General features: G+C 35.8%; 2 protein-coding genes across 4 annotated transcripts; one reads left to right on the top strand and one right to left on the bottom strand.

The window, feature by feature from the left end:
- Window positions 1-25606: 25606 nt before the first annotated feature.
- LOC139891408 (uncharacterized) lies at window positions 25607-27775 on the top strand. The gene is made up of 2 exons (XM_071874378.1): window positions 25607-25772; window positions 26752-27775. The coding sequence occupies exons 1-2, from the start codon at window positions 25640-25642 to the stop codon at window positions 27591-27593; spliced, it is 975 nt and encodes a 324-aa protein (XP_071730479.1). The 5' UTR covers window positions 25607-25639; the 3' UTR covers window positions 27594-27775.
- A 4033-nt stretch (window positions 27776-31808) lies between these two features.
- LOC139891407 (probable polyamine transporter At1g31830) lies at window positions 31809-39858 on the bottom strand. 3 transcript variants are annotated; one of them, XM_071874375.1, is made up of 2 exons: window positions 39676-39858; window positions 31809-33523 (listed from the first exon to the last, which is right to left on the bottom strand). In XM_071874375.1, the coding sequence occupies exons 1-2, from the start codon at window positions 39838-39840 to the stop codon at window positions 32063-32065; spliced, it is 1626 nt and encodes a 541-aa protein (XP_071730476.1). In that variant the 5' UTR covers window positions 39841-39858; the 3' UTR covers window positions 31809-32062. The 3 variants fall into 3 exon arrangements, with proteins under 3 accessions (XP_071730476.1, XP_071730478.1, XP_071730477.1); XM_071874377.1 differs by lacking the exon at window positions 39676-39858 and adding an exon at window positions 34597-34683; XM_071874376.1 differs by lacking the exon at window positions 39676-39858 and adding an exon at window positions 34496-34655.
- Window positions 39859-72089: the final 32231 nt, after the last annotated feature.

Raw genomic sequence — 72089 nt, 5'->3', positions numbered from 1 at the left:
TTTTAAGTTTATTAAGTCAGCTGTCCTCGTTAGTAACCTACAACTAGTTGTCCACAGTTAGATGTACAGAAATAAATCGATAAATATTATCTTGAATCAATCCACGACCCAGTGTATACGTATCTCAGTATTGATCACAACTCAAACTATATATATTTTGGAATCAACCTCAACCCTGTATAGCTAACTCCAACATTCACATATAGAGTGTCTATGGTTGTTCCGAAATATATATAGATGTGTCGACATGATAGGTCGAAACATTGTATACGTGTCTATGGTATCTCAAGATTACATAATATATAATACAAGTTGATTAAGTTATGGTTGGAATAGATTTGTTACCAATTTTCACGTAGCTAAAATGAGAAAAAAATTATCCAATCTTGTTTTACCCATAACTTCTTCATTTTAAATCCGTTTTGAGTGAATCAAATTGCTATGGTTTCATATTGAACTCTATTTTATGAATCTAAACAAAAAAAGGATAGGTTTCTAGTCGGAAAAATAAGTTACAAGTCGTTTTTGTAAAGGTAGTCATTTCAGTCGAAAGAACGACGTCTAGATGACCATTTTAGAAAACATACTTCCACTTTGAGTTTAACCATAATTTTTGGATATAGTTTCATGTTCATAATAAAAATCATTTTCTCAGAATAACAACTTTTAAATCAAAGTTTATCATAGTTTTTAATTAACTAACCCAAAACAGCCCGCGGTGTTACTACGACGGCGTAAATCCGGTTTTACGGTGTTTTTCGTGTTTCCAGGTTTTAAATCATTAAGTTAGCATATCATATAGATATAGAACATGTGTTTAGTTGATTTTAAAAGTCAAGTTAGAAGGATTAACTTTTGTTTGCGAACAAGTTTAGAATTAACTAAACTATGTTCTAGTGATTACAAGTTTAAACCTTCGAATAAGATAGCTTTATATGTATGAATCGAATGATGTTATGAACATCATTACTACCTTAAGTTCCTTGGATGAACCTACTGGAAAAGAGAAAAATGGATCTAGCTTCAATGGATCCTTGGATGGCTCAAAGTTCTTGAAGCAAAATCATGACACGAAAACAAGTTCAAGTAAGATCATCACTTGAAATAAGATTGTTATAGTTATAGAAATTGAACCAAAGTTTGAATATGATTATTACCTTATATTAGAATGATAACCTACTGTAAGAAACAAAGATTTCTTGAGGTTGGATGATCACCTTACAAGATTGGAAGTGAGCTAGCAAACTTGAAAGTATTCTTGATTTTATGAAACTAGAACTTTTGGAATTTATGAAGAACACTTAGAACTTGAAGATAGAACTTGAGAGAGTTCAATTAGATGAAGAAAATTGAAGAATGAAAGTGTTTGTAGGTGTTTTTGGTCGTTGGTGTATGGATTAGATATAAAGGATATGTAATTTTGTTTTCATGTAAATAAGTCATGAATGATTACTCATATTTTTGTAATCTTATGAGATATTTCATGCTAGTTGCCAAATGATGGTTCCCACATGTGTTAGGTGACTCACATGGGCTGCTAAGAGCTGATCATTGGAGTGTATATACCAATAGTACATACATCTAAAAGCTGTGTATTGTACGAGTACGAATACGGGTGCATACGAGTAGAATTGTTGATGAAACTGAACGAGGATGTAATTGTAAGCATTTTTGTTAAGTAGAAGTATTTTGATAAGTGTATTGAAGTCTTTCAAAAGTGTATAAATACATATTAAAACACTACATGTATATACATTTTAACTGAGTCGTTAAGTCATCGTTAGTCGTTACATGTAAGTGTTGTTTTGAAACCTTTAGGTTAACGATCTTGTTAAATGTTGTTAACCCAATGTTTATAATATCAAATGAGATTTTAAATTATTATATTATCATGATATTATCATGTATGAATATCTCTTAATATGATATATATACATTAAATGTCTTTACAACGATAATCGTTACATATATGTCTCGTTTAAAAATCATTAAGTTAGTAGTCTTGTTTTTACATATGTAGTTCATTGTTAATATACTTAATGATATGTTTACTTATCATATTATCATGTTAACTATATATGTATCCATATATATGTCATCATATAGTTTTTACAAGTTTTAACGTTCGTGAATCACCGGCCAACTTGGGTGGTCAATTGTCTGTATGAAACATATTTCAATTAATCAAGTCTTAACAAGTTTGATTGCTTAACATGTTGGAAACATTTAATCATTTAAATATCAAACTCAATTAATATATATAAACATGGAAAAGTTCGGGTCACTACAGTACCTACCCGTTAAATAAATTTCGTCCCGAAATTTTAAGCTGTTGAAGGTGTTGACGAATCTTCTGGAAATAGATGCGGGTATTTCTTCTTCATCTGATCTTCACGCTCCCAGGTGAACTCGGGTCCTCTACGAGCATTCCATCGAACCTTAACAATTGGTATCTTGTTTTGCTTAAGTCTTTTAACCTCACGATCCATTATTTCGACGGGTTCTTCGATGAATTGAAGTTTTTCGTTGATTTGGATTTCATCTAACGGAATAGTGAGATCTTCTTTAGCAAAACATTTCTTCAAATTCGAGACGTGGAAAGTGTTATGTACAGCCGCGAGTTGTTGAGGTAACTCAAGTCGGTAAGCTACTGGTCCGACACGATCAATAATCTTGAATGGTCCAATATACCTTGGATTTAATTTCCCTCGTTTACCAAATCGAACAACGCCTTTCCAAGGTGCAACTTTAAGCATGACCATCTCTCCAATTTCAAATTCTATATCTTTTCTTTTAATGTCAGCGTAGCTCTTTTGTCGACTTTGGGCGGTTTTCAACCGTTGTTGAATTTGGATGATCTTCTCGGTAGTTTCTTGTATAATCTCCGGACCCGTAATCTGTCTATCCCCCACTTCACTCCAACAAATCGGAGACCTGCACTTTCTACCATAAAGTGCTTCAAACGGCGCCATCTCAATGCTTGAATGGTAGCTGTTGTTGTAGGAAAATTCTGCTAACGGTAGATGTCAATCCCAACTGTTTCCGAAATCAATAACACATGCTCGTAGCATGTCTTCAAGCGTTTGTATCGTCCTTTCACTCTGCCCATCAGTTTGTGGATGATAGGCAGTACTCATGTCTAGACGAGTTCCTAATGCTTGCTGTAATGTCTGCCAGAATCTTGAAATAAATCTGCCATCCCTATCAGAGATAATAGAGATTGGTATTCCATGTCTGGAGACGACTTCCTTCAAATACAGTCGTGCTAACTTCTCCATCTTGTCATCTTCTCTTATTGGTAGGAAGTGTGCTGATTTGGTGAGACGATCAACTATTACCCAAATAGTATCAAAACCACTTGCAGTCCTTGGCAATTTAGTGATGAAATCCATGGTAATGTTTTCCCATTTCCATTCCGGGATTTCGGGTTGTTGAAGTAGACCTGATGGTTTCTGATGCTCAGCTTTGACCTTAGAACACGTCAAACATTCTCCTACGTATTTAGCAACATCGGCTTTCATACCCGGCCACCAAAAATGTTTCTTGAGATCCTTGTACATCTTCCCCGTTCCAGGATGTATTGAGTATCTGGTTTTATGAGCTTCTCTAAGTACCATTTCTCTCATATCTCCAAATTTTGGTACCCAAATCCTTTCAGCCCTATACCGGGTTCCGTCTTCCCGAATATTAAGATGCTTCTCCGATCCTTTGGGTATTTCATCCTTTAAATTTCCCTCTTTTAAAACTCCTTGTTGCGCCTTCTTTATTTGAGTAGTAAGGTTATTATGAATCATTATATTCATAGATTTTACTCGAATGGGTTCTCTGTCCTTCCTGCTCAAGGCATCGGCTACCACATTTGCCTTCCCCGGGTGGTAACGAATCTCAAAGTCGTAATCATTCAATAATTCAATCCACCTACGCTGCCTCATATTCAGTTGTTTCTGATTAAATATGTGTTGAAGACTTTTGTGGTCGGTATATATAATACTTTTGACCCCATATAAGTAGTGCCTCCAAGTCTTTAATGCAAAAACAACCGCGCCTAATTCCAAATCATGCGTCGTATAATTTTGTTCGTGAATCTTCAATTGTCTAGACGCATAAGCAATCACCTTCGTTCGTTGCATTAATACACAACCGAGACCTTGCTTTGATGCGTCACAATAAATCACAAAATCATCATTCCCTTCAGGCAATGACAATATAGGTGCCGTAGTTAGCTTTTTCTTCAATAACTGAAACGCTTTCTCTTGTTCATCATTCCATTCAAATTTCTTCCCTTTATGCGTTAATGCAGTCAAGGGTTTTGCTATTCTGGAAAAGTCTTGGATGAACCTTCTGTAGTAACCAGCTAGTCCTAAAAACTGGCGTATGTGTTTCGGAGTTTTCGGGGTTTCCCACTTTTCAACAGTTTCTATCTTTGCTGGATCCACCTTAATACCTTCTTTGTTCACTATGTGACCGAGGAATTGAACTTCTTCCAACCAAAATGCACACTTTGAAAACTTAGCGTACAATTCTTCCTTCCTCAATACTTCTAACACCTTTCTCAAATGTTCACCGTGTTCTTGGTCATTCTTTGAGTAAATAAGTATGTCATCAATGAAAACAATGACAAACTTGTCAAGGTATGGTCCACACACTCGGTTCATAAGGTCCATGAACACAGCTGGTGCATTAGTTAAACCAAACGGCATGACCATAAACTCGTAATGACCGTAACGTGTTCTGAAAGCAGTCTTTGGAATATCATCTTCTTTCACCCGCATTTGATGATACCCGGAACGTAAGTCAATCTTTGAATAAACAGACGAGCCTTGTAGTTGATCAAATAAGTCGTCGATTCTCGGTAGTGGGTAGCGGTTCTTGATGGTAAGTTTGTTCAACTCTCGGTAGTCGATACACAACCTGAATGTACCATCTTTCTTCTTGACAAACAAAACAGGAGCTCCCCACGGTGATGTGCTTGGTCGAATGAAACCACGCTCTAAAAGTTCTTGTAATTGGCTTTGCAGTTCTTTCATCTCGCTGGGTGCGAGTCTGTAAGGAGCACGAGCTATTGGTGCAGCTCCTGGTACAAGATCTATTTGAAATTCAACGGATCGATGTGGGGGTAATCCCGGTAATTCTTTCGGAAATACATCGGGAAATTCTTTTGCAATGGGAACATCATTGATGCTCTTTTCTTCAGTTTGTACTTTCTCGACGTGTGCTAGAACAGCATAGCAACCTTTTCTTATTAGTTTTTTTGCCTTCAAATTACTAATAAGATGTAGCTTCGTGTTGCCCTTTTCTCCGTACACCATTAAGGGTTTTCCTTTTTCTCGTATAATGCGAATTGCATTTTTGTAACAAACGATCTCCGCTTTCACTTCTTTCAACCAGTCCATACCGATTATCACATCAAAACTCCCTAACTCTACTGGTATCAAATCAATCTTAAATGTTTCGCTAACCAGTTTAATTTCTCGATTCCGACATATATTATCTGCTGAAATTAATTTACCATTTGCTAATTCGAGTAAAAATTTACTATCCAAAGGCGTCAATGGACAACTTAATTTAGCACAAAAATCTCTACTCATATAGCTTCTATCCGCACCCGAATCAAATAAAACGTAAGCAGATTTATTGTCAATAAGAAACGTACCCGTAACAAGCTCCGGGTCTTCCTGTGCCTCTACCGCATTAATATTGAAAACTCTTCCACGGCCTTGTCCATTCGTGTTCTCCTGGTTCGGGCAATTTCTAATAATGTGGCCTGGTTTTCCACATTTATAACAAACTACATTGGCATAACTTGCTCCGACACTACTTGCTCCGCCATTACTCGTTCCGACACCATTTGTTCCTTTCGTTCTATTAACCCCTGGTCCGTAGACCTCACACTTCGTCGCGCTATGACCATTTCTTTTACACTTGTTGCAAAATTTGGTGCAGAACCCCGAGTGATTCTTTTCACACCTTTGGCATAGTTGCTTCTGATTGTTGTTGTTGTTGCGGTTATTATTGTTGTTGGGATAATTGTTGTAGTTGTTGTTGTTGTTGTTGTTGGGCCGTTTGTTGTAGTTGCGATTGATGTTGCGATTGTTGGGATAATTGTTGCGATTATTGTTGTAATTGCTGTTGTTGTTGTATTGGTGATTCTTATCACCGTTTTCCTCCCACTTTCTTTTGACTTGCTTCACATTGGCCTCTTCAGCAGTCTGTTCTTTAATTCTTTCTTCAATCTGGTTCACTAGTTTGTGAGCCATTCTACATGCCTGTTGTATGGAGGCGGGCTCGTGTGAACTTATATCTTCTTGGATTCTTTCCGGTAATCCTTTCACAAACGCGTCGATCTTCTCTTCCTCATCTTCGAATGCTCCCGGACACAATAGGCACAATTCTGTGAATCGTCTTTCGTACGTGGTAATATCAAATCCTTGGGTTCGTAACCCTCTAAGTTCTGTCTTGAGCTTATTGACCTCGGTTCTGGGACGGTACTTCTCGTTCATCAAGTGCTTGAATGCTGACCACGGTAGTGCGTACGCATCATCTTGTCCCACTTGCTCTAGATAGGTATTCCACCATGTTAACGCAGAACCTGTGAAGGTATGCGTAGCGTACTTCACTTTGTCCTCTTCAGTACACTTACTTATGGCAAACACCGATTCAACCTTCTCGGTCCACCGTTTCAATCCGATCGGTCCTTCGGTTCCATCAAATTCCAAAGGTTTGTAGGCAGTGAATTCTTTGTAGGTGCATCCTACACGATTTCCTGTACTGCTAGATCCAAGGTTATTGTTGGTATGTAGCGCAGCCTGTACTGCGGCTATGTTTGAAGCTAGAAAAGTACGGAATTCCTCTTCATTCATATTCACGGTGTGTCGAGTAGTCGGTGCCATTTCCTTCAAAATAGTTAAATGGAACAAGTTAATCATACAGAATATTAAGAGTAGTTAATAGTATTTCGTAGCATAATATGAACTCATTTATAAAAGCTTTTTCTTCATATTAGCGTTTTATAAGTTTAAATTCGGGTAGTACCTACCCGTTAAGTTCATACTTAGTAGCTAATATACAATTCAACTACTACAATTCTATATGAAAAAACTGATTATAATAATATTTCGCGTTCAAACTTTTATACAATATTTTACAAACTTACAATACCGCTTATTTTACATAAAGCATGAAATATAGCACACAATAACTTTGATACAAGATAGTTGTGAAGACAATTCTAGCTAGTACACAAGTCGTTCAGCAAAGGCAATAAAGACACGTAATTCATACGTCCAGAAACAAGTCATGCATTCTGGTTTTACTAGGACTACTTCCCATCCTTGGTCTTGTGCAACATAACCGTTATGGCCGTTGATAAGACAGCGTGTTGTAACGTCATCAAAGGTACGAGGGTTACGTAATGTCCAACAGTCCCGTAATAATCTAAAAACCTCATTTCTTACCCCAATTACCGACTCCGTTACTTGTGGAAACGTTTTGTTTAATAGTTGTAGCCCGATGTTCTTGTTCTCACTTTGGTGAGAAGCGAACATTACTAATCCGTAAGCATAACATGCTTCTTTATGTTGCATGTTAGCCGCTTTTTCCAAATCACGAAGTCCAATATTCGGATATATTGAGTCAAAATAATTTCTTAACCCGTTGCGTAAAATAGCATTTGGGTTCCCCGCAATATATGCGTCAAAGTAAACACATCGTAACTTATGGGTTTCCCAATGTGATATCCCCCATCTTTCAAACGAAAGTCTCTTATAAACCAAGACATTCTTGGAACGTTCTTCGAATGTCTTACAAACTGATCTCGCCTTAAATAGTTGTGCCGAAGAATTCTGGCCGACTCTAGACAAGATTTCATCAATCATGTCTCCGGGTAGGTCTCTTAAAATATTGGGTTGTCTATCCATTTTGTGTTTTTAAACTGTAAAATAGACAAGAGTTAGATTCATAAAAAAAATACTTATTAATACAAGCAATTTTTACATATATCATAAAGCATAAGAACACTATATTCCATATATTACACCACACGAATACAACTATCTTATTCCGACTCGCTCGTTTCTTCTTCTTCGGTTTTGGTTCGTTTTGCCAAGTTTCTAGGGATATATGATGTTCCCCTAATACGAGCCGTCGTTGTCCACATTGGTTTAGAAAAACCTGGTGGTTTAGAGGTTCCCGGGTCATTGTTACAACTTAAGGACTTCGGGGGTTGACGATACATATAAAGTTCATCGGGGTTGGAATTAGATTTCTCTATTTTTATGCCCTTTCCCTTATTATTTTCTTTTGCCTTTTTAAATTCAGTTGGGGTAATTTCTATAACATCATCGGAATTCTCGTCGGAATCCGATTCATCGGAGAATTGGTAATCCTCCCAATATTTTGCTTCCTTGGCGGAAACACCATTGACCATAATTAACTTTGGTCGGTTGGTTGAGGATTTTCTTTTACTTAACCGTTTTATTATTTCCCCCACCGGTTCTATTTCTTCATCCGGTTCCGATTCTTCTTCCGGTTCCGATTCTTCTTCCGGTTCTGACTCTTCTTCCGGTTCCTCTTCGGGAACTTGTGAATCAGTCCACAAATCATTCCAATTTACATTTGACTCTTCATTATTATTAGGTGAGTCAATGGGACTTGTTCTAGAGGTAGACATCTATCACATAATATCAAACACGTTAAGAGATTAATATATCACATAATATTCATATGTTAAAAATATATAGTTTCCAACAAAAATGTTAAGCAATCATTTTTAAAGAAAACACGGTCGAAGTCCAGACTCACTAATGCATCCTAACAAACTCGATAAGACACACTAATGCAAATTTTCTGGTTCTCTAAGACCAACGCTCGGATACCAACTGAAATGTCCCGTTCTTATTGATTAAAAACGTTCCATATTAATTGATTTCGTTGCGAGGTTTTGACCTCTATATGAGACGTTTTTCAAAGACTGCATTCATTTTTAAACAAACCATAACCTTTATTTCATCAATAAAGGTTTAAAAAGCTTTACGTAGATTATCAAATAATGATAATCTAAAATATCCTGTTTACACACGACCATTACATAATGGTTTACAATACAAATATGTTACAACAAAATAAGTTTCTTGAATGCAGTTTTTACACAATATCATACAAGCATGGACTCCAAATCTTGTCCTTATTTAAGTATGCGACAGCGGAAGCTCTTAATAATCACCTGAGAATAAACATGCTTAAAACGTCAACAAAAATGTTGGTGAGTTATAGGTTTAACCTATATATATCAAATCGTAACAATAGACCACAAGATTTCATATTTCAATACACATCCCATACATAGAGATAAAAATCATTCATATGGTGAACACCTGGTAACCGACAATAACAAGATGCATATATAAGAATATCCCCATCATTCCGGGACACCCTTCGGATATGATATAAATTTCGAAGTACTAAAGCATCCGGTACTTTGGATGGGGTTTGTTAGGCCCAATAGATCTATCTTTAGGATTCGCGTCAATTAGGGTGTCTGTTCCCTAATTCTTAGATTACCAGACTTAATAAAAAGGGGCATATTCGATTTCGATAATTCAACCATAGAATGTAGTTTCACGTACTTGTGTCTATTTTGTAAATCATTTATAAAACCTGCATGTATTCTCATCCCAAAAATATTAGATTTTAAAAGTGGGACTATAACTCACTTTCACAGATTTTTACTTCGTCGGGAAGTAAGACTTGGTCACTGGTTGATTCACGAACCTATAACAATATATACATATATATCAAAGTATGTTCAAAATATATTTACAACACTTTTAATATATTTTGATGTTTTAAGTTTATTAAGTCAGCTGTCCTCGTTAGTAACCTACAACTAGTTGTCCACAGTTAGATGTACAGAAATAAATCGATAAATATTATCTTGAATCAATCCACGACCCAGTGTATACGTATCTCAGTATTGATCACAACTCAAACTATATATATTTTGGAATCAACCTCAACCCTGTATAGCTAACTCCAACATTCACATATAGAGTGTCTATGGTTGTTCCGAAATATATATAGATGTGTCGACATGATAGGTCGAAACATTGTATACGTGTCTATGGTATCTCAAGATTACATAATATATAATACAAGTTGATTAAGTTATGGTTGGAATAGATTTGTTACCAATTTTCACGTAGCTAAAATGAGAAAAAATTATCCAATCTTGTTTTACCCATAACTTCTTCATTTTAAATCCGTTTTGAGTGAATCAAATTGCTATGGTTTCATATTGAACTCTATTTTATGAATCTAAACAAAAAAAGGATAGGTTTCTAGTCGGAAAAATAAGTTACAAGTCGTTTTTGTAAAGGTAGTCATTTCAGTCGAAAGAACGACGTCTAGATGACCATTTTAGAAAACATACTTCCACTTTGAGTTTAACCATAATTTTTGGATATAGTTTCATGTTCATAATAAAAATCATTTTCTCAGAATAACAACTTTTAAATCAAAGTTTATCATAGTTTTTAATTAACTAACCCAAAACAGCCCGCGGTGTTACTACGACGGCGTAAATCCGGTTTTACGGTGTTTTTCGTGTTTCCAGGTTTTAAATCATTAAGTTAGCATATCATATAGATATAGAACATGTGTTTAGTTGATTTTAAAAGTCAAGTTAGAAGGATTAACTTTTGTTTGCGAACAAGTTTAGAATTAACTAAACTATGTTCTAGTGATTACAAGTTTAAACCTTCGAATAAGATAGCTTTATATGTATGAATCGAATGATGTTATGAACATCATTACTACCTTAAGTTCCTTGGATGAACCTACTGGAAAAGAGAAAAATGGATCTAGCTTCAATGGATCCTTGGATGGCTCAAAGTTCTTGAAGCAAAATCATGACACGAAAACAAGTTCAAGTAAGATCATCACTTGAAATAAGATTGTTATAGTTATAGAAATTGAACCAAAGTTTGAATATGATTATTACCTTATATTAGAATGATAACCTACTGTAAGAAACAAAGATTTCTTGAGGTTGGATGATCACCTTACAAGATTGGAAGTGAGCTAGCAAACTTGAAAGTATTCTTGATTTTATGAAACTAGAACTTTTGGAATTTATGAAGAACACTTAGAACTTGAAGATAGAACTTGAGAGAGTTCAATTAGATGAAGAAAATTGAAGAATGAAAGTGTTTGTAGGTGTTTTTGGTCGTTGGTGTATGGATTAGATATAAAGGATATGTAATTTTGTTTTCATGTAAATAAGTCATGAATGATTACTCATATTTTTGTAATCTTATGAGATATTTCATGCTAGTTGCCAAATGATGGTTCCCACATGTGTTAGGTGACTCACATGGGCTGCTAAGAGCTGATCATTAGAGTGTATATACCAATAGTACATACATCTAAAAGCTGTGTATTGTACGAGTACGAATACGGGTGCATACGAGTAGAATTGTTGATGAAACTGAACGAGGATGTAATTGTAAGCATTTTTGTTAAGTAGAAGTATTTTGATAAGTGTATTGAAGTCTTTCAAAAGTGTATAAATACATATTAAAACACTACATGTATATACATTTTAACTGAGTCGTTAAGTCATCGTTAGTCGTTACATGTAAGTGTTGTTTTGAAACCTTTAGGTTAACGATCTTGTTAAATGTTGTTAACCCAATGTTTATAATATCAAATGAGATTTTAAATTATTATATTATCATGATATTATCATGTATGAATATCTCTTAATATGATATATATACATTAAATGTCTTTACAACGATAATCGTTACATATATGTCTCGTTTAAAAATCATTAAGTTAGTAGTCTTGTTTTTACATATGTAGTTCATTGTTAATATACTTAATGATATGTTTACTTATCATATTATCATGTTAACTATATATATATCCATATATATGTCATCATATAGTTTTTACAAGTTTTAACGTTCGTGAATCACCGGCCAACTTGGGTGGTCAATTGTCTGTATGAAACATATTTCAATTAATCAAGTCTTAACAAGTTTGATTGCTTAACATGTTGGAAACATTTAATCATTTAAATATCAAACTCAATTAATATATATAAACATGGAAAAGTTCGGGTCACTACATTATGACCTTCTTCCATAAGGATTTTATGTGTGCAATACGAAGGACTTATTCCTTTAATATCATGAATCTTCCATGCAATGGCTGGTTTATGAGCTTTTAACACAGAAATGAGTTGTGATTTCTCATTTTCAGTAAGAGAAGACGATATTATTACAGGTAATTCAGATTCACCATGTAAATAAGCGTATTCCAAATGGTTTGGAAGTGGCTTTAACTCTAATTTCGGAGGTTCTTCTATCGATGATTTATATCGATATCTGTCTTCTTCTTTTAGCATTTGAATTTCTTCTGTTGTTGGTTCATATCCATTAGCTATAAGTGTAGCTAACATTTCAGCTTCATCAATTGGTTCATTACCTTCTCCTAAAGAACATTCTCCTGTTCCTTGTAATTCTGGAAATTCTTCTAATAATTCTGCATGTGCATCTATAGTTTGAATATAATAACATGTATCATCTGCAGATTGTGGTTGTTGCATTGCTCTATCAACTGAAAAGGTAACACTTTCATCCTCTATACTTAGGGTCAGTTTCTTATCGAACACGTCTATCATTGCTTTAGCCGTGTTTAAGAATGGTCTTCCTAATATGAGAGGAACTTGAGAATCTTCTTCCATGTCCAAAACAACAAAATCTACTGGAAATACTAAAGTACCAACTTTAACTAGCATGTTCTCCATTATCCCTCTAGGATATTTTATTGATCTATCGGCTAGTTGTATGCTTATTCTTGTTGGTTTCAATTCTCCAAGGTCTAGTTTAGCGTATAGTGAATACGGCATTAGATTTATACTAGCACCTAAGTCTGCCAATGCTTCTATTGAACTAAGACTACCCAGAAAACATGGAATTGTGAAACTTCCTGGATCAGATAGTTTTTCTGGTATCTTATTCAACAGCACTGCTGAACAATTAGCATTCATAGTAACAGCCGAGAGTTCTTCCATTTTCTTTCTATTTGAAATTAGATCTTTCAAGAATTTAGCATATCTTGGCATTCCTGAAATCACATCAATGAAAGGAAGATTTACATTTATCTGTTTAAACATATCCAAGAATTTGGATTGCTCGGCTTCAAGTTTCTCTTTCTTCATTTTACTCGGGTAAGGAAGTGGTGGTTGGTATGGTTTAACATAAGGTTTATCCTTAACTGTGTTATCTTCATTAACTTTTTCAACTACCGGTTCTTTTTCCTTATCTTGATCAGGTTGTGGTTCTTGTGGAGTAGGAATAGTTTCATCAGAAGTTACAGGTATTTCAGGTGGTTTAAGTGTTGTACCACTTCTTGTGGTAATAGCTTTAGCTGTTTCATTCCTGGGGTTAGCATTTGTATCACTTGGTAAACTTCCCGGTTTTCTTTCACCTATTAATCTTGCTAGGTTACTTACTTCTTGTTCCAGATTTTGAATAGAAGCTTGTTGATTTCTAAATGCTTGAGCATTTTGTTCATTAGTTTGTTTCTGAGATGTGAAAAACTGTGTTTGAGTTTCAACTAGCTTCGTCATCATATCTTCTAAATTCGGTTTTTTATCATCGGTTTGTTGTGGTGATTTGTTTTGAAAATTCGGTCTTTGCTGATTGTAAGTATTATTGGATACTTGTTGATTGCTAGGACCTTGTTGGTTGTTGTATGGAATATTTCGATTATAATTCTGGTTTTGATTGTAAATTGGTCTTGGCGGTTGATAATTATTCTGATAATTATTTCCAGGCCTTTGGTTTATGTATGAAATATTCTCTCTTTGTTCCATTGTTAATTCAATACTGAGACAATCTTTTGTCAAATGTGGTCCTCCACACTGCTCACAACTAATTCGTATTGAGTGAATATCCTTAGTCATCTTTTCCATTCGTCTCTCCACAGCATCTATCTTTGCGGAAATGGAATCTAAGTCATGGCTAGAATCGGCTCTAGCTGCTTTAGATGATCTAACGATATCTTTTTCTTGGTGCCACTCATGTGAGTGGGAAGCAGTGTTATCAATAATTTTGTAAGCATCAGTTTCGGTTTTCTTCATAATAGAACCACCAGCTGCTATATCTATGTCTTTCCTTGTAGTGATGTTGCATCCTTGGTAGAATATTTGTACTATTTGACAGGTGTCTAAACCATGTTGCGGACATCCTCTTAACAACTTTCCATATCTAGTCCACGCCTCATATAGAGTTTCATTTGGTTTCTGTGTGAACGTAACAATTTCTGCTTGAAGTCTTACGGCTTTAGATGCAGGAAAGAATTGTTTAAGAAATTTGTCAACTAAAACATCCCATGTATCGATCGCCCCTTCAGGTAACGATTCCAACCAATCTTTGGCTTCTCCCTTTAAAGTCCAGGGAAATAACATGAGATATATCTGTTCATCCTCCACTTCTCGGATTTTAAATAGTGTGCAGATCCTATTAAAGGTACGTAGATGTTCATTTGGATCTTCCTTCGGCGCACCACTAAATTGGCATTGATTAGTCACCATGTGTAGAATTTGTCCTTTGATTTCATAATCTGGCGCATTAATGTCTGGATGAGTAATTGCGTGACCTTGGCCAGTGCGTTTAGCTCTCATTCGGTCTTCCATACTTAAAGGTTCCAGATTCTCCATAATTGAATTTGTTGAATCGGTATCACTAGATGATTCTGATTTAATGGTTCGTTCCTCAACAATCTCTGTTTGATTGATTGGTGGCTCCGGAGGAAAGTTTAATGGTTCAGGATCTACGAACCGTTCCTGAATATTTTCCGGATTCTCAATTGTGAGGTTGGGTTCAAAAAATGGATTATCGGAAATTTGAACTGAAGTACTTGGTCGACTGGATGACGATTCTAAAGAAAAATCAATGGCGGTTATATTTGCTAAATGTCTTGATCTAGTTACAGGTGGTGAACGTACAAAAGATGGTGAACGTCTTGCTCGGTGCATTCACTGAATATCCTATTAGTTTTTAAAAGGAAAGAAAAATTATAATAAGTTATCCAATCAATAGACTTTTCTGATTTTGCCCACGTTTCGAATAGCCAAAAGATGCAGCAGAGGGGCAGGATTCGTTTGGTCTCAATATAATTGAGGACTGTTTGGCTCCAATAACCCGGTCCACGTACAAATCCAACTATTACTACGAACCAGAAAATTTTGATGTCTATTAATTTAACCACTTAAAATAAATTTTCGTAATTTTAAGAAATTTAGATAAGAAGTAGAAAAAATTCTAAGTCCTAAAACTAGAATAGCGAGAAATAAGAAAGAAAAAGAGTTCGTCGAAAAAGGTCGAAAAAGAAAAAATGGTTGAAAAATAAAAGGTGACGGAAAAATAAAAGAAACTTATAAAAACTTAAAAATACTTGACTAACCTAACCTTATTACTACAACTAACTTAAAATTATAATCGCAAATTGAAATTACTAATTGGAATGATAATTGATACATAGTAAAAGGTCTAAAAATATTAAAGCTTACAGGAAAAACTAAATCCCAAATGGAAATAACTTAAAAAGAAACTAAAACTTAAAAAGGCGTCGCAAAATTTTAAAGTACCTAAATCTTAGTCTAAAGAAAAATCACTTAAGGAATTCTACGGCAAAGCCTAAAAATCTAGGAGTAAAAATAACTATAGCAAAAACTAAGTTTAAAATTAAATATGAGCTAAAAATACAAAAGTTATGCTACAACGATTAAAAAGGGACAAAATATAAAAATATACAAAAAGTTGTAAAAAGTACAATTTTTATAAAAATATTATTTTTATATTATTTATTTAATAAAACTACTAATTTTACAATTTAATTAAACTAATTTAACTAAATAAAACAAATTAAATAAAAAGTAAATCTTAAAATAAAACTAATAATAATAATAATAATTAGGGTTAAATAATAATAATAATTAATTAAAACCCGTAATTAATGCTGAATTAGGGCTTCTGTCCGTGTGTCAGAAAGTCTCCGCGAGTCGCGGTAATTAATGCTTCAAACCCCGCGACTCGCGGGGTTCAGAAATTCAGTTGACAGATTTAATCTTCGACGCGTTTTTTCTTTATTTATTTATTTTTATTTTCTGTTTTCTATTTTTATATAAATAAAAGATATTAAAAAAAAAACTTATATTTTTATAAACTAAACAAAAAATAAAGAAACTTATAAAACTTAAATATTTAACAAAATCTTAAAAATACTTATATTTTTGTTTTTCTTTTTATATTTTCGAATATTTAAAACGTATTTTTACAAAAGCGAATTTTAATAAAAGTAAACAAAAAATCCTTTTTTATTTTATATTAGCGTTGCGCTTCCGGCGTTTAAGAGTGTCCCCGGTAGCGGCGCCAAAAATACTTGATGTTATGCGAGGTGTATATAAAATAGTTTATATTTTACTAGGAAAAACTATTAAATACGATACAATTTTACACAAGATATTTATTTATTTATAGAATGGATATACTTAAACCTTGCTACAACACTTATAGGCAGTGTACCTAATCGTACAGTAGTGTAGTTTTTAGTAAGTCCGGTTCGTTCCACAGGGAAATCTTTAAACAAAGCTCAACGCTATATTAGTTTACTTTTATAAAAATACAAATATATATATAAGTAATATTATTATTATAAAGGTGGTTTTTACCGTTTAATGACCGGTTTGTCGATTTTAAGACTTTAGTCGCAGTTAAAACCTAATGTAAAATATTAAATAAATAAAAGACTTAATTCAAAGCGTAAAGTAAATAACGATAATGAAATTGCGAATAATAAAAGTGCGATAAAATAAAATTGCGATAATTAAAAAGTACGATAATTAAAAGTGCAATTAAATATAATAACAATAAAAAATGCGATAATTAGAAGTGCAATTAAATATAAAATAAAGGGAATTAAATATGAAATAAAAGAATTATGCTTATTTAAACTTCCGTAATCATGATGTTTGACGTGTTGATTTTAGTTTTATGCCCATGGGTTAATTGTCCTTTGTCCTGGATTATTTAATATGTCCGTCTGGTTTTTGTCCATAACAGTCCATCAGTCATAAATATAAAGTGCGAGTGTCCTCGTCAAATTATTATTATACCCGAAGTTAAATATTCCAACTAATTGGGGATTCGAATTGTAACAAGGTTTTAATACTTTGTTTAATGAATACACCAGGTTATCGACTGCGTGTAAACCAAGGTTTTACTACTTTGTTAACAATTACACCAATTACCCTTGAATGTAATTTCACCCCTGTTTTAATTATTCTAGTGGCTATTAATCCATTCCCGTGTCCGGTTAAATGAACGATTATTCGTACATATAAATACCCAGCCCATCGTGTCCGATTGAGTGTATATGGTAATTTATAGGGACGCCCAATTGTAAATCTTTATATTAACATTAACAAACTATCATTTAGTTAAACAAATATAAAGCCCATTAATAGCTCATAGTCTAATTTCCCCAAGTGTCGTTCTTTTGTCCAAACCCCAATTATGGTACAAAGCCCAATTACCCAATTTTAGTAATTAGCCCAACATCATGATTACTTCGTTTTAAATAAGCATAATAATAACTTAGCTACGAGACATTAATATAAAAAGGTTGAACATAACTTACAATGATTAAAAATAGCGTAGCGTTACACGGACAGAATTTCGACTTACACCCTTACAATATTCGCTAACATACCCTTATTATTAGAATTATAATTATAATTAAAATTAAAATATAAATTATATATATATATATATATATATATATATATATATATATATCGTATATATGAGAGAAGAGAGAAAATAGATTATGAATTGTGATCAGAATTCGGTTGGCTTTATAGGGATTTTCGTTTTTTGGGGCTCCGCGACTCGCGGCAAAATCCTCTTCAAACTCCGCGAGTCGCGGAGAATGAATTTACAGCTCACACCCTTGGAGTCTTTCTCTGCCGACGGTTTTATAATATATATATAATATATATATAATTAATATAATTAATTATATATTATATTATATTTATATACATAGTTAACTTGTAATTTTTAGTCCGTTGCGTCGAGCGTTAAGAGTTGACTCTGGTCCCGGTTCCGGATTTTCGAACGTCCTTGCGTACAATTTTATATTTTGTACTTTGCATTTTGAATCTTGTACTCTTGTAATTTCGAGACGTTTCTTATCAATAATTGGAACCTTTTTGATTGTCTTTTGTTCTTTTGAGATTTTTGGTCGTTTGCGTCTTCAATTCGTCGAATCTGTCTTTTGTCTTCACCTTTTATTATTTAAACGAATATCACTTGTAAATAGAACAATTGCAACTAAAAGCTTGTCTTTTTTGAGGAATAATGCTATGAAATATATGTTCGTTTTTAGCATTATCACTATTATTATCATTATTATGAACACGATATAAAAGACGATTAAAAGCTATTAAACGAAACGATTAGGAAATAATGAGTAAGAGTATCATGATGAAATTAAAATATTATAAGATATTGATTTAGATAAAATTATCGTTCTTATTATTTTTATCATTACTATTATTATTAAAAGTATCGTTAGTATTAAAACTATCATTTTAATAAAAATTATCATTTTAATAGAAATGTCATTGTTACTATAAAATATCATTATTATTATTATTATTTTAAATAGAATTATTATTTTAAAGATAATATTAAAAATTATCATAAATATTAAAGTTATCATAATTAAAATTATCGTTTTATCATAATGTCATCTTAGTAATTATAAATATTGATATTTTTATAATAATAATTATTATTACAAAATAATACAACTTTTACTTACTATCATTATAGATATTATTTTATCAAATAAATATGTGATACAAACATATTTTACTATGTGTAATAACTTACTTTAATAATACCTATCATATTATCTTTATGATATTAAATGAACCCTATAAATTTTATTATTTAATATATATAAAAGTATATTTTATTATATAAATTTAATATAAAATTTTATTTATTAATAAATAAATTATATTATTTACTCTAATAAATCTTTTAAAAAATATAAAACGACGATATTTAAACTATATATTAATCATGTATAGATTTTTGAAAATTATTTTGAGTCAAATTTACTTTTGTTGACTTTTGCATATTAGTCTCGAGCATTATGATTGTGGTACACTATGACTTGACCTAATTTGTTAGACAAATATTGACCAACACATAAATATATATAATTAATTTAGGTTCTTGAATCCGAGGCCAACCTTGCACTTGTTCAATGACGTTATATGTATTTTTACTACGAAATACAGTATGGTGAGTTTCATTTGCCTTTTTACCCTTTATATTTTTGGGACTGAGAATACATGCGCTTTTATAAATGTTTGACGAAATAGACACAAGTAATTGAAACTACATTCTATGGTTGAATTATCGAAATCGAATATGCCCCTTTTTATTGAAGTCTGGTAATCTAAGAATTAGGGAACAGACACCCTAATTGACGCGAATCCTAAAGATAGATCTATTGGGCCTAACAAACCCCATCCAAAGTACCGGATGCTTTAGTACTTCAAAATTTATATCATGTCCGAAGGAGGATCCCGGAATGATAGGGGATATTCTTATATGTATCTAGTTAATGTCGGTTACCAGGTGTTCACCATATGAATGATTATTTTTGTCTCTATGCATGGGACGTATATTTATGAGAACTGGAAATGAAATTTTTGTGGTCTATTAAAATGATGGAAATAAATGATTATGATAAACTAATGAACTCACCAACCTTTTGGTTGACACTTTAAAGCATGTTTATTCTCAGGTGTTAAAGAAATCTTCCGCTGTGCATTTGCTCATTTTATAGATATTACTTGGAGTCTTTCATAGCATATTTCGAAGAACGTTGCATTTGAGTCATTGAGTTCATCAAAGATTATTATTAATCAATTTATAGTTGGATAGTGGATATTATGAAATGGTATGCATGCCTATCAATTTTTGATGTAAAGAAAGATTGTCTTTTAAAAACGAATGCAATGTTTGTAAAATGTATCATATAGAGGTCAAATACCTCGCAATGTAATCAACTATTGTGAATCATTTATAATGTATATGAACGGGTCCTTTCAGCCATGACTGGTGAGTTTGGCACCTGGTTCAATAGGGGTCCGACATGGATGACATGTGGGCATACCAGCTCGTTCAATGATCTCAGTGGCGTACTGTCTCTGAGAGAGGAACATTCCAGATGCAGTACGAGTGGCGTGAATCCCAAGAAAGTAGTCCAATGGTCCCAAATCTGTCATAGCAAATTCCTGATGTAAGGAAGAGATAATCCGCTGAAGTAAACCTGTAGAAGAAGCAGTCAACACAATATCATCAACGTACAAGAGCAGGTAGGTAGTATCGGATCCCTGATGATAAATAAAAAGAGAGGTGTCACAGCGGCTTTGGTGAAAACCAATCCGCTGAGCATATCCTGCAAAGCGCTGAAACCAGGCGCGAGGGGCCTGTTTAAGGCCGTATAAAGATTTCTGCAATAAGCAGACATGATCCGGATATCTGGGGTCTCGAAACCCTGGTGGCTGGTACATATAAACAGTCTCTGAAAGCTGTCCGTGTAAAAAGGCATTCTTAACATCTAGCTGATGGACAGGCCAGTGTCGAGAGATCGCCAAACTGAGGACAGTACGTATCGATGCCGGTTTGACAACCGGGCTAAAGGTCTCATCACAATCAATGCCAACCTGCTGACTGCGACCGTTAGCAACGAGTCGAGCCTTGTATCTGCTCAAATTACCATCTGAATTGAACTTGTGCTTAAATAGCCACATGGAGCGAACTATGTTCGTATCCGATGGACGAGGCACAAGTTTCCAAGTATTGTTGTTAATTAAAGCAGTATATTCATCAGTCATAGCTTGTTTCCAATTAGGGTCGTTGAGGGCGTCAGGGTAAGTGCGAGGAATAGGAGATATGACAGTAGTGTGAAGGTTGAGGCGTTGAACTGGTTTGGTGGTACCAAGACGTGCACGAGTGATCATGGGATGAGTAGAAGTAGTGGAGGAGGTAGCCTCAATAGGGGGTGGTTGTGTCTCCGAGGTAGTGTTTGGGGGAGGAGCAGTGGCGGTAGCCTCAGTAGGAGGAGGCTGAGTCTCCAGGGAAGGAGTGGGAGGAGGTGCATGGTCGGTAGCCTCATCAGGAGGAGGTTGTGTCTCCGGAATTGGAGGGGTCATATCCAGATAGGTGAAATGATCGGGAGAATAGACTTGGTGGAGGATCGAGGAAATCATAGGATGGTGGTTGAGTGGGTGTCATGGAACCGAAAGGGAATGAAGTCTCGTCTAAGGTGACATGACGAGAGATGATGATTTTGTTAGTGGTAAGGTCAAGACAACGGTAACCCCGGTGGTTGGAGGGGTATCCAAGAAAGATGCAAGGAGTAGAGCGAGGAGCGAGTTTGTTGGTAGTGTGTAGGTGAGGGTAGCAGAGGCATCCGAAGACACGAAGTGTGGTGTAGTTAGGTTTTTGTTTGTATAGCCGAAAGTGTGGTATTTCATGTTTGATGGCGGAGGAGGGAAGAATGTTTAGGAGATAGGCTTCCATATGAAGAGCTTCTACCCAATAAGTGGGTGGAAGGTGAGCTTGAAAAAGAAGCGTGCGAATTTGGTTGTTGATGGTGCGGAGCATGCGTTCGGATTTCCCGTTTTGTTGGGAAGTGTGAGGACAAGAAAAACGGAATTGAATGCCATTTGATTGAAGAAGTTGATGGAATGCGGTGTTGTCGAATTCGCCCCCATTATCACACTGGAAGGCTTTTATTTATTTTTTGAATTGAGTGCGTACAAAAGCACGAAAGTGTATAAATGTATTAAGAGCATCAGATTTATTGCGTAACGGAAAAACCCATACATAATGCGAATAATGATCAAGGAATATAATGTAATACTTTAAACCACTAAGACTAGTAACAGGTGAAGTCCACAGATCAGAATGAATGATATCAAAAGTAGCATTAACATTAGAGCTAGAAACATAAAAAGGGAGTCGCACATGTTTGCCAAGCTGACATGCATGACAAAATACAGGAGATGACGTTTTATTACAAATAATATCTTTATTGGAAAGAAGTCTTCGAAAAACATCATGTCCGAGATGTCCTAGACGCTGATGCCATGTGACAGGACTGATGAGAAGAGCTTGCTGAGGAGTTGTGGGTGACGTAAATGGGTACAGATCCCCGGTGCTATCACATCGGAGAAGAAGATGACGTGTCAGGTAATCTTTCACAGAAAAACCAAAATGATCAAATTCAACAGAAACAATATTATCACGAGTGAACTGACGAATAGATATAAGGTTTTTAACAATATTGGGAGTTACAAGCACATTGTTGAGGTGGAGAGGTCGGTGAACATTAGGTAACAAGCTATGGCCGGTGTTGGTGACAGGAATGGTGTTCCCGTTGCCAACGGCGACTGATGGATATTTACAATTATTAAAAACAGTACTAAGATTATCAATACATGAGGTAAGATGTGTGGACGCACCAGTATCCATGTGCCATCCGGCGGCCCCGTAATCCTGAGGAGTCATGGCACTGAAGGCGTTGGGAAGAACAGTCTCTTGAGTCTGAGTGGGTCCAAAGTTAGTGGACTGACTGTAAGCTGTGGGTTGGCCGGTGTAGTGGGCCTGTGGTTGCTGAACTGGGCTTGGCTCATCAGAATTAAGCACAGCCTGTGAGTAATTAAATGGAGCCCAAGAGGGATTGGTAGACTGAGTCAATTGTTGTTGTTGGGCCTCAATAATCTGCAAAAGTTAGGCCTGAAACTGATATCCGGCCATAATAAACAGTTGTTTTTTTTTTTTGACCTACTTGATATAGCTGCTGACTTTGTTTTTTTTCTCGTTAAAGAAGACACAAACCTAAAGATTGAAAGAAAAGAAGTGGCAACGTGTCTTCACTTCAATTGCAATTGGTAATTGTGATCTAACAAAAAATCAAGTGCAATTGGTATTTGTGATCGAATAAAAATAAATAAATAAAAAGAATGGCGATAAAGTAATGATGATGATTGTTGGAGTGTTGTTATATATTAAACATATAATATAATGGACGGTGGTGGAATGATGAATAAGGTTGAGATATTGCTATGTGTTGGAAGTATAGCAAGTGGTGATGGAACTTTTGATAAAAAAAAAATGAAGTATATGATTGGATTCAGCAACGAAGAACTCAGAATTGGTGTGGTGGCTTTGCTATTTTTTTTTTGGTAGATTAGGGTTGTAGGTTTTCTTTGGCAACTGATACCATGTTAAAGTGCAATATTGATATCTTATTATTGTGAATGAATTGTTCAGTACATGCATAAGGGCTATATATAGCCAATAACCCTAACATCTAATAAGGGGCTAAGCCCAACATACATAATACATGGGCTACATAAATAATATAGTCTAACAGTGTCTAATTGGAACTTGTGGCTTCAACAACCATTGTAAGTCTCTCTTAGCGCCTTGCTAGGGAGTGATTTTGACTAATATATATTCGATTGTTTGCTGTTAAAAAAAAAAAAAAAAAAAAAAAGCCAAAACCAAAGAGACCGCCTTCTTCTTTTGAGGTTTAGAAAAAAGATGCACACCGTTACCCGAAAGCATATGCTTATTATGACACGGATGTTCTCCCTAAACAAATCACAACAAGAAGAACACTCCTTGTTCAACCCCGACCCCGAATCCTACGAACCAACAAAATCACCATCAACATGAATACAATCAGAGGTCAAAGATAAGTTATCTAACTTGGAAAAACCTTGTTATTAACAAGCACTTATGACTGATCATCCAAATCAAGACCCAAAACACCGCCAACACCATCTATGAACCTGTGAACCGCGAACACCATCTTGTTTGAATATTTGCACAAGTGAACTTTTAAAACGTAACTAATTCTAAATTTATGTAAATTTCATTAATGACTATTTTCTCATTATACAGGTCGTCCTTTTTTTTTTTAAATTACATTCCTCACATTTGATAAAATGCACAACACCGGTACTTTTAGCTAACACTAGTTAAAAGGATCAGTTAAGCAATGTGCTAGGCACATGAAGACAATATGGTATTTTCAATATTAGCTCCTCTTTAACTTTTTTTTTTTTTTTTTTTTAATCCGGATGATTGGGAAGTAAAAAAGGAGTTTTAAAGGGAGCTAAACCTAAAAATACCACATTACCCTCCATGTTCCTAGCACATGTTATTACTTAATGTATCCTTTTAACCAGCACTAGCTAAAAAGACAAGCATCATTCATTTTATCAAATCTCAGGAACAATCTATGTAATTTTAAAAAGAATATGACAGACTCGTATAATTTGGAGTTAACCACACGACCAACTGTACATGATTAAGTGATTCATGATTCGGAGATTGCTACGGGAGTGGATGATGCGGTTGTGAGAGCTTCCGGTTGTTTTGATGTTAACGACGACTTTGCTTCTCGAGTTTGTTATGATAATCTTGTTGATAGTGGTGGGATGGATTTGACGGGTAATTCAACGGGTTTAGATAATGGTAAAAATATTTGCGAGGACGTTGGAGAACAAGCCGACTCGTATGCGGTTAATTTGGATAGAATTGGAATTGTGCTTGATGAGGTTAGTGGGGGTTGGGTGTGGTCATCGGTAAAAAAAAAAGGCGTATTGAGGATGTCTTGGAACACGAAAAGCGAGTGGTTACTAATGATGCTATTCTTGATAATTTGGCAAATGTTGCTACCAAAAATAGTGCGGGTCATAAGTATTGTATTTGTGCGAATAAGGATTGTAAAGGTCATTGTAAGAGTTGGCACGTGCACGCTAACAAGTTTTGTTTTTATGGGAGAGGACGAGTGTTACGAGAGGGACGGGCAAGAGAAAAGGGAAAGAAAAGAAAAAGATGGTATCAGATGGGTCGTTACGATTGCACGATTCGAGTGGCAAGGATAAGAATGAGGAGACTTCTAATCGGAAGGCCAAATGCGGTTTTACTTTTGTGAGTGTTGAAGGGAAACGTATTGGGGCGGGGACGGGCGAACCTTTAGTTAATGGTGGTTTTTTAATGAATTTAGGAATGGTGGTTTGATGATGACGGGGTTAGTAGCGAGTCTTCATATTTGTTTAAAGTAAACGATTCAAACTTTGGCTCTTGATTGGGGTTTTTTGGTTGAATTTTCGTTTGGTTTCTAGCTACGTTTTTTTAATTGTTTCAATTGTGTTGTTTTGTGCACATTAAGACTCAATTTTAGATAGCGTCTCGAGTAGGCTTGTTTGGCTTTGTTTTCTGCTTTTGAGCCATTTTTATGGTGGCCCTTTTGTATTCTTATCTGTTTTGGAGATTAAAAAAAAAAAAAAAAAAAAAAAAAAAAAAAACACTATACAATTTACTCTAACAAATTATATGCGGTTAAGAATCAATACAAGAACATAGAAGGACGTGATATGTAAATTATTGTTCTTTCACTACATATCTTATGCATCCCTTGAGGCTGATTCCCTGCAGAAACCCTAATCCAGATTCACTTCAATCCAATGGTCTTTCAACGAATCATTTCGCGTTTTCCCGGTTACCGGAGCGGTATCTCCGGCCGGAGTTTTAATCCGTCCGTCAAGTTCTCCGATGAGCCTCTCTCCAAAATCACACAAAAACGTGATCTATTTTCCGGCAAGTTGTTACATTCATCTTTTATTTATGTTAAATTCGTATAACCTGTGCTTGAAAAGCTCAATTCGTATATCATAATGATTAAGCTTTTGGAATATACGGTATTTGAATTAAGTTTTCCGATACAGGTCACTTGATTTACGACGATTTATACTGCTTTTAAGATGTAATTTGTACCTCATATATTTTTATTAGTTGATGTTGTGATGGTAAACTGCTTATTATTGCTAGTAGGGTTTTTTGGTTAATCTAGTTAGTGATTTGTATGTTTTAACATAAAATGTTTACAGTAATAAATCTATAGATACAAGAGAGTAAAGAGTTGTAACTCTCTTGTTGCTCTAGCAGGTGTTATAACTCTATAGTAAGGTGTTTCTTTGAACAATGAAATGTGATCATCTATATAAAAAAGTAGCTAACTGGCTTAAAGATAATATATTTCACCATAATACTCAAATTCAGATGCTATAGTATTTCACCTGTCTCATGAACATTGAATTATTTTTATTGTTTGGATATACTCTTCTGAATTTCTTAGTTATTTTAGGTGGATTTTTCATTTAGACATACCAGTTTGGTCATTATCATTACTACATTGGTTTTGCCTATGGGCTCACAACAAATGGTTGAATAATCTTCTTAATTGATATGACATGTCTAACATTGCAAATTCATGGGCTACAAGAACTGCTTGTCCAAAAACAGTTACTTGTTAGATAGCTTGCGTACTATTATATACTTTTAAATTTGCATAAAGTATATGTATCTATTATCTCATAATCCAGGTATCGTGTTCCTTTGTACTTCAAATGATTAGACTTGTTATGTTAGAAAAGTAGCTATGGTTTAAAAGTTATAATCATGTGACGTATATCTGCTCCAGTAGGTTTCCCGATAGTGAATAAGTTTTATATTACTTTGATTTGTTTCTTTGTATTTGTTTTTAATTAATTTAAGAAAAATGTGTACGCTTTTGCAGGATCCTTTGAGACTAATGGACCATCAACGCACGTTCTTCGTAATGCTATGCCAAGTTTCCTAAAAAAAGTTGGTTTCCCCCATGCAAATTCAGTTTGTAGTTCTTTGAAATTTGCAAGCTCTATACATACTGTGGGCCCAAAGGAGTTTGAGAAAGGCCTGGGCAATGGGCCCGCTGATACAGAAAAGAATACTGGATTCTTTGATGGTCCAAATACTCGATTAGATGAAATGAATAGGAGACAACCACTTTTTGAAACGGGTCGAAATCCTGGATATTTCGAGAGTTTGTCCAGGCGAATGTTTGACAGTGACAGGTCCCTAGCTCCTGCTGAAACGGGTCGGGATGTTAGGCCTTTCAGTAGGGGTTTTGGGTCAATTGAAAATAGTAGAAACTCGAATTTCGTTAGAGGAATCATGAGGGATAATAATAATAATATGAATGATAACTATCGATCTGGGCTAGAGCAGAACGCAGATATCGTTCATATTAAAATACTGCGTAACAACACGTTTGTTACAGTGACAGATTCTAAGGGAAATAAGAAAACGGGATCGTCTGCGGGATCTTTAGCCGAAATGAAAGGAGGGCCGAAAGTTTCTAGATACTCGGCTGACGCGACGGCTGAACATGTGGGCCGAGTTGCTAAAAGTATGGGGTTAAAATCGGTTGTTGTGAAAGTTAACGGGTTTACCTATTTCAAGAAAAAGAAGACGGCAATTCAGAGTTTTAGAGATGGGTACACTAATTCAAGATCTGATAAGAATCCTATTGTGTATATTGAAGACACGACACGTAAGCCTCATAATGGATGCCGACTCAGGAAGCAAAGGCGTATATGAACATGTTGTGTTCATGCTTTTGTGTCGATGCGAAACGTTTATTTTGTTTACTAGTTTTGTGTGACTGGTATTTTGGTAAGTTTTATTATTAAGATTGGAGTTTTGGATGATTTTAGAAGTACTGGTTTACAGTTTTCTTGTTTTTTGATGTAATAAAAACAAAACTTAAAGCGCATTGACCAGCTTAAATTGCACTAGGTACGGTATGTTATGCAGTGTTGTAAAACTCTCCGATTAATGCTGAGTACTCCCAAGTACTTCTTTTTAGAATCGGCCTAGACAATTTTTCAAATTTCGAGTAATTAATTGGGTCAGTGGGTCAAAATCAGATTTATTCGGTAAAAACTGGTCAAAGTCAACATCAGTCAACTTTTTAGTATAAATTCATATTTATGTTAGAATTTTTTGGTAAAAGTCAAGAAAATGAATTCTTGTATATTTACACATATAATTATGAAAATGTATTATTTAAAGTATAAAAAGTCTAAACCGATTACTCCTCAAGTTGGCGATTACTCCATCAAAAGTTACGACCGAGTACTGGGGCCAGAGTAGCGATCCCGAGTAGCAATTGTTGCAACCATAGGGATGAGCACGAATACCGTAATACCGATACCGAACCGGTACCGGTACCGAAAACATGTACCGATAGGGATTCGGTTTCGGTATCGGTTTTTAGTTTGAGGGTTTTTCGGTTTCGGTACTAATCGGTTCGGTACTGGTAATATCGGTTCGGGTACCGATTTTTATAAGTAGCCAATATTTGTGGACAAATGTTTCTGATCTTAGTGTTACATATGGAATTAAGTAGCAAAGAGCCGGCCGCGCGATGCTGCAGCAGCAACACTTTTTTTTTTTTAACGTAGCGTTATGTATTTATAGAATTAAAAACACGTTACTACGAGGGTGTTTGGAGACACGTGGTTAGTATCTAGTGTGCCTAATGGAATGCGCGTTTTTAACGAAAAGAAAATTCGTGTAAAGAGGGGGGGGGGGGGGGGGGGGGTGGAACCATCAATATGATGCGGTTAATTTGGATTGATTATTATACGTGTACGTATATGTATGAGAGATTGCCCGAAAGATTTAGCGTTTTCTAAAAGGTGTCCGTTTCGCGTATAGTTAGTTGCGATGTATTCGTAAAATTATTTCGAGTTGAACGGTGGTGTTGAAAAAATTTAATTCGTCGCGAGCGGGAAAGAAATGCCCCGTTAGAAATATGGGTGGACTTTGTTTAAGGTTATGTATTAAAATATGGATGTTACATTTGTCCCCCCTATTTTGAGGTGTGAAAGTGTATGCTGACTAAAGTTTGATGGTTGAATTGTTTTTGTTTTGTAGTGTCGTTTGTGCAACTCATTTGGCTAAAAAACGAACAAAGCATCCATGTTCTTTAGTGTGTAGGGAAATTGTTAAGGAATTATGTCTACTCTTTCGGAATTCTTTTTTGCTAAGTTTACTATAAGTCATTTGAAGAAGGTACAATAATCTTTACAGTGTGTTACGTTCAAATTAATAAAATTTGTAAAATTTTCCAATATGTAGTGTGAAATGAAGATAGTGATCTCTGCTATCCTTAGTTACATGTGACGTTTGGTCCGTGGATTTCAAATCCCTGAATTTCAAATCCCATAGGTTTTCAAATCCCATAGGATTTAAAATGCTAGTATTTGAAATCCCATCTTTGTTTGGTTCACGTTTCTGATCAAGAGGATTTTTGAAAAAGTGATTAAAATAACTAATCTTCTTTCTTCATCAACAACAACAACAACAACAACAATACCTAATCCCACACTTGTAGGGTATGAGGGAGGTGGGACGTAGACAATCCTTCCTCTACCCTAGGACAAAGAGAAGTCATTTCACCACCCCGAGTGAAACACTCACAAGAGTAGAGAAAGTCCTCCTTCTCTATGTTCGACAGATAAAGAGATTGTTTACAACGGACCTCCGGCCAAAAAAAAAAAAAAAAAAAAGTAAATGCCATCGCCATGAAAATGGAGGAACAAATTTCCATGGGTTTTAAAATGTTGCCTGGGATTCTATTTAGGCTCTAAGCGACAGTCAAGTCGCCAATAAGTAGACGCTTGCTGATGGTTCCCGAAACAGAGCCGTAAAAAAAAAAAAAAAAAAAAACGTACTATAGAGTGTTCTGCGGAGCACAAGACGTATAAAGTAAAGCTGCACTAAATAAGCAATAAACATATATGTCCACATACAGATAAAATCTTCTTTCTTCATCATTACCCCTATATACTAATATGCATGTGCAAAATCGTAGTTTCAGTTTTATCCGAATGTCGTTTTGAGTTTGCGTTCACACTACACCCGGCCCCTCAAATTCGGCTTCATATACAAAACGACCCCCCAACTTTCTACTTTTTTAGGGGTAAAAAGCGTAAATATATAATTTTAAAAAAAAACAAAAGAAAATGATTTCACCCGTATTTTTAACGGGCCCTATCTTCTCGCTCGGTCCGAGTTACCGAAAGTAGGTAACCTTCGTCACCGTTGGTTCCCGTAACCAAACCTTTCTTATCTTTTTTTTATTATGTCTTTCTGAAGGGCTTGCGGTTCATTACACCCCTATATACTGATATGCATGGGCAAAATCGTAGTTTCAGTTTTATCCGAATGTCGTTTTGAGTTTGCGTGCACACTACACCCGGCCCCTCAAATTCGGCTTCATATACAAAACGACCCCCAACTTTCTACTTTTTAGGGGTAAAAAGCGTAAATATATAATTTTAAAAAAAACCAAAGAAAATGATTCCACCCGTATTTTTAACGGGCCCTATCTTCTCGCTCGGTCCGAGTTAAATTTTTCCGAGACCACCGTTCAACTCGAAAAAATCAGACGGACACAACGGGACTAACTATGCGCGAAACGGACATCGTTAAAAAAACACTAAATAACGGGTCCTATATTCTCGCTCGGTGCGAGCTAAATTTTTCCGAGGCCACCGTTCAACTCGATATTATTTTTCGAACACAACGCGACTAACTATACGCGAAACGGAAATCGTCAAAAAAACACTAAATATTTCGAGCTATATTTCATACATATACGTACACGTCCAACAAACAACCCAACCTACCAGATATATTAGGTACCAAACAACGTATATACAAATATGATAGCGAGTTGAACACAAGTTATCAATCAATAAGAACAATAATCGATGAAAACAATTGTTGTTGTACACAATCTCCCCTGCAATCCTAGAAAATTGATTAAAATACCTCATCTTCTTTCTTCAACAACATCGATAACAACAATAATCGCTGGAAACAACAGTTACAATCCTAAAATCGCAAGCAACAACAAAAACTCGAATTTGATTTAAACCCAAAACCGATTTATGAACATCAGTTACAACCCAAAACCGTTTGCACCCGACTTCAAGAACATAACGTCGATCTGTTCATTATGAAGGTTGTTCATTTTCTTTACCGGAATTTGTAGCAACGGCGATGGTTCTTAGGTCTTGGTAGAAATTGATTTGTAAAAGATGAAGTTATTTATAGAATATGATATTATGATATGAATATGATGTTTGGTAAAAAGAAAATATTGGAAATGGGACTGAACATTTATATGTGTTTGAAGAAGAGAACGTAAACGTAAATGAATTTAGTAGTGTATTATGGAAGAAGCTATCATAAAGAATAGGATATCAGTTTTGTGAGGAAGAAAAAGAGATTAGGTGGGTTTAATTTGTCTAATTTTGACAGAAAGAGACTTGGGAATTGAAATCCTTCCCCAACCCAAAGGATTTAAGAATCCCCATTCATGGGATTAAAATTACAAATCCCATCTCCAAATCCTTGAAACAAACATATCATTTTATTGGATTTTAAATGCAAATCCCATGAAATCCCTTGAAATCCCACCAACCAAACACACCCAAGGGTGTTTTCCTAAAGAATAAAATGGGTATTTTATGTAGCTTAATATTAAAAAGGATAATGATAATGATGAAATAGAAGTGAAGCATGATGGAACAAAGAGAGTTAAACATACTAAAACTTACTTACTGACCATCGAACAATTGTACTGATAAAAATTATTAGTTTACTAGCTGTTATTACAAATGGAAGGGTGGGTTTCTTTCCCATTGTTTATACTTGTTATAGTAATATGAAATGTGGTTGCACGCTAATTGAAATTATGCTTAAATGAACGTATTATGTAATCAAATTCGGTTCGGTACTGGTATAGGTACCGAAATTCACAAACCGAAACCGGTACCGAACCGATACCGGTTCTTATATACGGTTCGGTATTCGGTAGTCACTTCTGGACGAATTCGGTATCGGTACCATACGGTTCGGTACCGAATACCATCCCTTTAACTTAAAAAAGCAAAACAGCACAAAATCTTATCTTACAACAAGATTTAAACAAGATCTAAACATCAATACTACTCTTATCACAATTGCCATGCTGTCAAGCAACTTAATGTTTACTAATACACCAAAGACTCTATATTCTCATGAGCATTATGAAGATCCGGGAGATCAGCACTAGTCGAAAACTTGACCCATCTTTTCTTTTCGACCCATTTGAGAAACGGCTGCAACATTAGCCCAATAACTACAGCAACACTACTCAAAACAACCACCTTAACCTTAGACAGAGCTAAAACCACACAAATCAAAACAGTTGGAGGAACACATATAAGAACTGCACCAATTGTTCCAACCGGTATCCTATAAGGCCGGGTCGTAGCTGGATACTTCATTCTTAACCTTACAAAAGCTATAAACTCCAAAACCATACCAAAACAATAAAGAAAATTTTCAGCAGCAATAATTTCTTGAAAAGTCAACTGTGATAACAAAACGACACCAGAAGCTGAGAACAAGATCCCGATATATGGAGTCCCGTAACGGGATCTTTTAGCGAAAAACTCGGGAAGCATACCCCGTTCAGCCATACCAAGAAGTTGAAACGAGTCGCTACTCATTTCAGTTACAAACATTCCCATATTTGACATGGCAGCACCTGCCTGGACCCACCATCTTAACCATACACCACCGACTATTTTCGCAATTTCTGAAAAGTACCCGTCTGTCCATAACTGACGGTCTAGTGGGACTGCCCCGGTCCCCACAAGGAGCGGAAAAAAGTAGCCTGAAACAACCAAGATTAAAGCATAGAATAAAGCTTTCGGGAGTGTTTTTTTCGGGTTATCCACCTCACCCGCGAGTGTACTAATCGAGTCCCAATAATTTAAATTCCAGAAAAGGGTATTTAAGTAAAGATTCCAATCTGTCGTATGCAAGTCGAAAACAAGCCATCTTGAAGGTTCGATTTTTGGTATCGAAACGAGACCCATGATTATAAACGGAAGAATCGAAAAAACTCCCAAAAGAACAGCAACCCACCCAACAATTGTCATACCTCTGAAGTTCATATAAGTCAAAGCAATAGTCAATCCTGCAACCACAAGGATCCGCGGGTACCCGTTACTTAAAACTGGGAAACCCGACTTTAAATAATCAAGAAACAGAACTGGGTATAAAGCGTTATCAATGACCCCACTAAGCCATTTCACCCAACCTAGTTGAAACCCCCAATATGGACCTATAGCAGATGAGACCCAAACCACATAACCACCGTCTTCTGGGAACATTGTACCCATTTCGGCTGTTATTAAAGCTTCGGGGACACTCCATATAAATGGGAACACTACGAACCCTATAAGTGCTAAAAGTGGGCCCGCTGCCTTAACACTGTCCTCGATACCAAACGGTCCCCCAGATACTTCATAAAATATGAGAAAAATTAGCGGAAAAATCGAGATCTTTTTGCAGTTGTTATTGGTATTGCGTCTAGGTGAATGCGCTTCGTTAATTCCAGAATATTCGACGTTATATCCTCCCATAGGAATAGATGTTTGTTTATTTGCAGTGTTCCTCAATTTCTGCATTTAGTAAAAAAGTGAGGATAAAAATGGAGATTGAAGCTACAAAATAACCAAAAGCACAAAAAAATCAGAACTTTTTAAAAACCAATAAGCAATAATTTAAAAATGTTTATAGTTAGAGATTATATGACAAGAAAACTCAAGTTAAAGCTACTCAAATAGGCCAAAACATGAAAAGATCAGAACTTTAACAACGATTACAGATAACTGGATCGGAATTACCATCTATACACATGACCCGCCCATTTTGACACCTCTACTTATTTATGTAACTTAAATAATTGTGCTTCTCACAATTAATGTCTTTTTTTCCTTACCTATCCCAAATCCCAATATTTTTCATCAAGATCATTTGTTGATAACTATCTCTGAAACATATAATATATTACAGAGTAATATAAAACAACTAGCTGAACTTACAGCACCAAAGTATAGAAATGAAACAAATTGACTAAACTTGACCAAAGCTTGAAAAAGAGACCAATCTATAAAACCTCAGTATTAGACAATGCTAATACAACTTATTTATAAATGTAATGTTGTCAATATTCACTTAAAGCAGGCTATATGGCCATATGCAAACTTAAATTCATTATTGTTCAGTTAAACAACTGTTCCCATATGTTAGGCCACTTCTTTTAACACTTTCAGATCTAAAAGTCTGATAGTACTAGTAGTAATACACAACTAAAAGCTTTCAAAAGTGCATAACTGATGAATTGTATGATGAATAAACAGCAATTTTACATTTTGGTCAAAGAAACTTACTAAATCTATCCAAATGCAACTAATAATGACAACAAGTAATAAAATTTATGAAGTACTGGGATCATAAAACCTTCAGGTTATAAAGATTACGACTGGATATTATCGACAGTTGCAGTCAGTCAGTTACTTAAGCTACAGCAGATGGAACATGGAGTCAAATAAAAAAAAAAAAAGAAGTTACAATTGAATAATAATACAAACCATGAAATGAAGAACTGGTGGTGGTGATGATTTTTAATTTTATGGGTTTTGGTAGCTTCCCAGGTACTCAGATGAAAGATTGTGAATTGGTAGCAGCTCACCTGGGGTTTAAGTTTTTAACGGTTTCGTTGATTTTGTTTCTCGACTTCTGGGTTGTTTATGTCCGATCAGGGGCGTTAAATATTTTGTTTCATAAACAGAATACAGCTCAATTAAGTAACTCAATAACAAGTGTTGATTTATTGGCGACTTGAATGTAACTTATAGCTTAAAAATACCAACGAAGCATTGCTTCAATGGTACCGCGGTTACACTTGTGTACTCGCAGGGCTAGAGGTCTCGGGTTCGAGCCTCGTCACCCGCTCTAGGAATTGAAATATATTCCTTGAAGGTGGCCCAAAGGGGAGGTTTTACCGACCCGCTCCGGGACTAAGATCCGGCCCGCCTGCCCCTCGGGATGGTTAAAGGGTCGGATCCTCAGAGTGTGGTTCGGGTTTCCTGCCCGAAAGCGCGCGTGTGTGTGCAAATGATGACTAGGCTTCGGTCCGGACCGATGCAAGCTTGCCTTTCAAAAAAAAAAAAAAAAAAACTTAGAGCTTAAAATGAACTCAGTGCATGGTTTAAAAGTCATAGAAATTTGTTTCTCATGTGACTCCTTTTTTTTTTTTTTTTTGTTCAGAGGTCCCATTGAATCTCTTTATCTATCGAACAGAGAGAGAGGGCTTTCTCTACTCTTGAGGGTGTTTCACTCGGGGTGGATAAATGATTTTTATTTATTCTAAGGTAGAGGAAGGATCGCCTACGTCTCACATCCCTCATATTCCACACATGTGAGATTGAGTTTTGTTGTTGTTTTTGTGTAAACCGAATAATAATAATAATAATAATAATAATAATAATAATAATAATATATATATATATATATATATATATATATATATATATATATATATATATATATATATATATATATATATATATATATATATATATATATATATAGGGGCAGGATCAATGGGGAAGTAACCAATCGGGAGTAAGCGGGGGGAAGCAAAAAAATTTTTTTTCGCTTTTTTTGGAATTTGTTTTTCAGCATCAAGATCACACGAAAATATGAACATTTAGAAAAGACACTTCGTGATGAATGATATTATTTAGGTTGGAAAACGATCAACAAAAATAACATTCAAGATAATATTGTTCGTGAAGAATGTGAACGTTTTTTTTTTCATGTTATGTGAAGTAAAATTTAGCCCGATTTAGGGTTTAGGGTTTATTCCATAAACCCAAACCCTAAACCCTAAACCCTAAACTCTAAACCGTTCGTGTTAAAAACTCAATCTAAACCCTAAATCTAAACCCTAAACCCTAAATTTCTAAACCCTAATATCTAAACCCTATAAACCCTAATATCTAAAACCTCAACATACGTTCGAAAAACACGATAATTGTTATATATTAATTCTTCGAGCGTTTTCCCGCCAAAATAAAAACATTTATCACAAAGTGTCTTTATTAAATGTTCATATTTTCATCCAATCTATAATGTTCGTGAACAAAGTTTTTTCAAAAATGAAAAAAAAAACAGTTTGCTTCCCCCCGTTTCCCCCCAATTGGTTACTTCCCCCTTGATCCTACCACTATTTTATATATATATATATATATATATATATATATATATATATATATATATATATATATATAGTGGTAGGATCAAGAGGGAAGTAACCAATCGGGGGGAAGCGGTGGGAAGCAAAAACTTTTTTTTTCTTCGTTTTTTGAAAAAACTTTGTTCACGAACATTATAGATGAGATGAAAATATGAACATTTAGTAGAGACACTTTGTGATAAATGTTTTTATTTTAGCGGGAAAACGCTCGAAGAAGTAATATATAACAATTATCGTGTTTTTTCGAGCGTATGTTGAGGTTTTAACTATTGGGGTTTAGATATTAGGTTTGGATATTAGGGTTTATAGGGTTTAGATATTAGAGTTTAGAAATTTAGGGTTTAGGATTTAGATTTAGATTGAGTTTTTAATACGAACGGTTTAGAGTTTAGGGTTTAGGGTTTAGGGTTTGGTGTTTTGGGTTTATACACCAAACCCTAAACCCTAAACCCTAAACCCTAAACTCTAAATCGGGCTAAATTTTACTTCACAAAACATGAAGAAAAAACGTTCATATTAAGAGACAGTTAAGAAGCGATTGATATCAATCGATTGACTTCAATCAGCGATTGGCATGCGAGGGGCGACATGTTTTTTTCTTAACGAGTAGATGTATGTTCGATTTCAAGGATCGAGATTTAATAGTACTGCCAGCAATTAACTTCTTGGAAGGGTTTTTTTTCAACCATCAACTATAGGATTGTTGTGATTTGGGTTTCCTCTTAATGCGTGTGTGAGTGACATATAATCGCGAAAGTGGTTAAGTTCTTTCTGAATGATGCAGATACTGTCGTTTAAAGAAAAATACTCAGCAATTGGCATCAATCATATATTGGGAAGAGCATTTGCCAAGTTACGAAATAGGTTTGTGAATTGTGGATACACTTTTTTGAAAAAACATGAACAAAAAAATCATTGGTAATGTCAATTAGGATACATCAACAATTCTCAGTGACATCCAACTCAAAATTAGGTACAAGTGTCTAACAATGTTATGTGACATGATTTTGTTTGGTTTCTTTCTTTTTTATTCTAACTATTATATTAATTATTAATTAAAATTAAATTAATACTCCGAATCTAAATTAATCATTTTTTAATATTAATTAATTATTTTGGTTATTAATATTAATTATTTAGTATTAAATAATAGTTATTAATTATTAATTATTAATTACTATCTCCGTTCCATCATAAGTGTTCACTATTGACTTTTAAAGTGTATCTCTTGCAACTTTGACTTTAAATATTTTTGTGTGTGTTATATAATACTTGCTTAAATTTATAGTAATAAAAACACAATTAAAAATCGAATCCATCCATATAATTATCATCAAGTATTATGTAAAACATTAAAATATTTAAAGTTAACGTTAAAAAAAGACTATTAAAAGTCAAAATGCACATTTCTGATGAGACGCGGGAAGTATTAACTATTAATTTTTAATGGTTCATAAGCATTTTGCATCTAGAATTTGATTTATTTTTCCTTATATTCCTGTTCTCTTTCTTTATATTTATTATAAGAATATAAATAAATCGAAATAATTAAAAGAAAAAATCAAGTTAGGTTACTAAGTTATGGACCAATAGACCATGTTATAATCTTTTTTTCTCTTAGTGAATTATATGTATTACGTTAAAAAGACATTTTGATCTACATAAATCGAAATTATAAATATAAATATTATTTATAATTAGACTATTTCTTTTAGACTATTTCTTTTGACTGCGAAGAAACTCGGGTTGTTTAATATCTGGTTGGCATTGTTTTGCCTCTCGTTTTAATTGTTGTGTATCGATTGTTTTGATCACTCCTCGGACTTGTTTAGTGCTTGTTGGATAGTTTTTTGTTTTTGTAACGGGTTGATTTAGTTACTTGTTGGATTTATGACTAGGACAAATGGCTCGAAAAGGTAATCTAAATTACCCAATTTGACAATAAATGTAATATGGTTTTGCTAATGCCCGAAAAAGATTGCGTTTTTTAATTTGGCCAAGAAAAGGACTACGATTTGAAAAAGTGTGAAATTGGGGGTAACATCGTCAAATTCATTAACGATCGGTATCAAAAATACAAGTTGGTCCCTGAAGTTTGTTAATATATTGCAATGGTTATCCTCTTAATCATCTTCATTAACCTCTTCACTCCCACCACCACCACCACCACCGCTACATAACGTCGAAAACCACCACTAATCACGTCGACAACGTTCAGACCACCACCTCCACCACTACTCACGTCAGAAACATTCAGATAATCACCTCCGCCACTAATCACGTCACTTTTGACCTTTGTTTAACTTTTTTGGGGGTTTTGAAGATTTATATCGAATCAGGAAAACCTAAACACGTGAAAATCTATGAATGGAGAAAGACTAGTGATGGTAAACCGCTACAATCTGCACAATTTGGTGCATTTTTATCAAGTTTTGAGGCAGTTTCCATGTTAGCTGCCACCAACCACCACTTGCTGCCAACAATGGTCGTCGAAATCTGCAAAGCGAAGCTGTTCGATGACGGCGGTGATGAAGATGATGATGTTGAGATGTTGATGATGATGATGATGATGATGAAGGTGTTCGATGATGGTGGTGATGAACATGATGATGTTGTTGTTGATGATGATGATGATGATGATGATGATGATGTTCGATGAAGGTGGTGATAACATGAGTGGTGATGAAGATTATGGTGGTGATGAAGATGATGATGGTGATGAAGTTGATGGTGGTGAAGATGATAAAGAGAATAACCATTGCAATTTTTTTTTAACAAACTTCATGGACCAACCGTGTATTTTGAACAACGATCCTTAATGAATATGACGATGTTACCCCCAAAAATTTCACACTTTTTCAAGTCATAGTCCTTTTCTGTGTCAAATTAAAAAACGTAATTCTTTTCGGGCATTAACAATACTCATACTATCACCTTTATTGTCAAAGTAAATAAATTAGATTATTTTAGCCATTTGTCCTACTATTAATTTGAGACGGATGGAATAACATATAATATAAGTTGAAGTTATAAATTATATCAAGTTACAAACCACTCTGAGCTAGAACAAAAAGTAACATAAGTTGCACATCTGCACATCTAATGCTTCTAACACCATGATCATTTGTTCATATTCATATGCATGACAATTACTAATAGTTGTGGATACTAGAAATCAAAACCACGAAATTAACATTATTATCATCATCATCATCATCATCATCATCGTCATCAATAATACTATTTTGATGAACAAGGTACTATTCACAATGACATTACCGTCAATACCCCCAACTTCGGGGTATTTTGGTAATCCAATTTCTTTTTTCACTCTTTTTATCTTTTTTTTAAAAAAAACTTTTTCCCAACATTTTTTCCCTTTATATTTTAAAACATCCAATTAATCGATCATTAACTAATCAAACCGCCGATCGTTAACCGATCAAAAACATCTCGCAACGAAATGCGAGTTTGTTTTACTCGTTACAAAATAATTAAGAAAACAATTACCTGTTCATCACCCTTGACAATGCTATCATTTGAGCTTTTGGCCGATGAACCCGCCACAAAACTTTTCACGTTCAATCCATTCTCTACTGTCACCTCGTTAATACCAATAGATTGCTTAGCTTGTTGATCTAAACCTTGTCCTTGAGGATCCATTTGTTCGTCCATGTAACCTAGTGGCGGTGTTTACCTTCCGCACAACTTTCCGTATACGATAATTTGTTGACTTATTTCGGGATATTAACAACACCCGTAAACACTCACAAAGATGATCACTTCACTTTCTTGAATGAAATGGTTGTGCGGGAGAAAATGCATTAATTATTAATTAATGGAGAAAATGCAATAATTATTAATTAATGAAATGGTTGTGAAGGAGAAAATGCCTAACTTTTTTTTAGCACAATACTATCATAAACGACATCTTCATCGAAAAATGAAGATCCAACTGAAACACCGAAAGATGACAAAACCAGACGAATCGAAACAAGTAAACTTCACAAACCGACGTTAACTCCAACCGAGCAGTGACGAAACCAGGATTTTAGAGGAATGAGATCAGAAAATAATACTAAAATATAACAAGCCAAATAATTTTTTTAGACAAAATTGCTGAAATAGTCCCTGTGGTTTGTATCAAAATGCTGGCTTAGTCCCTGTGGTTTTTTTGACGTATTTCATCATCGTGGTATGTCAATGTTGCTGATTTAGTCCCTATTTCTGACGGACGTTAAATAATTCCGTTAACTTCAATCACATGCCAAGCACATGAGGGTAAAAATGTCCTTTTATCTTTTTCTTTGAACAAAATTGCTGATATGGTCCCTCTGTTTCTTTTTCCTTTGAAAAACTTCATAACCTATCTTCATCATCTTCCCCCAAATTACAAATCCCAAAACCCAACATTGAAAAAAAAAAAAAACCCAAAATTCCTCATCCTTCAACAAACCCCCTGGACATTATACATCCTTCTTTTTGAAATATCATTTCCTTTGAAACCCTAATATATATAACCCAAGATCATAATTCAAAATTACTACCCAACAAACAAAAAAGAAATTGTATTCATTCCTAGATAATAAATAAAGCTTTTACAAACAAAATATTTAAATTGCAAGACTAACATTTAACCCAAATAATAAATAAAGCTTTTAGAAACAAAATGATTAAATTGGAAGCTGTATATACAAATACAAACATTGTAACCCAAATAAAGCTATTATAATGAAAATTTCAAACGGAAAGCTTATGATTTCAATGTTTGTGTTTAAAATGAAAATTTCAAACGGAAGTTGTACCATCGACGACGGTTCATCTATTCCGGCAGCGGTGATGGTTCATCGACTCTGGTAACCGAGACTGATCATCAACTCCGGTAGTCGCGATTTAAACTTCGGCAACGGCGATCTAAACAAGGTTGTTGTTTCAGATCTAATTTGGGTGTTCTATTCGCTTTAGAAATCGTTCCGGCTAGATTTGAAAGAACTCCGACTAGATCTGAAACTGGTTGTGGTTTGGGTTACCAATATGTGTTTTTTTAGATCTACAACGAATCATGTTTTAGATCTACAACGAATCACTATTCAGTTATAAATACGATCGGATAATAAATCGATGACCCAACTAATTTGATGAATTTGAATAGATTGGTGTCTGAACATGTGTAATGTAGTGGTAACATTGTTTTAATCAAAATAAATGAATTAAGTTGTTTGTTGCTGCTACTGAAAATTCAATATTTATATATTTTTGAGCTTGATTCTACATGTACTGTGGATGACTGACATTTTTGAACCAAACACCTGAACCACGCACGAACCAAGAAGGGAAGGAGAAAAAGACAAAAATACCCTCACATGTCTAGCACATGGCATGAGTTAACAGTATTTTTTAACGGCCGTCATCCGGAGGGACGAAATCAACATCATTTGCGAACCACGATGACGAAATCAGTCGAAAAAAAGCACAGGGACTAAATCAGCATTTTGGTACAAACCACAGGGACTATTTCAGCAATTTTGTCATTTTTTTATAATAAAACATGATTAAGTACCAATATAACAAATCGAGTTATCTTCTAACATAAATGCCCCATATGATCTTTCATTCGTTGAAAGCGATCCATAATATATTGCTTCATCCGTAACACTAGCAAGTGTATCTCTTTCTATGGCACCAAGAAGACAACTGTTAAGAAATTCATCATTCATTCGATTACGCAAATATGATTTTACAAGCTTCATTGTCGAAAAACACCTCTCGACCGTTGCGGTTGCAACAGGCAAAACCAAAGCAAGCTTTAATAATCGGTAAACATAACGAAATGAATGATCTTTTTCAGTTTCAACCATCAATCTAGCAAGGATGGTAATCCCTTTTAAGTTAGTGAATATGCAACTGTAGCTTTAGCTCTATGCAATTATCAAGCGCCTAACCAGTGGCGGAAGGTGAAAAACTATTTTGGGAGGGCTATTGCTAAATTTATAAACTTTTAAGATGGCCATAAAGGTAATATTATAATTTTATCTTAAAATATAAGTAATTTTACACTAGAAGTTAAAATTTAAGGATGGCCATGACCCTCTTTTACTAACACATAGTACCGCCTCTGCCCCTAACAATGGGGAATTGGGGATGGAAAATTAGAAAAATAATTAAGGGTAGGTGTGATTTAGAATGACGTGTGCTAATAATGTACGTATACCTAATTAGAAAAATAATCTAGATAATAACTACTCATGTACATTAGATAATAACTAGTTGTTGAACCCTTGCTTCGCGCCGGGGGTTCGGTTTTCAATGTATTTTATTGCGTTTAGTTTGTAAAATTATTTCATGACTAAAAAATGATGTCGTTGAAGCGCAACTCGAGTCGAACTAAAAGGTATAACCCGTGAAAGATTTAAATGTTATTTTAAATTAACAATATATGTTCATCTCCGCGTTTAGCTATGTAATTATCGACTTTTAAAATTTTAACGCAAAATTAACGTGTATGAAAAGTACCCCCAATATTTAGCGTTTTTTAAAAAGCGTCCGTTTTGCGTATAGTTAGTGACATTGTGTTCCTAAAATTATTTCGAGTTTAACGATGGTGTCGGAATAATTTAACTCGTTGTGAGCGAGAAGATATGACCCGTTGAATATTTGGGTGGAGTTTATTTAAGATTTTTTATGAAAATGATTATTTGACACTTTACCCCCTGTTTGGGGGGTCGATTTGAATATTTGAAAAAAGTGTGGAGGTCTTTGTTGGTGTGGTGAAATTTAATTAGAATTAAAGAAAAAAAAGGTGAAAGAACGAAAATACCCCTAGTTACTATTCACCATTTTTGTTTATTAGATAATATAGTAATAGTAATAGTAATATAGAATAATGGGCCATGAGTTTTGTGTAGTTTATGAACTGAACTCTCACGTCCCATCCAACAAAAAAATAGACTGAATTGAATTTTTTTACTTTTGTTGAATTTTTTTTTCCGGAGAAAATATTAATATATATATATAAAGATCGTAATGATCCGGTGGAGTACACAAACGATTACAATTGAAAGGTTTCGCTCTGATCGTCCTACACAATGGACGGTAATATTAAAAGAGAGCGAGCACATTGAAGATGAAATTGAAAGAAACAATACAATCGTACAACCCACCAAATCTAAATCTAAACATTATATAAAACCGGGCTCGTATCTAACCCCGCAATCACCACAACTCAAAAGTCGCACACTAAAATGAACGCCGGGCACTCCAACAGCACCTAACCCGAGGCCTGCAAATCGAAGCAACCTCTCGTACCCGAAAAACCTCTAAGAAACTCCGAAACCAGAGACCACAGGCCCATCGAATAAGATCAAATCCCCGTTCGAGCAGAAGAAAGGACCCCGAAAGAATCACTCCAATAAACATCAATTTTTCGAGGTCAACTAAGTCAACTCACGTCGGCAACGACACCGAGTCTACCCGAACAGACTCGGCTACAGGAAAAGTATGAACACATCAGTGTAGCGACAACCAAACAGTACCAATCACGAAATCAAACCAATAGAAGCCAAGCCATCTTCGCCAATTTTCTAAGGACATTTACAAACCCGTAGATTTCTGCAGCGTCAAGCAGCAGCCGGTTTTCATCGGTAGTCGCTGGCAAAAAACCAACAGCCACCAACGACAACTGACTATGACCAACACCATCTTAGGTCACCGGTAACCACTAAAGAATGGCCGCCAAGTAACCACCGATAGCGCCAATCACAGCCACAAACCGCTGCAACCGCCACCCACATCCACCAAGAGTCGGTTGTGTCAGCTAGCGACTAGTTAGCAACCACAAACCAACCTAGTTACTGCAGGTAGCGGCCAAACCACCGCAACCTACCGGGTTTCAACATAAAAACATGAGTTCATCTAAAATCAGCCCAAATCGACCCCCAACCCAACACAAACCGAAAACCAACCAAAAAGAGAAGTAGAGTACCAGATAAGGAACTCGCCGCCTACTAACTCACAAAGATCGATGACCGTCATAGAGAGGAAGAGAGCCAGAAGAGCCGAAGTTCCCCAAACCCCGACCGAAGGCAAGAATCTGACATTTGAAATGTCCCGTTCTTATTGATTAAAAACATTCCATATTAATTGATTTCGTTGCGAGGTTTTGACCTCTATATGAGACGTTTTTCAAAGACTGCATTCATTTTTAAAACAAACCATAACCTTTATTTCATAAATAAAGGTTTAAAAAGCTTTACGTAGATTATCAAATAATGATAATCTAAAATATCCTGTTTACACACGACCATTACATAATGGTTTACAATACAAATATGTTACATCGAAATCAGTTTCTTGAATGCAGTTTTTACACAATATCATACAAACATGGACTCCAAATCTTGTCCTAATTTTAGTATGCAACAGCGGAAGCTCTTAGTATTCACCTGAGAATAAACATGCTTTAAATGTCAACAAAAATGTTGGTGAGTTATAGGTTTAACCTATATATATCAAATCGTAACAATAGACCACAAGATTTCATATTTCAATACACATCTCATACATAGAGATAAAAATCATTCATATGGTGAACACCTGGTAACCGACATTAACAAGATGCATATATATAAGAATATCCCCATCATTCCGGGACACCCTTCAGATATGATATAAATTTCGAAGTACCAAAGCATCCGGTACTTTGGATGGGGTTTGTTAGGCCCAATAGATCTATCTTTAGGATTCGCGTCAATTAGGGTGTCTGTTCCCTAATTCTTAGATTACCAGACTTAATAAAAAGGGGCATATTCGATTTCGATAATTCAACCATAGAATGTAGTTTCACGTACTTGTGTCTATTTTGTAAATCATTTATAAAACCTGCATGTATTCTCATCCCAAAAATATTAGATTTTAAAAGTGGGACTATAACTCACTTTCACAGATTTTTACTTCGTTGGGAAGTAAGACTTGGCCACTGGTTGATTCACGAACCTATAATGTAGCGACCCAGACAAATCGTCAAGTGACGGCGTCGGCTACGTGGGTCCCATTACCTGATTATAAGTCTTTAAGATAACGTTTGACCAAAATATGTCGCCTTCATTTCAAAATAAAGATTGTTTCAAAGTTTACAAGAATTGTTCAACCAAAAGTTAAGTTACAACGTTATAAGTACGATTGAAATCTAGGCGACACGGTTTAAAGTAAAGTCAAAAGACGCTCCATGAAATGCATGTATACTTGACATCGGATGCAAGTATCAAATAGTAAGCGGAAGCATGTTTCACATATCGTGCAAGACCTGAGAAAAACATAGAAATCTGTCAACGAAAACGTTGGTGAAATCATAGGTTTAAGTAAGTGAGTACAAGTGAACCACAAGATTTGCATCAATGAAATAATAGTAATACATTCCAAAAGTTTGTTTCACGAGCACCCAATTATCAAAGCTTAACATTTCCATCCATTGTATACCCCATCCATAGTGCTAGAACAAACACTGATTCTCGAAAATATATTTCATCCGTAGACGGTAGCGAACCGTCAAAGATGAGGGTTGTCAACCCATATGGCCATATAACATAAGTTCTCGCTTACACCCGGCAAGTGTAACTAATGATAATCGAATTGAGGATTTTTGTTCTAAACTCGTATGTAGAATGTTTGTTTTCCCGTTCTTGTGTTCACTTAGTTCAAAAGAATCGTTTATGTTTTCTCATCCCAAATATAAGTTCAAAAAGAGTAAAAGTGGGACTATGATCTCACCTTTGATTGCAAGAGTGAAATAGTACTTCAACAAGTAAACGTGCAAGGAACAATGCTAGTCTCGACCTAAACAATTAGGTTGTATCAATAACGATAGTCACGAAGGGTCAAGGATGTTCAATTAGTCCTATGGCTCAATACGACTCGATTAATATAGCATGTGAAGCAAATTGTCAAGTTTCATGCAAGATACAAGTATAAAAGCATGTTAGGAAGATTGCATAATTAATTGGTTAAGTTTGACAAAAAGTCAAACTTGGTCGGGTCAAAGTCAACGAAAAAGTCAACATGTTCGGGTCGGGTCCCGGACTATTTTTCTATGCTAATTATTCATATACAAGTATATTAGAACAAGTTTCATGTGAATCGGAGGTCCGTAGGTCATCAAACATTTCACGTGAAATGGGACGAGGAGGTCAGAATCTGACCAGGTACATCTGCGCGCCGCGCGGGGATGGGGCGCGCCGCGCCACCATCTGTGCAGGTCTGTTTCTGTTTTGCAAAACTATGCACGAGCCAAAATCAATTTTAACACAAAACTTGACCCGCAAACACTTATAACGCCTATCATACATCATTGGAAAGGTATTTTGACGAGGAATGCAACTAAACACATATCATCAATCAAACTTTCACTTTAAACAACCAAAAACCGCATTAAACGTTCATAATCAAAGTTTCAAGTTCTAAAAACGCATTTCTTGATTCGGGCAACCAATTTACATGTATGATATGCCGTTTCGAAGGTAATCAAACACACATTGAAACTAAACACTTATCAACAACAATTCATAGCATTTGATGCACCAAAAGTTCATATAAAGCTTATCAAACCCTAATCCAAAATCACCAAAATCACTAATCAAGTTTATGAAGTTTTACAAATCAACCTACACATCAAAACGAAGCTAGTGATACTAGTAACACAATTAAAACATGAACTTTAACAATCAAACAACATTTAATCTTTCAAAATGCAAGATTAAGCAAACCCATTTCGAATGTTCAAACTAGTTACTCAAAACAACAAATCGAGCAAGTAATTCATATATTCATGCTAGACACGAGCCATAGACACTAACTAACACAATTTCAAGTATATAAAACGAATTTAGAGAAATTTAGTGTTTTTAGAAAGTTACCCAAACTCGGTGTAGTTAGTATCAAATCGTAGAGAATGATGAGAGGATCACGAATATGTAATTTGTTTTGAAGTTTGCTTCCCGATCCGAATTTAGATGATGAATGTTTGAATTGGGTGTTTGTGTGTGTGTTCTTGCTAGAGAGAAAGAGAGAGAGATGGAAGTGATTGAATGGTGGTGATTGGGGTAGACTAGGTGACCTAGTCAACTAGTTTGCCCCGTGTCAATTTTAGTCCCTTGAGTTTGTAGTCGGGTGCAGAAAATAACCAAACGAATATTTTAAAACGCTCGAGTAAACGGGTGACGTTATAATTAAATAACGAGGATATTATGAACGTTAGTTAACGAAAGATACCAAATTAAATGACGAAAGATTTTATTAAAAAAAAGACGGTGTTAAAATAAATTAAATGGAAAAATGCGGGATGTTACATTATCCACACCTCAAAAGAAATTTCGTCCCGAAATTTAGTTGGAAGTAATAGTCGATATCTCTTACTCGAGACTTTACGTTGTTCATGATATGAATAAGTGTAGGTACGTCCTTGAGTGTTCTCATGAATTTGGATAGTCAGGGTTTTACGTTGTATTAAGGTTTGGTTTTACGATCCCCGGTTTCAACTGGTTTTCCTATGAAGAGAAGTTTGTCATCGATAGTTGGTGTATATAGCAGGATTGCACGTTCCTGTTCCGCAGGACACGTTTCTAAGTTTGTTACACGAAATGTAGGGTAAACGGAAACTTAATTGAGTCGGAAGTTCTAAACGATAGGAAGCGGTTCCAATACGCCCCAAGGTTTCAAAAGGGTTAACATGTCGCGGGTTTAACTTTCCCTGATTCCCGAAACGGATTACACCCTTCCAAGGTGCAGGTTCTCAATATTACGTGGTTACACACTGGGATTTGTGAGGTTTTCATCTAAGTTTGGTGTAACTCTTCTGGCGACTACGGGTCATCTCGAGCCCTTCTCGGACTTGAACGATCTCAATTGTTGTTTCTTGATGGGGTTCGGATTCGGTGATTTGCTTGCCACATGCTTTGGTTAAATGAACAGGGGTATGACATTTGCGGTCATATAGGGTTTCGGAGGTGCGGCGTTAATATACGAGTGATAGCTGTCGTTGTAAGAGGAACTACTAAAGGTGACAATACCAGTCTGTAACATGTCTTTCTAAGATTGAATCGTACGTTCGCTCGGTTCGTCGGTTGTGGGAGATACGCGGTACATGTGTCTAAGCGAGTTCCCAAGGTTTCTTGTAACACTAGAAGTGAAACGAGTATTTCGATACAGGATAAATGACGAAGATACACCGTACTGGAATAGAATCTCTTAAGATATGTTTGAACAAGTCAGTTAGGGTTCGAAATATGTTCGTTAGGACTATTCACCCTCGTGGCGAATACTAATGTAATATGAGGAATTTCCCTATCCATGGAGAAATGTTACAAGGAGTTTCTCTAAACGGAAATGCGAGCGATAAAGATAGGAGTGAAATGAGGACTTAGAATAGGATGAGCTTGCATCTCGAGGTTGCCATAACGTGCCTCTAGTTGTCAAAAGTTGAAGTCTGAAAGAGAAACGAGATAGTACACGTAGTTGTATAGTTCGGGGTTGAATAATAGTTGGCCGATTATCAGAAACACAAGGGCGTTAAGTCAAAGAAGAGTGAAGTATCGTTGGATTGTGTGTTATCTTAATTTCCAGTAATATCAGACGGTAACGGTGAAATAACAGAGGTATGTAGTGTGGTACGTGATGACGAGAATACTGATCGGATCCACAATTTAGTATTTGAATTCTTCGTGCAAAATAACGAATTTCCGTTCCGTTGATTTCGAGTCGAGGGAGTATGCCTTTCGGCGTCCAACTAGAAATATTTCCATATTTGAGTCCCATCTGGTGTTGTACGAATTTAGCTAGAAATGTTGGTGTGAAGAATCACGCTCAAGGTTCGAACACGGAGAGGTTTAAAGTTTTCCCTTAGTGAGTTAACGAGTTTAAAAGTCGGGTAACACGAGAAAAGTCAGAAATGAATCTTTGGTAATAACAGACGAGATCTAAGATTTTTTTTTTTTTTTTTTTTTTTTTTTTTTTTTTTTTACGAATACAAGTCCGAGTTGGTAGAGTTTCCTGATTACATGTGGCTTGATTTCGAGATTGATTGTAATGCCTTAACCATTAACATCATGGTCTAGAAAATTGGACTTCGTTCAACAGAAATTCTCACTCGGAGAATTTGGTATAGAGTTGCTCTTTTCTCAAAAGTTCGAGCTTAAGATGGTGATGTTGTTCGTTTTCCTTCTTTACTTGAATAGGTTAAGATGTCATCTATAAATACGATAACAGATTAGTCTAGATAAGTTGTATACGTGGTTTAGGAGGTTCACGAATACGGACGGAGTCCTAAATAAATCAAACGGTACTAAGAGAGATTTACAACTAACGTCGCGAGTTCAGAAAATGGCTTAGGAGACATCGTCTCACTTAACCCCCAATTGATGATAACCGGAACGGAGGTCGATTTGGAACATACGAGATTCGTGCAAATAATCATGAGGTCATGGATGCGAGGGAGAGGGTATCGGTTTCCAACCGAAAATTTCTTAGTTCACAATAATCTATACATAAATGTAGGGCAACAATTTCTCCTTAATGAATAGGTTTTGAGTTCCTTAGTTCTATTGGTGTCGAGTTCAATTTCTTAACGTATATCCTCCGATAATATTTATAGGCATACAATATTTTTCCGTTGGTCGCTTAAATCGCCTAAATAGTATCTAGGGAGAAAAAAATGGAAGGTAATGAGTACAAGTCAAAGTCTTGGTTGTAAAACGTCTAGCGGTAATCGAATCGAACAAGTATGAAATATACGGTTTGTTGTGAAGAAACGTACCCGTTACTAGTCCATCGTCGTTCCGGGCATCCTTGGTGTCGATGTCGAAGGTTCAACGGCGCGCGTTGGGGTTGATTTTCTTATTTGGGCATTCATTCCTAAAATGACCCGTTTGGCCACATGCGTAACAAGTGACCGACTTTTGTGTGTTGGGTCCCTTCCGAGTGACGGGGGTGGCACTTCCACAATGTTTGGCGATGTGACCACTTCCTTGGCGCCGGTGGCGAAACCTGCCACATCCTTCAAAGTGATGCTTGTGGCATTCGTTACAAAAAGGTAGTTTTCCGGCATAGCTTTTCTTGTCGTTGGAGGTGAAAGGCTTCTTGGCGGGGTTGTTGTTATTGTTGTGGTTGCTTGATTGAGAGGCTTCCCATGTTCTTTTATTGCCGCTAGATTGGTTCTCGACCATTGGTGCCGGCGTTTCCATTTCATTCGCCGTGTCTAAAGTATGGCGGGCCATTGTTAAAGCCTCTTGTAGGTTAGTGGGTTGGGATGCCATTACCCCATGTTGGATGCTCTTAGGGAGGCTATCCATGTAAAGTTCGACTCTTAGGGATTCGGGAGTCATGAGATTTGGACACATTGAGACTAGTTCGGTAAACCGTTGATTATAAGCTCCGAGGTCATTCCCGACCGTTCTTAAATTCCTTAGCCCTTGCTCGAGCCTTCGAGTCTCATCGCGCGGGAAGTATTCGGTGATCATTCTTTCTCTTAATTCGGTCCAAGAGAGTGTAAGGGCTTCATCGATACCCACTGATTGTACATACGTGTTCCACCATGAGAGAGCGATACCGGTAAGAGTGAGGGTGGAAAACTTGACCTTATCTTGGTCCTGACAACCGCTTATGCTAAAAACGGATTCTGTTTGTTCAAACCATCGGGTGAGAGTAACCGTTCCCCCGGTTCCATCGAAAGTGGGAGGATTGTACTTCATGAAGTTCTTGTAGGAGCAACCTTCGTTTGAATTACCGGTTCCATGATTGTTGTTGTTAGAAAAGTGATCGGCCACGGCCGTACCCACGGCGGTGGTTATCATTCGTTGAAGAGCTTGTTCTAGGGTTTCGAGAGGAGTATTGTGTTGACCTTGGTGAGCCATTGTTCCTTCATGACACAAGAATATCGTTGGTTAGTATTTTCAACAATACCAACCGGAGTATGGAATAAGGATAGAGAGGAAATTTTTCCTTGACTCGCCTTAAATTCTTTACGTCATAATGTCGGAACGTCCATGTGAATCACCGTAATATAATCCCGGAAATTATATTACCCTGATTTACATGTGCATTTAACATTACTTTATAAAGTCAAGGTGGCGCGTCAACAAAATTTATCAACGTAAGATCAAGATCGAATACGAGTTAGATATGATAGAAAAGTTCGAGTATAAATGCACAAATAGTCAAGTAATTCCTACTTCAGTCTATATGCCGGTTGTAGTCTAGATTCACCTATGTACCCTATGACTCGGGGTGGACACAAATGAACTCTAAATCCCTACAACCAAGGCTCTGATACCACTTGTAGCGACCCCGACAAATCGTCAAGTGACGGCGTCGGCTACGTGGGTCCCATTACCTGATTATAAGTCTTTAAGATAACGTTTGACCAAAATATGTCGCCTTCATTTCAAAATAAAGATTGTTTCAAAGTTTACAAGAATTGTTCAACCAAAAGTTAAGTTACAACGTTATAAGTACGATTGAAATCTAGGCGACACGGTTTAAAGTAAAGTCAAAAGACGCTCCATGAAATGCATGTATACTTGACATCGGATGCAAGTATCAAATAGTAAGCGGAAGCATGTTTCACATATCGTGCAAGACCTGAGAAAAACATAGAAATCTGTCAACGAAAACGTTGGTGAAATCATAGGTTTAAGTAAGTGAGTACAAGTGAACCACAAGATTTGCATCAATGAAATAATAGTAATACATTCCAAAAGTTTGTTTCACGAGCACCCAATTATCAAAGCTTAACATTTCCATCCATTGTATACCCCATCCATAGTGCTAGAACAAACACTGATTCTCGAAAATATATTTCATCCGTAGACGGTAGCGAACCGTCAAAGATGAGGGTTGTCAACCCATATGGCCATATAACATAAGTTCTCGCTTACACCCGGCAAGTGTAACTAATGATAATCGAATTGAGGATTTTTGTTCTAAACTCGTATGTAGAATGTTTGTTTTCCCGTTCTTGTGTTCACTTAGTTCAAAAGAATCGTTTATGTTTTCTCATCCCAAATATAAGTTCAAAAAGAGTAAAAGTGGGACTATGATCTCACCTTTGATTGCAAGAGTGAAATAGTACTTCAACAAGTAAACGTGCAAGGAACAATGCTAGTCTCGACCTAAACAATTAGGTTGTATCAATAACGATAGTCACGAAGGGTCAAGGATGTTCAATTAGTCCTATGGCTCAATACGACTCGATTAATATAGCATGTGAAGCAAATTGTCAAGTTTCATGCAAGATACAAGTATAAAAGCATGTTAGGAAGATTGCATAATTAATTGGTTAAGTTTGACAAAAAGTCAAACTTGGTCGGGTCAAAGTCAACGAAAAAGTCAACATGTTCGGGTCGGGTCCCGGACTATTTTTCTATGCTAATTATTCATATACAAGTATATTAGAACAAGTTTCATGTGAATCGGAGGTCCGTAGGTCATCAAACATTTCACGTGAAATGGGACGAGGAGGTCAGAATCTGACCAGGTACATCTGCGCGCCGCGCGGGGATGGGGCGCGCCGCGCCACCATCTGTGCAGGTCTGTTTCTGTTTTGCAAAACTATGCACGAGCCAAAATCAATTTTAACACAAAACTTGACCCGCAAACACTTATAACGCCTATCATACATCATTGGAAAGGTATTTTGACGAGGAATGCAACTAAACACATATCATCAATCAAACTTTCACTTTAAACAACCAAAAACCGCATTAAACGTTCATAATCAAAGTTTCAAGTTCTAAAAACGCATTTCATGATTCGGGCAACCAATTTACATGTATGATATGCCGTTTCGAAGGTAATCAAACACACATTGAAACTAAACACTTATCAACAACAATTCATAGCATTTGATGCACCAAAAGTTCATATAAAGCTTATCAAACCCTAATCCAAAATCACCAAAATCACTAATCAAGTTTATGAAGTTTTACAAATCAACCTACACATCAAAACGAAGCTAGTGATACTAGTAACACAATTAAAACATGAACTTTAACAATCAAACAACATTTAATCTTCCAAAATGCAAGATTAAGCAAACCCATTTCGAATGTTCAAACTAGTTACTCAAAACAACAAATCGAGCAAGTAATTCATATATTCATGCTAGACACGAGCCATAGACACTAACTAACACAATTTCAAGTATATAAAACGAATTTAGAGAAATTTAGTGTTTTTAGAAAGTTACCCAAACTCGGTGTAGTTAGTATCAAATCGTAGAGAATGATGAGAGGATCACGAATATGTAATTTGTTTTGAAGTTTGCTTCCCGATCCGAATTTAGATGATGAATGTTTGAATTGGGTGTTTGTGTGTGTGTTCTTGCTAGAGAGAAAGAGAGAGAGATGGAGGTGATTGAATGGTGGTGATTGGGGTAGACTAGGTGACCTAGTCAACTAGTTTGCCCCGTGTCAATTTTAGTCCCTCGAGTTTGTAGTCGGGTGCGGAAAATAACCAAACGAATATTTTAAAACGCTCGAGTAAACGGGTGACGTTATAATTAAATAACGAGGATATTATGAACGTTAGTTAACGAAAGATACCAAATTAAATGACGAAAGATTTTATTAAAAAAAAGACGGTGTTAAAATAAATTAAATGGAAAAATGCGGGATGTTACATTATCCACACCTCAAAAGAAATTTCGTCCCGAAATTTAGTTGGAAGTAATAGTCGATATCTCTTACTCGAGACTTTACGTTGTTCATGATATGAATAAGTGTAGGTACGTCCTTGAGTGTTCTCATGAATTTGGATAGTCAGGGTTTTACGTTGTATTAAGGTTTGGTTTTACGATCCCCGGTTTCAACTGGTTTTCCTATGAAGAGAAGTTTGTCATCGATAGTTGGTGTATATAGCAGGATTGCACGTTCCTGTTCCGCAGGACACGTTTCTAAGTTTGTTACACGAAATGTAGGGTAAACGGAAACTTAATTGAGTCGGAAGTTCTAAACGATAGGAAGCGGTTCCAATACGCCCCAAGGTTTCAAAAGGGTTAACATGTCGCGGGTTTAACTTTCCCTGATTCCCGAAACGGATTACACCCTTCCAAGGTGCAGGTTCTCAATATTACGTGGTTACACACTGGGATTTGTGAGGTTTTCATCTAAGTTTGGTGTAACTCTTCTGGCGACTACGGGTCATCTCGAGCCCTTCTCGGACTTGAACGATCTCAATTGTTGTTTCTTGATGGGGTTCGGATTCGGTGATTTGCTTGCCACATGCTTTGGTTAAATGAACAGGGGTATGACATTTGCGGTCATATAGGGTTTCGGAGGTGCGGCGTTAATATACGAGTGATAGCTGTCGTTGTAAGAGGAACTACTAAAGGTGACAATACCAGTCTGTAACATGTCTTTCTAAGATTGAATCGTACGTTCGCTCGGTTCGTCGGTTGTGGGAGATACGCGGTACATGTGTCTAAGCGAGTTCCCAAGGTTTCTTGTAACACTAGAAGTGAAACGAGTATTTCGATACAGGATAAATGACGAAGATACACCGTACTGGAATAGAATCTCTTAAGATATGTTTGAACAAGTCAGTTAGGGTTCGAAATATGTTCGTTAGGACTATTCACCCTCGTGGCGAATACTAATGTAATATGAGGAATTTCCCTATCCATGGAGAAATGTTACAAGGAGTTTCTCTAAACGGAAATGCGAGCGATAAAGATAGGAGTGAAATGAGGACTTAGAATAGGATGAGCTTGCATCTCGAGGTTGCCATAACGTGCCTCTAGTTGTCAAAAGTTGAAGTCTGAAAGAGAAACGAGATAGTACACGTAGTTGTATAGTTCGGGGTTGAATAATAGTTGGCCGATTATCAGAAACACAAGGGCGTTAAGTCAAAGAAGAGTGAAGTATCGTTGGATTGTGTGTTATCTTAATTTCCAGTAATATCAGACGGTAACGGTGAAATAACAGAGGTATGTAGTGTGGTACGTGATGACGAGAATACTGATCGGATCCACAATTTAGTATTTGAATTCTTCGTGCAAAATAACGAATTTCCGTTCCGTTGATTTCGAGTCGAGGGAGTATGCCTTTCGGCGTCCAACTAGAAATATTTCCATATTTGAGTCCCATCTGGTGTTGTACGAATTTAGCTAGAAATGTTGGTGTGAAGAATCACGCTCAAGGTTCGAACACGGAGAGGTTTAAAGTTTTCCCTTAGTGAGTTAACGAGTTTAAAAGTCGGGTAACACGAGAAAAGTCAGAAATGAATCTTTGGTAATAACAGACGAGATCTAAGATTTTTTTTTTTTTTTTTTTTTTTTTTTTTTTACGAATACAAGTCCGAGTTGGTAGAGTTTCCTGATTACATGTGGCTTGATTTCGAGATTGATTGTAATGCCTTGACCATTAACATCATGGTCTAGAAAATTGGACTTCGTTCAACAGAAATTCTCACTCGGAGAATTTGGTATAGAGTTGCTCTTTTCTCAAAAGTTCGAGCTTAAGATGGTGATGTTGTTCGTTTTCCTTCTTTACTTGAATAGGTTAAGATGTCATCTATAAATACGATAACAGATTAGTCTAGATAAGTTGTATACGTGGTTTAGGAGGTTCACGAATACGGACGGAGTCCTAAATAAATCAAACGGTACTAAGAGAGATTTACAACTAACGTCGCGAGTTCAGAAAATGGCTTAGGAGACATCGTCTCACTTAACCCCCAATTGATGATAACCGGAACGGAGGTCGATTTGGAACATACGAGATTCGTGCAAATAATCATGAGGTCATGGATGCGAGGGAGAGGGTATCGGTTTCCAACCGAAAATTTCTTAGTTCACAATAATCTATACATAAATGTAGGGCAACAATTTCTCCTTAATGAATAGGTTTTGAGTTCCTTAGTTCTATTGGTGTCGAGTTCAATTTCTTAACGTATATCCTCCGATAATATTTATAGGCATACAATATTTTTCCGTTGGTCGCTTAAATCGCCTAAATAGTATCTAGGGAGAAAAAAATGGAAGGTAATGAGTACAAGTCAAAGTCTTGGTTGTAAAACGTCTAGCGGTAATCGAATCGAACAAGTATGAAATATACGGTTTGTTGTGAAGAAACGTACCCGTTACTAGTCCATCGTCGTTCCGGGCATCCTTGGTGTCGATGTCGAAGGTTCAACGGCGCGCGTTGGGGTTGATTTTCTTATTTGGGCATTCATTCCTAAAATGACCCGTTTGGCCACATGCGTAACAAGTGACCGACTTTTGTGTGTTGGGTCCCTTCCGAGTGACGGGGGTGGCACTTCCACAATGTTTGGCGATGTGACCACTTCCTTGGCGCCGGTGGCGAAACCTGCCACATCCTTCAAAGTGATGCTTGTGGCATTCGTTACAAAAAGGTAGTTTTCCGGCATAGCCTTTCTTGTCGTTGGAGGTGAAAGGCTTCTTGGCGGGGTTGTTGTTATTGTTGTGGTTGCTTGATTGAGAGGCTTCCCATGTTCTTTTATTGCCGCTAGATTGGTTCTCGACCATTGGTGCCGGCGTTTCCATTTCATTCGCCGTGTCTAAAGTATGGCGGGCCATTGTTAAAGCCTCTTGTAGGTTAGTGGGTTGGGATGCCATTACCCCGTGTTGGATGCTCTTAGGGAGGCTATCCATGTAAAGTTCGACTCTTAGGGATTCGGGAGTCATGAGATTTGGACACATTGAGACTAGTTCGGTAAACCGTTGATTATAAGCTCCGAGGTCATTCCCGACCGTTCTTAAATTCCTTAGCCCTTGCTCGAGCCTTCGAGTCTCATCGCGCGGGAAGTATTCGGTGATCATTCTTTCTCTTAATTCGGTCCAAGAGAGTGTAAGGGCTTCATCGATACCCACTGATTGTACATACGTGTTCCACCATGAGAGAGCGATACCGGTAAGAGTGAGGGTGGAAAACTTGACCTTATCTTGGTCCTGACAACCGCTTATGCTAAAAACGGATTCTGTTTGTTCAAACCGTCGGGTGAGAGTAACCGGTCCCCCGGTTCCATCGAAAGTGGGAGGATTGTACTTCATGAAGTTCTTGTAGGAGCAACCTTCGTTTGAATTACCGGTTCCATGATTGTTGTTGTTAGAAAAGTGATCGGCCACGGCCGTACCCACGGCGGTGGTTATCATTCGTTGAAGAGCTTGTTCTAGGGTTTCGAGAGGAGTATTGTGTTGACCTTGGTGAGCCATTGTTCCTTCATGACACAAGAATATCGTTGGTTAGTATTTTCAACAATACCAACCGGAGTATGGAATAAGGATAGAGAGGAAATTTTTCCTTGACTCGCCTTAAATTCTTTACGTCATAATGTCGGAACGTCCATGTGAATCACCGTAATATAATCCCGGAAATTATATTACCCTGATTTACATGTGCATTTAACATTACTTTATAAAGTCAAGGTGGCGCGTCAACAAAATTTATCAACGTAAGATCAAGATCGAATACGAGTTAGATATGATAGAAAAGTTCGAGTATAAATGCACAAATAGTCAAGTAATTCCTACTTCAGTCTATATGCCGGTTGTAGTCTAGATTCACCTATGTACCCTATGACTCGGGGTGGACACAAATGAACTCTAAATCCCTACAACCAAGGCTCTGATACCACTTGTAGCGACCCCGACAAATCGTCAAGTGACGGCGTCGGATACGTGGGTCCCATTACCTGATTATAAGTCTTTAAGATAACGTTTGACCAAAATATGTCGCCTTCATTTCAAAATAAAGATTGTTTCAAAGTTTACAAGAATTGTTCAACCAAAAGTTAAGTTACAACGTTATAAGTACGATTGAAATCTAGGCGACACGGTTTAAAGTAAAGTCAAAAGACGCTCCATGAAATGCATGTATACTTGACATCGGATGCAAGTATCAAATAGTAAGCGGAAGCATGTTTCACATATCGTGCAAGACCTGAGAAAAACATAGAAATCTGTCAACGAAAACGTTGGTGAAATCATAGGTTTAAGTAAGTGAGTACAAGTGAACCACAAGATTTGCATCAATGAAATAATAGTAATACATTCCAAAAGTTTGTTTCACGAGCACCCAATTATCAAAGCTTAACATTTCCATCCATTGTATACCCCATCCATAGTGCTAGAACAAACACTGATTCTCGAAAATATATTTCATCCGTAGACGGTAGCGAACCGTCAAAGATGAGGGTTGTCAACCCATATGGCCATATAACATAAGTTCTCGCTTACACCCGGCAAGTGTAACTAATGATAATCGAATTGAGGATTTTTGTTCTAAACTCGTATGTAGAATGTTTGTTTTCCCGTTCTTGTGTTCACTTAGTTCAAAAGAATCGTTTATGTTTTCTCATCCCAAATATAAGTTCAAAAAGAGTAAAAGTGGGACTATGATCTCACCTTTGATTGCAAGAGTGAAATAGTACTTCAACAAGTAAACGTGCAAGGAACAATGCTAGTCTCGACCTAAACAATTAGGTTGTATCAATAACGATAGTCACGAAGGGTCAAGGATGTTCAATTAGTCCTATGGCTCAATACGACTCGATTAATATAGCATGTGAAGCAAATTGTCAAGTTTCATGCAAGATACAAGTATAAAAGCATGTTAGGAAGATTGCATAATTAATTGGTTAAGTTTGACAAAAAGTCAAACTTGGTCGGGTCAAAGTCAACGAAAAAGTCAACATGTTCGGGTCGGGTCCCGGACTATTTTTCTATGCTAATTATTCATATACAAGTATATTAGAACAAGTTTCATGTGAATCGGAGGTCCGTAGGTCATCAAACATTTCACGTGAAATGGGACGAGGAGGTCAGAATCTGACCAGGTACATCTGCGCGCCGCGCGGGGATGGGGCGCGCCGCGCCACCATCTGTGCAGGTCTGTTTCTGTTTTGCAAAACTATGCACGAGCCAAAATCAATTTTAACACAAAACTTGACCCGCAAACACTTATAACGCCTATCATACATCATTGGAAAGGTATTTTGACGAGGAATGCAACTAAACACATATCATCAATCAAACTTTCACTTTAAACAACCAAAAACCGCATTAAACGTTCATAATCAAAGTTTCAAGTTCTAAAAACGCATTTCATGATTCGGGCAACCAATTTACATGTATGATATGCCGTTTCGAAGGTAATCAAACACACATTGAAACTAAACACTTATCAACAACAATTCATAGCATTTGATGCACCAAAAGTTCATATAAAGCTTATCAAACCCTAATCCAAAATCACCAAAATCACTAATCAAGTTTATGAAGTTTTACAAATCAACCTACACATCAAAACGAAGCTAGTGATACTAGTAACACAATTAAAACATGAACTTTAACAATCAAACAACATTTAATCTTCCAAAATGCAAGATTAAGCAAACCCATTTCGAATGTTCAAACTAGTTACTCAAAATAACAAATCGAGCAAGTAATTCATATATTCATGCTAGACACGAGCCATAGACACTAACTAACACAATTTCAAGTATATAAAACGAATTTAGAGAAATTTAGTGTTTTTAGAAAGTTACCCAAACTCGGTGTAGTTAGTATCAAATCGTAGAGAATGATGAGAGGATCACGAATATGTAATTTGTTTTGAAGTTTGCTTCCCGATCCGAATTTAGATGATGAATGTTTGAATTGGGTGTTTGTGTGTGTGTTCTTGCTAGAGAGAAAGAGAGAAAGATGGAGGTGATTGAATGGTGGTGATTGGGGTAGACTAGGTGACCTAGTCAACTAGTTTGCCCCGTGTCAATTTTAGTCCCTCGAGTTTGTAGTCGGGTGCGGAAAATAACCAAACGAATATTTTAAAACGCTCGAGTAAACGGGTGACGTTATAATTAAATAACGAGGATATTATGAACGTTAGTTAACGAAAGATACCAAATTAAATGACGAAAGATTTTATTAAAAAAAAGACGGTGTTAAAATAAATTAAATGGAAAAATGCGGGATGTTACATATAACAATATATACATATATATCAAAGTATGTTTAAAATATATTTACAACACTTTTAATATATTTTGATGTTTTAAGTTTATTAAGTCAGCTGTCCTCGTTAGTAACCTACAACTAGTTGTCTACAGTTAGATGTACAGAAATATATCGATAAATATTATCTTGAATCAATCCACGACCCAGTGTATACGTATCTCAGTATTGATCACAACTCAAACTATATATATTTTGGAATCAACCTCAACCCTGTATAGCTAACTCCAACATTCACATATAGAGTGTCTATGGTTGTTCCGAAATATATATAGATGTGTCGACATGATAGGTCGAAACATTGTATACGTGTCTATGGTATCTCAAGATTACATAATATACAATACAAGTTGATTAAGTTATGGTTGGAATAGATTTGTTACCAATTTTCACGTAGCTAAAATGAGAAAAATTATCCAATCTTGTTTTACCCATAACTTCTTCATTTTAAATCCGTTTTGAGTGAATCAAATTGCTATGGTTTCATATTGAACTCTATTTTATGAATCTAAACAGAAAAGTATAGGTTTATAGTCTGAAAAATAAGTTACAAGTCATTTTTGTAAAGGTAGTCATTTCAGTCGAAAGAACGACGTCTAGATGACCATTTTAGAAAACATACTTCTACTTTGAGTTTAACCATAATTTTTGGATATAGTTTCATGTTCATAATAAAAATCATTTTCTCAGAATAACAACTTTTAAATCAAAGTTTATCATAGTTTTTAATTAACTAACCCAAAACAGCCCGCGGTGTTACTACGACGGCGTAAATCCGGTTTTACGGTGTTTTTCGTGTTTCCAGGTTTTAAATCATTAAGTTAGCATATCATATAGATATAGAACATGTGTGTAGTTAATTTTAAAAGTCAAGTTAGAAGGATTAACTTTTGTTTGCGAACAAGTTTAGAATTAACTAAACTATGTTCTAGTGATTACGAGTTTAAACCTTCGAATAAGATAGTTTTATATATATGAATCGAATGATGTTATGAACATCATTACTACCTCAAGTTTAGTAGGTAAACCTACTGGAAGTGACAAGAAATGATCTAGCTTCAAAGGATCTTGGATGGCTTGAAAGTTCTTGAAGTAGGATCATGACACAAAAACAAGTTCAAGTAAGATTTTTACTCGAATTAAGATAGTTTATAGTTGTAGAAATTGAATCAAAGTTTGAATATGAATATTACCTTGAATAAGAAAGATAACCTACTGTATGTAACAAAGGTTTCTTGATCTTAGATGATTACTTGGAATGGATTAGAAAGCTTGGAAGTAAATTAGTAAACTTGAAGGGATTTTTGAAGTGTTCTTGAAGTGTTCTTCCTATGATGATTATAGCTTGATTCTTGAAGTGATTTTTGATGAAGATGATGATTAACTACTGGAAAAATACGTTCATAATAGTGTGTGTGTGTGTGTTGAGAGAGAATTAGAAAGAGAATTGGAAGTGAAATGGAGTGAATGATGAGTGGTAATTGGTGAGTGGTGAGTGGGGTTAAAAGGAGTTCTAGTTAGTTGACTATCTCATGGTAGAAGTTAAAATTGATTAGTCATACATGACATAATCAAAAGTGGAATCCCATGCTAGTTCCTATTGGTATATACTCATAGTAAGTACGTTTTGAAGCTGTGTATAATACGGGTAAGAATACGACTAGAATTCTTGATGAAAGAAAAGAATGGAAAAGTAACTGTAACCATTTTCGTTAAGTATGAGTGTTTTGATATATGTCTTGAAGTCTTCCAAAAGTATTTTAATATATCTAAATACACTACTTGTATATACATTTTAACTGAGTCGTTAAGTCATCGTTAGTCGTTACATGTAAGTGTTGTTTTGAAACCTTTAAGTTAACGATCTCAATTAATGTTGTTAACCCATTGTTTATTATATCTAATGAGATGTTAAATTATTATATTATCATGATATTATGATATATTAATATATCTTAATATGATATATATACATTTAAATGTCGTTACAACGATAATCGTTACATATATGTCTCGTTTCGAAATCCTTAAGTTAGTAGTCTTGTTTATATGTATATAACTCATTGTTAATATACTTATGGAGATACTTACTTATCATAATCTCATGTTAACCATATGTATATCCATATATATATCGTCATGTCGTTTTTACAAGTTTTAACGTTCGTGAATCGCCGGTCAACTTGGGTGGTCAATTGTCTATATGAAACATATTTCAATTAATCAAGTCTTAACAAGTTTGATTGTTTAACATGTTGGAAACATTTAATCATGTAAATATCAATCTCAATTAATATATATAAACATGAAAAAGTTCGGGTCACTACAGTACCTACCCGTTAAATAAATTTCGTCCCGAAATTTTAAGCTGTTGAAGGTGTTGATGAATCTTCTGGAAATAGATGCGGGTATTTCTTCTTCATCTGATCTTCACACTCCCAGGTGAACTCAGGTCCTCTACGAGCATTTCATCGAACCTTAACAATTGGTATCTTGTTTTGCTTAAGTCTTTTAACCTCACGATCCATTATTTCGACGGGTTCTTCGATGAATTGGAGTTTTTCGTTGATTTGGATTTCATCTAACGGAATAGTGAGATCTTCTTTAGCAAAAAATTTCTTCAAATTCGAGATGTGGAAATTGTTATGTACAGCCGCGAGTTGTTGAGGTAACTCAAGTCGGTAAGCTACTGGTCTGACACGATCAATAATCTTGAATGGTCCAATATACCTTGGATTTAATTTCCCTCGTTTACCAAATCGAACAACACCTTTCCAAGGTGCAACTTTAAGCATGACCATCTCTCCAATTTCAAATTCTATATCTTTTCTTTTAATGTCAGCGTAGCTCTTTTGTCGACTTTGGGCGGTTTTCAACCGTTGTTGAATTTGGATGATCTTCTCGGTAGTTTCTTGTATAATCTCCGGACCCGTAATCTGTCTATCCCCCACTTCACTCCAACAAATCGGAGACCTGCAATTTCTACCATAAAGTGCTTCAAACGGCGCCATCTCAATGCTTGAATGGTAGCTGTTGTTGTAGGAAAATTCTGCTAATGGTAGATGTCGATCCCAACTGTTTCCGAAATCAATAACACATGCTCGTAGCATGTCTTCAAGCATTTGTATCGTTCTTTCGCTCTGCCCATCAGTTTGTGGATGATAGGCAGTACTCATGTCTAGACGAGTTCCTAATGCTTGCTGTAATGTCTGCCAGAATCTTGAAATAAATCTGCCATCCCTATCAGAGATAATAGAGATTGGTATTCCATGTCTGGAGATGACTTCCTTCAAATACAGTCGTGCTAACTTCTCCATCTTGTCATCTTCTCTTATTGGCAGGAAATGTGCTGATTTGGTGAGACGATCAACTATTACCCAAATAGTATCAAAACCACTTGCAGTCCTTGGCAATTTAGTGATGAAATCCATGGTAATGTTTTCCCATTTCCATTCCGGGATTTCGGGTTGTTGAAGTAGACCTGATGGTTTCTGATGCTCAGCTTTGACCTTAAAACACGTCAAACATTCTCCTACGTATTTAGCAACATCGGCTTTCATACCCGGCCACAAAAAATATTTTCTGAGATCCTTGTACATCTTCCCCGTTCCAGGATGTATTGAGTATCTGGTTTTATGAGCTTCTCTAAGTACCATTTCTCTCATATCTCCAAATTTTGGTACCCAAATCCTTTCAGCCCTATACCGGGTTCCGTCTTCCCGAATATTAAGATGTTTCTCCGATCCTTTGGGTATTTCATCCTTTAAATTTTCCTCTTTTAAAACTCCTTGTTGCGCCTCCTTTATTTGAGTAGTAAGGTTATTATGAATCATTATATTCATAGATTTTACTCGAATGGGTTCTCTGTCCTTCCTGCTCAAGGCATCGGCTACCACATTTGCCTTCCCCGGGTGGTAACGAATCTCAAAGTCGTAATCATTCAATAATTCAATCCACCTACGCTGCCTCATATTCAGTTGTTTCTGATTAAATATGTGTTGAAGACTTTTGTGGTCGGTATATATAATACTTTTGACCCCATATAAGTAGTGCCTCCAAGTCTTTAATGCAAAAACAACCGCGCCTAATTCCAAATTATGCGTCGTATAATTTTGTTCGTGAATCTTCAATTGTCTAGACGCATAAGCAATCACCTTCGTTCGTTGCATTAATACACAACCGAGACCTTGCTTTGATGCATCACAATAAATCACAAAATCATCATTCCCTTCAGGCAATGACAATATAGGTGCCGTAGTTAGCTTTTTCTTCAATAACTGAAACGTTTTCTCTTGTTCATCATTCCATTCAAATTTCTTCCCTTTATGCGTTAATGCAGTCAAGGGTTTTGCTATTCTGGAAAAGTCTTGGATGAACCTTCTGTAGTAACCAGCTAGTCCTAAAAACTGGCGTATGTGTTTCGAAGTTTTCGGGGTTTCCCACTTTTCAACAGTTTCTATCTTTGCCGGATCCACCTTAATACCTTCTTTGTTCACTATGTGACCGAGGAATTGAACTTCTTCCAACCAAAATGCACACTTTGAAAACTTAGCGTACAATTCTTCCTTCCTCAATACTTCTAACACCTTTCTCAAATGTTCACCGTGTTCTTGATCATTCTTTGAGTAAATAAGTATGTCATCAATGAAAACAATGACAAACTTGTCAAGGTATGGTCCACACACTCGGTTCATAAGGTCCATGAACATAGCTGGTGCATTAGTTAAACCAAACGGCATGACCATAAACTCGTAATGACCGTAACGTGTTCTGAAAGCAGTCTTTGGAATATCATCTTCTTTCACCCGCATTTGATGATACCCGGAACGTAAGTCAATCTTTGAATAAACAGACGAGCCTTGTAGTTGATCAAATAAGTCGTCGATTCTCGGTAGTAGGTAGCGGTTCTTGATGGTAAGTTTGTTCAACTCTCGGTAGTCGATACACAACCTGAATGTACCATCTTTCTTCTTGACAAACAAAACAGGAGTTCCCCACGGTGATGTGCTTGGTCGAATGAAACCACGCTCTAAAAGTTCTTGTAATTGGCTTTGCAGTTCTTTCACCTCGCTGGGTGCGAGTCTGTAAGGAGCACGAGCTATTGGTGCAGCTCCTGGTACAAGATCTATTTGAAATTCAACGGATCGCTGTGGGGGTAATCCCGGTAATTCTTTCGGAAATACATCGGGAAATTCTTTTGCAATGGGAACATCATTGATGCTCTTTTCTTCAGTTTGTACTTTCTCGACGTGTGCTAGAACAGCATAGCAACCTTTTCTTATTAGTTTTTGTGCCTTCAAATTACTAATAATATGTAGCTTCGTGTTGCCCTTTTCTCCGTACACCATTAAGGGTTTTCCTTTTTCTCGTATAATGCGAATTGCATTTTTGTAACAAATGATCTCTGCTTTCACTTCTTTCAACCAGTTCATACCGATTATCACATCAAAACTCCCTAACTCTACTGGTATCAAATCAATCTTAAATGTTTCGCTAACCAGTTTAATTTCTCGATTCCGACATATATTATCTGCTGAAATTAATTTACCATTTGCTAATTCGAGTAAAAATTTACTATCCAAAGGCGTCAATGTACAACTTAATTTAGCACAAAAATCTCTACTCATATAGCTTCTATCCGCACCCGAATCAAATAAAACGTAAGCAGATTTATTGTCAATAAGAAACGTACCCGTAACAAGCTCCGGGTCTTCCTGTGCCTATGCCGCATTAATATTGAAAACTCTTACGCGGCCTTGTCCATTCGTGTTCTCCTGGTTTGGGTAATTTCTAATAATGTGGCCCGGTTTTCCACATTTATAACAAACTACATTGGCATAACTTGCTCCGACACTACTTGCTCCGCCATTACTCGTTCCGACACCATTTGTTTCTTTCGTTCTATTAACCCCTGGTCCGTAGACCTCACACTTCGCCGCGCTATGACCATTTCTTTTACACTTGTTGCAAAATTTTAGTGCAGAACCCCGAGTGATACTTTTCACACCTTTGGCATAGCTGCTTCTGATTGTTGTTGTTGTTGCGGTTATTATTGTTGTTGGGATGATTGTTGTAGTTGTTGTTGTTGTTGTTGTTGTTGTTGTTGGGCCGTTTGTTATAGTTGCAATTGATGTTGCGATTGTTGGGATAATTGTTGCGATTATTGTTGTAATTGCTGTTGTTGTTGTATTGGTGATTCTTATCACCGTTTTCCTCCCACTTTCTTTTGACTTGCTTTACATTGGCCTCTTCAGCAGTCTGTTCTTTAATTCTTTCTTCAATCTGGTTCACTAGTTTGTGAGCCATTCTACATGCCTGTTGTATGGAGGCGGGCTCGTGTGAACTTATATCTTCTTGGATTCTTTCCGGTAATCCTTTCACAAACGCGTCGATCTTCTCTTCCTCATCTTCGAATGCTCCCGGACACAATAGGCACAATTCTGTGAATCGTCTTTCGTACGTGGTAATATCAAATCCTTGGGTTCGTAACCCTCTAAGTTCTGTCTTGAGCTTATTGACCTCGGTTCTGGGACGGTACTTCTCGTTCATCAAGTGCTTGAATGCTGACCATGGTAGTGCGTACGCATCGTCTTGTCCTACTTGCTCTAGATAGGTATTCCACCATGTAAATGCAGAACCTGTGAAGGTATGCGTAGCGTACTTCACTTTGTCCTCTTCAGTACACTTACTTATGGCAAACACCGATTCGACCTTCTCGGTCCACCGTTTCAATCCTATCGGTCCTTTGGTTCGATCAAATTCCAAAGGTTTGCAGGCAGTGAATTCTTTGTAGGTGCATCCTACACGATTTCCTGTACTGCCAGATCCAAGGTTATTGTTGGTATGTAGCACAGCCTGTACTGCGGCTATGTTTGAAGCTAGAAAAGTACGGAATTCCTCTTCATTCATATTCACGGTGTGTCGAGTAGTCGGTGCCATTTCCTTCAAAATAGTCAAATGGAACAAGTTAATCATACAGAATATTAAGAGTAGTTAATAGTATTTCGTAGCATAATATGAACTCATTTATAAAAGCTTTTTCTTCATATTAGCGTTTTATAAGTTTAAATTCGGGTAGTACCTACCCGTTAAGTTCATACTTAGTAGCTAATATACAATTCAACTACTACAATTCTATATGAAAAACTGATTGTAATAATATTTCGCGTTCAAACTTTTATACAATATTTTACAAACTTACAATACCGCTTATTTTACATAAAGCATGAAATATAGCACACAATAACTTTGATACAAGATAGTTGTGAAGATAATTCTAGTTAGTACACAAGTCGTTCAGCAAAGGCAATAAAGACACGTAATTCATACGTCCAGAAACAAGTCATGCATTCTGGTTTTACTAGGACTACTTCCCATCCTTGGTCTTGTGGAACATAACCGTTATGGCCATTGATAAGACAGCGTGTTGTAACATCGTCAAAGGGACGAGGGTTACGTAATGACCAACAGTCTCGTAATAACCTAAAAACCTCATTTCTTACCCCAATTACCGACTCCGTCACTTGTGGGAACGTTTTGTTTAATAGTTGTAGCCCGATGTTCTTGTTCTCACTTTGGTGAGAAGTGAACATTACTAACCCATAAGCATAACATGCTTCTTTATGTTGCATACAAGCAATTTTTACATATATCATAAAGCATAAGCACACTATATTACATATATTACACCACACGAATACAACTATCTTATTCCGACTCGCTCGTTTCTTCTTGTTCGGTTTTGGTTCGTTTTGCCAAGTTTCTAGGGATATATGATGTTCCCCTAATACGAGCCGTCGTTGTCCACATTGGTTTAGAAAAACCTTGTGGTTTAGAGGTTCCCGGGTCATTGTTACAACTTAAGGACTTCGGGGGTTGACGATACATATAAAGTTCATCGGGGTTGGAATTAGATTTCTCTATTTTTATGCCCTTTCCCTTATTATTTTCTTTTGCCTTTTTAAATTCAGTTGGGGTAATTTCTATAACATCATCGAAATTCTCGTCGGAATCCGATTCATCGGAGAATTGGTAATCCTCCCAATATTTTGCTTCCTTGGCGGAAACACCATTGACCATAATTAACCTTGGTCGGTTGGTTGAGGATTCTCTTTTACTTAACCGTTTTATTATTCACATGTTAAAAATATATAGTTTCCAACAAAAATGTTAAGCAATCATTTTTAAAGAAAACACGGTCGAAGTCCAGACTCACTAATTCATCCTAACAAACTCGATAAGACACACTAATGCAAATTTTCTGGTTCTCTAAGACCAATGCTCGGATACCAACTGAAATGTCCCGTTCTTATTGATTAAAAACGTTCCATATTAATTGATTTCGTTGCGAGGTTTTGACCTCTATATGAGACGTTTTTCAAAGACTGCATTCATTTTTAAAACAAACCATAACCTTTATTTTATAAATAAAGGTTTAAAAAGCTTTACGTAGATTATCAAATAATGATAATCTAAAATATCCTGTTTACACACGACCATTACATAATGGTTTACAATACAAATATGTTACATCGAAATCAGTTTCTTGAATGCAGTTTTTACATAATATCATACAAACATGGACTCCAAATCTTGTCCTTATTTTAGTATGCAACAGCGGAAGCTCTTAGTATTGACCTGAGAATAAACATGCTTTAAATGTCAACAAAAATGTTGGTGAGTTATAGGTTTAACCTATATATATCAAATCGTAACAATAGACCACAAGATTTCATATTTCAATACACATCCCATACATAGAGATAAAAATCATTCATATGGTGAACACCTGGTAACCGACATTAACAAGATACATATATATAAGAATATCCCCATCATTCCGGGACACCCTTCGGATATGATATAAATTTCGAAGTACTAAAGCATCCGGTACTTTGGATGGGGTTTGTTAGGCCCAATAGATCTATCTTTAGGATTCGCGTCAATTAGGGTGTCTGTTCCCTAATTCTTAGATTACCAGACTTAATAAAAAGGGGCATATTAGATTTCGATAATTCAACCATAGAATGTAGTTTCACGTACTTGTGTCTATTTTGTAAATCATTTATAAAACCTGCATGTATTCTCATCCCAAAAATATTAGATTTTAAAAGTGGGACTATAACTCACTTTCACAGATTTTTACTTCGTTGGGAAGTAAGACTTGGCCACTGGTTGATTCACGAACCTATAACAAAATATACATATATATCAAAGTATGTTTAAAATATATTTACAACACTTTTAATATATTTTGATGCTTTAAGTTTATTAAGTCAGCTGTCCTCGTTAGTAACCTACAACTAGTTGTTCACAGTTAGATGTACAGAAATATATCGATAAATATTATCTTGAATCAATCCACGACCCAGTGTATACGTATCTCAGTATTGATCACAACAAACTATATATATTTTGGAATCAACCTCAACCCTGTATAGCTAACTCCAACATTCACATATAGAGTGTCTATGGTTGTTCCGAAATATATATAGATGTGTCGACATGATAGGTCGAAACATTGTATACGTGTCTATGGTATCTCAAGATTACATAATATACAATACAAGTTGATTAAGTTATGGTTGGAATAGATTTGTTACCAATTTTCACGTAGCTAAAATGAGAAAAATTATCCAATCTTGTTTTACCCATAACTTCTTCATTTTAAATCCGTTTTGAGTGAATCAAATTGCTATGGTTTCATATTGAACTCTATTTTATGAATCTAAACAGAAAAGTATAGGTTTATAGTCGAAAAAATAAGTTACAAGTCATTTTTGTAAAGGTAGTCATTTCAGTCGAAAGAACGACGTCTAGATGACCATTTTAGAAAACATACTTCCACTTTGAGTTTAACCATAATTTTTGGGTATAGTTTCATGTTCATAATAAAAATCATTTTCTCAGAATAACAACTTTTAAATCAAAGTTTATCATAGTTTTTAATTAACTAACCCAAAACAGCCCGCGGTGTTACTACGACGGCGTAAATCCGGTTTTACGGTGTTTTTCGTGTTTTCAGGTTTTAAATCATTAAGTTAGCATATCATATAGATATAGAACATGTGTGTAGTTAATTTTAAAACTCAAGTTAGAAGGATTAACTTTTGTTTGCGAACAAGTTTAGAATTAACTAAACTATGTTCTAGTGATTACGAGTTTAAACCTTCGAATAAGATAGTTTTATATATATGAATCGAATGATGTTATGAACATCATTACTACCTCAAGTTTAGTAGGTAAACCTACTGAAAGTGACAAGAAGTGATCTAGCTTCAAAGGATCTTGGATGGCTTGAAAGTTCTTGAAGTAGGATCATGACACAAAAACAAGTTCAAGTAAGATTTTTACTCGAATTAAGATAGTTTATAGTTATAGAAATTGAATCAAAGTTTGAATATGAATATTACCTTGAATAAGAAAGATAACCTACTGTATATAACAAAGGTTTCTTGATCTTAGATGATTACTTGGAATGGATTAGAAAGCTTGGAAGTAAATTAGTAAACTTGAAGGGATTTTTGAAGTGTTCTTGAAGTGTTCTTCCTATGATGATTATAGCTTGATTCTTGAAGTGATTTTTGATGAAGATGATGATTAACTACTGGAAAAATACGTTCATAATAGTGTGTGTGTGTTGAGAGAGAATTAGAAAGAGAATTGGAAGTGAAATGGAGTGAATGATGAGTGGTAATTGGTGAGTGGTGAGTGGGGTTAAAAGGAGTTCTAGTTAGTTGACTAGCTCATGGTAGAAGTTAAAATTGATTAGTCATAAATGACATAATCAAGAGTGGAATCCCATGCTAGTTCCTATTGGTATATACTCATAGTAAGTGCGTTTTGAAGCTGTGTATAATACGGGTAAGAATACGACTAGAATTCTTGATGAAAGAAAAGAATGGAAAAGTAACTGTAACCATTTTCGTTAAGTATGAGTGTTTTGATATAAGTCTTGAAGTCTTCCAAAAGTATTTTAATACATCTAAATACACTACTTGTATATGCATTTTAACTGAGTCGTTAAGTCATCGTTAGTCGTTACATGTAAGTGTTGTTTTGAAACCTTTAAGTTAACGATCTCAATTAATGTTGTTAACCCATTGTTTATTATATCTAATGAGATGTTAAATTATTATATTATCATGATATTATGATATATTAATATATCTTAATATGATATATATACATTTAAATTTCGTTACAACGATAATCGTTACATATATGTCTCGTTTCGAAATCCTTAAGTTAATAGTCTTGTTTATATGTATATAACTCATTGTTAATATACTTATGGAGATACTTACTTATCATAATCTCATGTTAACCATATGTATATCCATATATATATCGTCATGTCGTTTTTACAAGTTTTAACGTTCGTGAATCGCCGGTCAACTTGGGTGGTCAATTGTCTATATGAAACATATTTCAATTAATCAAGTCTTAACAAGTTTGATTGCTTAACATGTTGGAAATATTTAATCATGTAAATATCAATCTCAATTAATATATATAAACATGGAAAAGTTCGGGTCACTACAACATTCAACCCTAAGACAAGAAACCGGAAGCCAGATCCCGAGGTAACCCAAACAAGATCGTCGCCTGGAGACCGATCTTATGACCTGAGAAGCTAATCAGGTAAAAACCGTCACCGGAGATGAGGATAGCGATGAACCATTATTCAAAACACTAAGCAATTAATTAAAACCAGACCACCGGCGAGATACCGGTGGCCGGTGAGGAGAACATAACGAAGCTAACAAACCGTCGAAGGGAAGGAAATAGCAGGAAAAAGAGGTGGCGACTGAAGAAATTAGGGTTCAGTAATGGGTTAGAGGAGTAATGGGGTCTTTGATAAAATTAGATGGTGTCAATACACCTATTTCAAAAACGGTACCCAATTTTT

Source organism: Rutidosis leptorrhynchoides, chromosome 2 (assembly GCF_046630445.1).
Source record: "Rutidosis leptorrhynchoides isolate AG116_Rl617_1_P2 chromosome 2, CSIRO_AGI_Rlap_v1, whole genome shotgun sequence".
NCBI classification, from domain to species: Eukaryota; Viridiplantae; Streptophyta; class Magnoliopsida; order Asterales; family Asteraceae; genus Rutidosis; species Rutidosis leptorrhynchoides.
Note: the sequence above shows the minus strand (reverse complement) of the source record. Positions and strands in the feature narration are given on the sequence as shown.

Excerpts from the sequence above, each read along its gene's own strand:
- LOC139891407 (XM_071874375.1), bottom strand. The coding sequence starts at position 39,840 with ATGGACGAACAAATGGATCCTCAAGGACAAGGTTTAGATCAACAAGCT. Across the intron at positions 33,524-39,675 it reads TTGTCAAGGGTGATGAACAG|AAATTGAGGAACACTGCAAA; the intron begins GTAATTGTTTTC and ends TACTAAATGCAG.
- LOC139891408 (XM_071874378.1), top strand. The coding sequence starts at position 25,640 with ATGGTCTTTCAACGAATCATTTCGCGTTTTCCCGGTTACCGGAGCGGT. Across the intron at positions 25,773-26,751 it reads AAAACGTGATCTATTTTCCG|GATCCTTTGAGACTAATGGA; the intron begins GCAAGTTGTTAC and ends ACGCTTTTGCAG.